This window comes from Leptodactylus fuscus, chromosome 2 (genome assembly GCF_031893055.1).
Source record: "Leptodactylus fuscus isolate aLepFus1 chromosome 2, aLepFus1.hap2, whole genome shotgun sequence".
NCBI classification, from domain to species: Eukaryota; Metazoa; Chordata; class Amphibia; order Anura; family Leptodactylidae; genus Leptodactylus; species Leptodactylus fuscus.
The window spans coordinates 66780320-66852408 of record NC_134266.1 but is presented as its reverse complement, the minus strand read 5'-3'; the positions used below and the strand labels follow the sequence as shown (position 1 = coordinate 66852408).

At 43.8% G+C, this 72089-nt stretch overlaps 2 protein-coding genes across 3 annotated transcripts; one reads left to right on the top strand and one right to left on the bottom strand.

Moving 5' to 3' along the window:
• Positions 1-11904: 11904 nt before the first annotated feature.
• On the bottom strand, positions 11905-28421 carry TRIM50 (tripartite motif containing 50). 2 transcript variants are annotated; one of them, XM_075263910.1, is made up of 7 exons: positions 28338-28421; positions 25252-25672; positions 23354-23449; positions 15619-15849; positions 13615-13637; positions 13410-13534; positions 11905-12529 (listed from the first exon to the last, which is right to left on the bottom strand). In XM_075263910.1, the coding sequence occupies exons 2-7, from the start codon at positions 25654-25656 to the stop codon at positions 11964-11966; spliced, it is 1446 nt and encodes a 481-aa protein (XP_075120011.1). In that variant the 5' UTR covers positions 25657-25672; positions 28338-28421; the 3' UTR covers positions 11905-11963. The 2 variants fall into 2 exon arrangements, with proteins under 2 accessions (XP_075120011.1, XP_075120012.1); XM_075263911.1 differs by lacking the exon at positions 13615-13637 and having other exon boundaries at positions 15596-15849.
• Positions 28422-31686: 3265 nt separating this feature from the next.
• On the top strand, positions 31687-45801 carry FKBP6 (FKBP prolyl isomerase family member 6 (inactive)). The gene is made up of 8 exons (XM_075263941.1): positions 31687-31770; positions 34938-35055; positions 35772-35861; positions 38775-38977; positions 39062-39181; positions 40030-40224; positions 41180-41289; positions 45707-45801. Exons 1-8 carry the CDS (start codon positions 31693-31695, stop codon positions 45786-45788), a joined length of 996 nt encoding a protein of 331 aa, XP_075120042.1. The 5' UTR covers positions 31687-31692; the 3' UTR covers positions 45789-45801.
• Positions 45802-72089: the final 26288 nt, after the last annotated feature.

Here is a 72089-nt window from a genome sequence, read left to right as displayed (position 1 = left end):
TAGAAGTCTCCAGTGCTTTCTCTCAAACCATTTTCTAGTGCTTTATGAAGTGTGTTTTGGGTTATTGTCCTGCTGGAAGACCCATGACCTCTGAGGGAGACCCAGCTTTCTCACACTGGACCCTACAGACTTCATAATGCCATGCACACGGTCAAGCAGTTCAGTGCCAGAGGCAGCAAAGCAACTCCAAAACATCAGGGAACCTCCGCCATGTTTGACTGTAGGGACCGTATTCTTTTCTGCGCACGGTAGACACAGGAACATTCAGGTCTTTGGAGATGGACTTGTAGCCTTGAGATTGCTCATGCTTCCTCACAATTTTGCTTCTCAAGTCCTCAGACAGTTCTCAATGTGGTACACACAAGGACTCAGGACAGAGGTTGAGTCAACTTTAACCACATGAGGACCGCCGTACGTAAATTTACGGCCTCATGTGCTGGTACCTAAAGACCGGACTATTGCCGAAATACGTCCGGCCTTTAGGTACCTTTCTGGCGGGGGGAGGGGTGCGGGGGGGACAGGGGTTAGGTGTTACTAACACCTAACCCCTTCCTCCATAACGTCCAGTCGGAACTGAGTCCGACTGGAAGTTTTAACCCTTTCGATCGCGCCGTGAAACATCACGGCGCGATCGAAAGGCATCCGCCGACAATTGAAGCTGATCGGCACCCCCCGCGGCGAGATCGGAGGGTGCCGATAGCAGTAAAAGGTAGTCTGGGGTCTGGCCAGTGACCCCAGACTGCCCGGAGCCCCCACATACCTGGTGATCCTGCCAGGACCTTCTGATGTCAGGCTGTGCGTCTACACAGCCTGACATCCTGCTACGGAATGCCATGTGGGACACCTGCAGGCTGTGTCTCACATGGCATTCTATATCAGCAAAGTATTGCTGATTGAAGTGTCCTAAATGGACACATGAAAAAGTAAAAAAAATGTAAAAAAAATAAAATGAAGTGTATGAAAAAAATTAATAAAGTTATAAAGCCCAAAAATCCCTTTTTCTCAATAGAAAATGAATTATATAAAAAAAGAACTCAAAAGTAATAAAAACAATGCATATTTGGTATTGTCGCGTCCGTAACAATCTGTACAATAAAACTGAAATAATATTTAATGTACACGGCGAACGCCGGAAAAAAAAAACGGAAAAAACTCGCCGGAAGTAATGATTTTTCGCCATCTCACCATACAAAATATGCTATAAAAAGTGATCAAAAAGTCATATGCATCCGACAACAGTACCAATAAAAAGCGCAGGTTGTCCCGCAAAAAATAAGCCCTCAACCAACTCTGTCAACCGAAAAATAAAAATGTTACGCCTCTTAGAAGATGCGATGCAAAAAACATTGATTTATGTCCCCAAATGTGTTTTTCCTCTGCAGAACTAGTAACACATAAAAAAATACTATAAATGAGGTATCGCCGTAACCGTACCGACCCGCAGAATAAAGGGAACATGTTACTTATACTGTACGCTGCATGGCGCAAAATTAAAAAAGTAAAACTCAATGCCAGGATTGATTTTTTTTTTTTAAATCCAGCAAAAAAGGGTTAATAAAATGTATTCAATAAGATGTAGACACCCAAAAATGGTGTCATTACGAAATGCATCTCATCCCGCAAAGAATAAGCCCTTATATGGCCGCGTCACCAGAAACATAAAGAAAATATAGCATCTCACAATGTGAAGACAAAAACCCTCAAAAATCGCCAAATTATTAGAACACAACTGGGTGCGTCATGTAGGGAATATATAAGCTGTGTGAGCGGATATCAGGGGACACCCCAGATTTACAGCTTATGAGGGAACAGACACCAGAAGTGACCCCTAAAGTGACCCCCAGAGTGACTCCCCCAATCATAGGAGCTACGGGGACATAGTAGGGAATTTGGTGTTTGCAATGTCCTCCGCACAGCTTATACATTCCCTCTTCGCCATCCGCTGTGCAGTCACGTCCGGGATACTAATACTCACTACACCCCCTGATAAATTCTTTGAGGGGTGCAGTTTTCAAAATGGGGTCACTCCTGGTACCCCATGGAATCCACTTTTCTGGTACCTTACAGGCTCTACAAACATGACATGGCGTCCAGATACCAAACATCTGAATCTGTACTCCAAAAGCCGCATAGCGCTCCTTCCCTTCTGCACCCTGCTGTACGTCCAAACTGCAGTTTATGACACATGTATGACACATGTATGACACTGGTGTACCCCCGGATAACGGACATAATGTCATATGTGGGTATAAACTGATACTAGGGCACAGCCGGACACAGAAGGGAAGAAGGGTCATTTGGTTTTTGGAGCACAGACGGTTTGGTTTTTGGATGCCATGACACTTTTGTAGAGCTGAAACGCCAGTAATTTGGAATCCCCTGATAAATTACCTTATTTTGGAAACTACACCCCTGAAGGATTTATCCAGGGGTACAGACAGCATTTTTAACCCCCAAGTGTTGCTATAACTTTATATATATAACTATAACTGTAGTGGATTGTGAGAGGTGAAAATGACCATTTTTCCAGGAATACGTCCTTTCAGTGCGTAATATGTTGTGCCCACCTTGTATCAGAGATGAACGCTCTAAAAGCTGTTGTGCCTGGGATACCCGTTTAACAGTTTTTGGAGTGTCTCTGCTGACATAAGTCGGGCACAACATGTTGCACACTGAAATGGCAAATCTGTAAAATTTTCATTTTTAACTTCTCTATCAGTTGCGATTTCATTTCTGGAAACTAAATAAATGCAACACTCAAGGGTTAAAAATTCTCGCTACACCACTTGATAAATCCCATCAGTGGGGTAGTGTCCAAAATAGGGTGACATGTCTGCGGATTCCACTTTATTGGCAATTCAGGGGCTTTGCAAAAGTGGCAAAAAAACCAAACTGTGCTCCAAAAACCAAAATAGCGCTCCTTCCCTTCTGTCCCCGGTTGTGCCCAAACAGCCGATTCTACCCACATATGGCATTAAGTACGTTATCCGGGGTACACCAGTGTCATACATGTGGGCATACACTGCTATTTGGGTACCCAGCAGGGTGCAGATGTGAAGGAGCAATATGTGCTTTTGGAGTGCAGATTTAGATTCTTCGTTTTTGGACACCACGTCACATTTGCAGAGACCCTAAAATTGCCCCTACAAAATGGGGTCACTTCTTGGTGAATTCCAGTTTACTGGAACCTCCAGGGCTCTGCAAAAACATCATGGCGCCCAGAGGGTCCCTCTAAATCTGTATCCCAAAAGCTAAAACGCACAGTGGTCCTTCCCTTCTGAGCCCTGCTGTGTGCCCAAGCAGCAGTTTACACCCACATATATAATTTTTTGACCCCCGGGATGGCCCACTTAATAGTTTTAGGAGTGCAGGTCTCTGACAACACAAAGTGGGTGCAACGTATTGGGCACCGAAATGGCATATTTTTAAAAATTTCAATTTTCATTTTGTACATTAATTTTTGGGAAGCATTTTAGGCTCAAAATGATAATACCCCTTGATACATTCCTTGACAGGTGTAGTTTCTAAAATGGGGTCACTTTTGAGGGGTTTCCATTGTATTGATACTTTAGGGGCTCTGCAAATGCGACATGGCCCCTGAAAACTATTCCAGCAACATCTGCCCTCCAAAATCCAAATAGCGCTCTTTCCATTCTGAGCCCCAGCATGTACCCATACAGCAGATTTTGGCCACATATGGGGTATTGCCGTGTTCAGAAGAAATTGTGTAACAAACTGTGGGGGGCTTTTAATTCTTAAACTATTTGCAAAATTAAAACTATGGCGCTAAATGGACGATTTATTGGGAAAAAAAGTAATTTTTCATTTTCACGTCCCAATGTTAATAAAATCTGTGAAACACCTGTGAGGCCAAAATACTCACTCTACCCCTAGACAAATTCTATGAGGGGTGTAGTTTCCAAAATGGGGTCACTTATAGGGGGTTTCCACTGTATTGGTACTTTAGGGGCTCTGCAAATGCGACATGGGACCTGAAAAATATTCCAGCAAAATCTGCCCTCCAAAAGCCAAATAGCCCTCTTTCCATTCTGAGCCCCGCCATGTTCCCATACAGCAGATTATGGCCACATATGGGGCATTTCTGTGTTCAGCAGAATTTGTGTAACGAACTTTATGGAGCTTTTTCTCCTTTATCCTCTTGTGAAAATTAAAATTTTGGGGCTAAATTGACAGTTTGTTGGAAAAAAAGTAATTTTTCATTTTCATGGCCCAATGTTAATAAAATCTGTGAAACAGCTGTAGGGTCAAAATGCTCACTCTACCCTTTAATATGTTCTGTGGGGGGTATAGTTTCCCAAATGGGGTCACTTTTAGGGGGTTTCCACTGTATTGGTACTCTAGGGGCTCTGCTAATGCGACATGGCACCTAAAATTATTCCAGCAAAATCTGCCATCCAAAAGCCAAATAGCGCTCCTTCCATTCTGAGCCCCGCCATGTTCCCATACAGCAGATTATAGCCACATATGGGGTATTGCCGTGTTCAGGAGAAATTGTTTAACAAACTGTGGGGGGCTTTTACTCCTTTAACCCCTTGTGAAAATGAAAACTTTGGAGATAAAGTGACATTTTAGTAATTTTTCATTTACACATCCCAATGTTAGTAAAATCTGTGAAACAACTGTAGGGTCTAAATGCTGACTATACCCCTTGATGAATTCTGTGAGGGGTGTGGATTCTAAAATGGGGTCACTTTTGGGGGGTTTCCATTGTTTTGGTACTCTAGGGTCTCTGCAAATAAGGCATGGCGCTGAAAATTATTCCAGCAAAATCTGCTGTTCAAACACCCAGTGTCGCTCCTTCCCTTCCATGCACTGCCGTGTGCCCAAAAATCAGTTTACACCCACATGTGGGGTATTTCTGTGCACGGGAGAAATTGCACAATAAACTGTCAGATGCATTTTCTCCTTCAACCCTTTGTGAATGTGTTAATTTTGGGTCTAAATGAATGTATTAGTGAAAAAAAATGAAATGTCTAAATTTCACTGCCATATTATTTTTATTCTTATGAAATGCTTAAAGGGTTAACAAACATCCCAAATGCTGTTTTGAATAATGTGAGGGGTGCAGTTTTGAAAATGGGGTAATTTATGGGGTTTCTATTATACAGGCCTTTATAATTACTTTCAGAACTGAAGTGGTCCCTAAAAAATTGGTTTGGAGAATTTTCTTGTAAATCTGGAAAATTGCTGTTACACTTGTAAGCCTTGTGACGTCCAAAATAAATTAAAAGACAATCAAAATATGATGCCAATATAAAGCAGAGATATGGGAGATAATATTTATTCATGTATTTGGATGGTATGACTATCTGCCTGAAAAGCAGATAATTTCACATTTTGAAAATTGCAATTTTTTTCAAATTTCCATCAAATTTCCTAGTTTTTTTATAAATAAATGCAAAAATATTGATTAGTGTTTACCACTAACATGAAGTATAATGTGTTACAAGAAAACAATCTCAAATTCATTTGTGTAAGTTAAAGCGTCTCAAAGTTATTGCCATTTAAAGTGACACATGTCAGTTTTGAAAAAAGAGGCCTGGTCTTTAACATACTTTTGGGCCTGGTCCTTAACCGGTTAATCCATTTCAACTAGCTGCAAGTGTGATTTAGTTATTGCCACCACCTGTTAGGTGCCTCAAGTAAGTAACAGGTGCTGTTAATTACACAAATTAGAGAAGCATCACATGATTTTTCAAACAGTGCCAATACTTTTGTCCACCCCCTTTCTATGTTTGCTGTGGAATTATATCCAATTTGGCTTATTGACAATTCTTTTTGTGGTTTTCCATTGAAGACAAATTAAATGAAGATAATAATACCAAAGACTTTGTGATTGCAATCATTTACCAGAAGAAAATGAGTATTAACTTACATAATTGCAGAGGTGTCAATACTTTTGGCCAACACTTTATATAGACTAGCTCCCCATTATATATAACTAGCTTTTACCCGCGACTTCGTCTGCGGTGATTTGAGAATTGGGCGGACACAGACGTGTGAAACTGTAAAAGTGTGTATGTAGTAATAGAGACAATTTGTTGTTGTTTTCAGAGGATTTTTATTTTTTGTTACTTTCAGCTGGTATATGGTAAAGTAGACATGTACATACTGTACCATTTTTATGCTCTCTGCTGCAAAACCTTTTTTTTTTTTTAAACCAGAGACAGAGTCGTACATGCAGTACTCTGATTTAAAAAAAAAACGGTTTTGCGGCAGAGAGCATAAAACGCTCACCGCCGTTCATGGCCGGACCCGGTCTGACAGGTTTCCGGCTTCTGCATGCAGAAGATGGAAACCTAATATGGAGTGCCGAATGGTAGTGTGAACCCAGCGTCAGCCACGCTTAGGGGCGAACTGTGTGACAACAGAAGATGGAACCGCAAGAATGGAGAGCAGATGGTGGTATGAACTGAGTGTATGGGAGCCTTGACACGGAGTGAACGCGTGTGTATTTGTGCAAAATACACGTGTAAAATGAACACTCCTATTGACTTCAATGACATTTTACAGGTGTGTAAAAAATATCATTGAAGTGAATGGGAGTCTTATTTTGACAAGTGAATTTTTACATGTGTATTTTGGCAAAATACACGCGCGTTTACGCCGTTTGAAGGCTCCCTAAGGGGTTTTTTTGCAACCACAATATGGCGGGTCCAGATTAACGGTAGATATAGCATTCTGGGGAATGTGTATTGTTTAGATGAGCTTTTATTGAAATGATAGTCCACAGTGTGAACCAAAATGGTGGTTTGTTACGTGTGAGTTTGACGTTGAGGGAGTAGGGCAAATATTTTATTAGTACACGGGGCATTTTGGGGCGTTATGGTAACTAATATGTATATGCATCACAGTAGTTTGGAGTTTTATATGTGTTATTGGATGATTTTTTTCTTTTTTTTTTTACTTTTTTCTTCGTTCCACTGAGGGGTGTGAACCTGCAATCATTTGATTGCAAGTCTCCATAGACGGCAATCCAAGTGTATTGCCGTCTATGAGAGTTTGTGTGCCTTACTATCGCAGCTGTCCATAGCCCAGCTGCGATAGTAGTATTGTAAACACAGGCCTGGGAGCATTCAGTATGCTCCCGGCTGGTAGCGGTTCCTGTGAGGTCAGCAGGCAGGAGCCGGTCTGCAACGTTGAAGGTAAGGGGAAGGGGTGTTTGAGGGGGTGTCAAGTGTTAATGCCTGCAATCCCAGTCCATTTTAATTGCAGGCAGGAGCAATGGGCCTTCGTGTGTAGTGGAAAGCTACAGTATATGTAAATGTGAGTGAGTAGAGTGAGGGCAACTCCTGAGGCGACAGTAAGGAGTGTGCAGGCAGTTTGTGACAGGAAATGCAAGGCAGTGTGTGTGAGTCTATAGCTGGGGCTAGGAGTCCTGCTTTTGTGAGTCTCCTGCTAGGAAGCCATGTTGTTTAGTGGCACCAAATGTAGCCTATGTTTCAATCCCAAGTGAAAACTATGTTTGTGGAAAATTTCACGCAAATCCGTCCAGGCGTTTTAGTGTGATTGAGGAACAAACATCCAAACTCACAAACATCCAAATATCCAAACACACAAACTATATTAGTAGGATAGTGCATCTCTTATAATAGCCAGCTTCTAAATAATAGTACCACCTTTTTAAATTATAGCCCCCCACTTTATAAATAATCGTTTCCCCTCTTTAACCCCTTCCCGCAGTGGGCATTTTTTGCTTTTCGTTTTCCAATTTGACTTCCCCCCTTCCAAAAACCCATAACTTTTTAATTTCTCCGCTCTCAGAGCCATATGAGGTCTTAATGTTTACAGGACACATTTTTCTTCATGATGCTACCATTAAGTATTCTGTGCAGTGTACTGGAAAGCTGGAAAAAAATTCAAGTGCATTTGTACACTTGTCACCTGTATTCTATGTTTCAGTACGATTCGGGGGATACCAAATTTATATGGTTTTATTTACATTTTAATCCCTTAACAAAAATCCAAAACTGCTCAAAATTTTTTTTTTCGAAAAGTCGCCATATTATGACTCCCGTAATTTTTTTATACTTCTGTGTATGGGGATGCATAGATCATCTTTTTTTGAGGGGTCAGGTGTACTTTTTAGTTATATCATATTGGGGAATGTCTATTGCTTTGATCACTTTTTATTGAAATTTTTATCAGAGACAAAACAGTGAAATAACGGCGGTTTGGCACTTTTGACTTTTTTTTCCCACTATGGTGTTTCCCGTATGGGAAAAATATTTTTATGGATTTGTAGAGTGGACATTTATGGACACAGGGATACCTAATGTATATGTGTTTCACTGTATTTAACCCCTTAGTGACCAGCCTATTTTAGACCTCAGGGATACCTAATGTGTATGTGTTACATAGTATTTAAGTGTTTTTATATGTGTTCTAGGGAAAGGGGGATGATTTGAATTTTTCTTTTTTTTTCTTTTTTTTTTTAAAAAAAAGAAAAATTAATGCTTTTATTAGACCTCCTAGGGGTCTTAAACTCCAGGAAGTCTGATCACTAATGCAATGCATTACAATGCTAATGCATTTCAAAATCCCGGGGCTTCTATTGTAGGCTACCCAGTATAGTGCTCCCCAGTGTTCCCACACAGTATCATTTTCTCCCCAGCAGCCCCACACAGTATAATATGCTCCCCAAAGGTCCCCCCGTATAATGCTCCACACAGTATAATATGCTCCCCAAAATGGCTCTCTTCATACCTGTGGCGTAACTACCATGGTAGCAGCTGCCACAGGGCCTGCCACCTTAGGGGGCCTGGGTCCCCTCACACTAGTTAATATGCAAATAAAAACTTACTTATTGAGGCTAGGGCCCCGGGTGGGGAGACAGTTTTATTTTTAGCCTTAGCGAGTTTTTTTCTCCCCGTGCGCGGGGGGGGCAAATCGCGAAGGAAGAAGGGAGCTCTTACGTCAGATCAAGCAGCGCAGCCCTGGGCCCTTCTGGAGCGTGGCGACTGGTGAGGACAGGCTGGCTGCTGAGGTTCAGACAGGGGGGGAGTTGGTTAGTGAGGGGCAGACTGGTGAGATGCAGGGCAGGCTGTGTGCAGGGCAGGCTGTATAACATACAGTACTGTGCTGGAAGTTGCCTGATGCACTTTCTTCTTTTTTCCAATAATTGTAATAAGTGTGTTGTCTGCGGAAGAAGGTTACAGGTGGGGGCAACAGGGTGGCTCAGTGGTTAGCAGTACAGCCTTGCAGTGCTGGAGTCCTGGGTTCAAATCCCACCAGGAACAACATCTGGTTGTATGTTCTCCCCGTGTGTGCGTGGATTTCTCCCATTCTACAAAGACATACTGATAGGAAAAAAAATGTACATTGTGATCCTTATATGGGGCTCACAATCTACATTAAAAAAATATATATATATATATGGGGTTACAGGTGCCACATTCAGTGTCTGTGAAGAGTGTTTTTAAGTGTTTCCCTAGGCAGTGAACGTATTACAGTTCTTAAAGGGGTGTTTCACTGTCAGCTTTCTCTCGGTATATAAGGCCACAGATTCTTGAGGACATGAAAGGCCCTCTATAAAGAGGACCTTTCATGTCCTTTTGCACATGTGGTTTTAATTCAGCACTCTGTCAGCTTTATCATTATGTGCCACAGTGCTGGATATATTGATGCTGTTAGTTTTGGCACCAATCTCTGCCCACCGTCAGAAGGGCGTTCCTGACAGTCTAGATGGGCTGTGAGGAATGCCCTTCCTGACAGTGCTTGCCCATAGCCGTCTGTTGTCTAAGGGGACGCTGTTTACTGCCTAGAGATGACGTCAAGCTGTGAAGAACGTCCCCCCAGTACTAGTCTTTTTATTTAACTGTATTTTTATTGACATTTTTTAACATAACAAATAAGAAAACAATGGCAAATGAGAATACAAACAAAAGGGAGAGGCCGCATCGCCAATCCCGCATCAGGTAGCAACATAAAGAACCGTATTAGGAAGGAGCAGTAAAAAAACAAGAATACTCCCCCAATACTAGTCCATGGACGAGTACGGTCAGCGGGGGCGTTCCTCACAGCCCAGCTAGACTGTCAGGAACAATTATCTGACAGAGCAGATATCTCCAGCCTGGGGGCAAATAATGGGAAAGCTGAATTCAGCTAATATACTGTATATAAAACTGCATGTGCAGGAGGACATGAAAAGTCCTCTTTAAAATGGGCCTTTCATGTCCTCAAGAATGTCCGACTTTATATACTGACAGAGTATATCGGAAGAAGGGGGGCCCCATGTCAAAAGTTCGCCACGGGGCCCCGCCATTCCTAGTTACGCCACTGGATGTTTATAATGACTGTTATGCGCCCAAGTGGCGGAAATGTAGCGCTTATGGCTGGTGCTGAATTTTTATTAACTTGTGCATTTTCCATAAACGGTACACTTATATGGTGGAGGCAAAAATGCTCAACGCAGTGAAAAAAACAGTGAAATTTGCAAGCGATTTAGTTTTTTTTCTACTGCAATTTTTTCTTCAGTGCTTTTTTAATTGCATTTTGGTACATGTGGCCTTAGCCTAAAACACTTTTTCAAGAGTAAGGTCCCACATGGCGTTTTGCAGCGAAAAAAAGCGCTGCACGAAAAAAGTTTTTTGAATTCTAAGAAATGCGAAAGTGACTAAAACAGCTCTGCCTTTTTTTGGTAAATGAACTTTATTTTCTTATAGCAAATATTAAAAATTTTACAGATAAGTTGATTTATTAATAATAGTGTTTACTATGAAATTGATATTGTGATATCGTAAAGTTATTGCTGATTTTACTGTGCAGTAAGAAAATAATCAGATGTAATTTATTTTCCTGACTATGTGCATTGATAGTGCTTTTATTATGATGATAAAACCACAGTTGTTTTCACAAGCTTTAGATTCAGTAGTTACATTGGATATGTTTGCAATTTTTTTTGCTGCACATACATGAAATTTGTTGAAAACTCATCAATTTTGCTGCTATCTGTGGATTTTCTACTTCCAGAATTATTATACATGGAAGTATAAACCCAATGTCTGAACAAATCTTAACAGTCCTTGAAGGAGATATCCTCTTATACAGTTTATTCATAGGTTGCAGTAGTGGCTGGTTAGTAAAGGGAACCAGCCACCAGGTCCTGAGAGTAGGATATGATGGAGGAAATCTGTGTTCTATGAGATACAGGTTTAGGGTCCATTCACACGTAGTTTTTTGGCGCTGATTTTGACGCTGAATCCGCCTCAGAATCCTGGAGCAGAATTTTTGGATAAAAAGCAGTTTGAAACAACCAGGACTCCTAGGAGAGACAGTGAGAGTCCTGATAACTCCACCTACGTAGGCCGATGAAAAGCATTTCTTGTATAAGTGTGTGTCTGCACAGAGTCAATCATCATGTCTGTCATGTCATGTCCTGTCAGGATTCATTCTGCTCCAAATCATATAAACCTCTACATCACATCTCAGATAGGATATCAGAAATCACCCAACAGATACTCTTTAAATGCGCTCTGCAAGATAAGACTGCATTCACATATAAATGGTTTTATAGTGCCTAAAGATCAGGCATGAGCTTTAGATGGGATACTTAAGTGAGAAAGCCTTATCTGTTTCATTATGCAATTATGTGATCTACACATTTTAACACAAATTTGTTCAAAGCGCTTAAAGCCAAGTCTTCTATACAGAATTTAATAGAGGGAGACCTGCCGAGCTAAGGGATATATTGTTTTCTACGATCTGAGTTAGTATCTGCATAATATAAAATTTGGTTGAGGCTACTAGGGTTCAGAGAGAAGACATGAGTCCTGTAGGTGGGGGAAGCAGGACTCATGGTCTTTCTTTATAAATCTTTCTCTGTCCCATGTTATCCTCTGATGAGGGAAGCAATGATAATCCATAATATTACTTATAAATGATTTCTAGAAATGATATACAATATAATAGGAAAACTCATTTCAAAAGGTTTTCAAGAAAAATCACAGCGCTTTTATGTCAGCTGTCGTTGGCAATATAAGAGGCTGAGGATTGGTTCCCCTCTCCTGCCAGCACACATCCAGAACTGGGTAAAGCTTTCCTTGGAACTCTGCATGAAATGTATAGAAAGGGATCAGTTCATCAGAGTTGTCGGCATTATAAAAAGTAAGCTCGCCTTTCTCATAATTTAGGAAAATGCCAATGCACCGTGGACGGGTTTGGATGGGTAGGCAGACACTAGGAGATGTGAAGGCTTCATAATAACGTCCTTCTTTAAGGCCAATAAGCCACGCTCCTGCCTCTGGTGATCGGATCAGTTTACCCTTTCGGCTTACTGTGCCCTTCACGACACCAATTCTCCACTTCTGTTTGGTACCGACAATTACTTCCCAGTAATGTTTGCCTGTGGAAAACCCCCGTGTTGCCAGCACACAGCTGCTGTGTTCAAAGCCCTCAGGGTTGCTGCCACGACGGCCAGCTGGTGACTTGCACTGCACCATAGTGTCTCCTCGTGACAACTGTAGAAGTGGATGCGCCGTGAGGGGGTCTAGTTTCAGAACCTCTGGAGCTGTCACAGAAGATAAGTAAATTGTAAAAATACAGATTATACACAACAACTAAAAAAGAGACATTTTCCTGGATATGCAATATGTGCTATTAAATATTTTTCATTCCTTCTTCTCAAGGTGGCCCATCACCAAGAAAGGTTATAAGATACCTTAAAGAGGACCTGTCACCACTCTTGACATCTCTTTTTTGTAAATACTTGGGTTTCCCATGAAATAATTAGGCCGCCTCAGGTTCCGATCCAAAAGCCGGGCAGCCGCGTCTGAAAGCCGGTGCACTGCACCGGCATCAGGCCGCGCACTCCGCTCCGGATTAGGCCCAATGAATGGGCCTAGTCAGGAGGAGGGTGTGTCTTCAGGCCGAATCGTGAGCCAAACGGCCTGAAGAATGAGTATCTTGCTTCTTTTTCTGGGAGCTGGCACAAGTCGGCTACCAGAAAAAGCTCCTGAGCGTCTCACATTGATTTCAATGGGAGCCGTCTTTTTGGTCAGGATTTTGAGGCGAATACAGCCTCAAAATCCTGACCAAAAAATTCTGTGTGAACTTACCCTAAGTGTTTAATCACTGGAGGCCTGATCACAAGAGAACAGGGGAATGAAAGTCCCCTAAGGTCTCCTTATGAATGAGTCGGTAGTGTGCTTGAGTGACCAGCGCTCCATTCACTTCTTTCTGACTTCTGGGACTGTTATCAGTGACAAATCCCGTAACCACATAGAAGTGAATGGAGCATTGGTTAAACAAGCACACTGTTGCCTCATTCACAAGGAGGCCTAAGGGAACTTTCGGTTCCTCATCCTCCACCGGGCACTTCTCTCCTGTCATGTGGTGGAGGTGTTGAAAGGCCCTCTTTAATATTATATAATGCACTTGAAGATGCTCACGGGGCAGAACTCGACGGTGCAGGCGCTTCCAGACTGTTAGTTTGATGTCATCATGTCGGAATCCGGGCTTAAAAGACACAGCACTATAAGATGTGTCGGCACAGCGAGGGACTGGGGGCTGACAGCTGCAGGAAAGAAATTTAACTTTACTTTTATTAGTCATCCACATCATTGACATCGTGTTACAAATGCGTGAAAGACTTACCTAGATGTTACTGTAGCATAGTTCTGTCAACAGAAACAAAATGGAAAAGTGGTTACAAGATATTCCAGAATATATTTTTGTTCAATGTGGATTGATCTCACGGCTGAAAATCAGGCTGGATTTACACCAGCACTTGAACTCCGTTCGGGGTTTCTGTCCCAGAACCCACTTTAAAAATGTGCAAACCTGGCAGACTCCATTATAGTCTATGGGGTCTGCGGGGTTCCGCAGGTAACCGCTTTTTTAAGTGGAATAGGTTTCTCTTTGGGGGGTCCCCTAGTGGACCCCCTGGACAGACACCAAATGCAGGTTTAAGTCTAATGTCAGATGAACTCCTCCAGTCTCTTGTCTTACAGCTGCTTAACACTAGGATTGTTTTTTTTCTTTTTTTTGCTTATGTTACGTTTGGCATTTTGGTATTTTTCTACTGCTATATTAAGAATTTATTTCTAAAAATAAAACAATTGCTTAGGTCCCCATCTTTTGACCTATGCTACTTTTTATCAATTTCTCCAGTATTGTATTTTATTCAACGGCCACTAGGGGCCACTGGAGAGCAGTTATAAGTAAGGGACAGTTCACACGGAGTAAACTGGCGTGCAATCTGGCACGTATACGCTTGTCAGAGTTTGCGGGCTCAAAAAAGATCCCATTGATTTCAATGGGGATTACATATAACGCGCGTTATTTTGCGCCCATAAAATTACGGGTGTAAAATAACTCGCGTTATACGATCCTAATCCCCATTGAAATCAATGGGATCTTTTTACATGTGTAAAAAGACCCCATAGACTGTAATGGCATCTGTGTGCTTGCTGCGGGCTGCCCGCACGAATCATGTGGACAGGAAAGTAGATTGGGAACTACTTTCCTGTCCTCACGATCTACCGGTAAGCACACGGACCCCATTATAGTCTATGGGGTCCATGCACTTTTACAGCATGGCGCTTTGCACTTGCGTTTGGTATTCTATTCGGGGGGGGTTATGGTCCCCATGCGGACTCCCATGAACTAAATCCAAACACTGATGTGAACAGAGCATTAGGCTAAGGCCCAACGGCACAGGCCCAGGGCAAAAAGCGCTGCAAGAAAAACCACGGCAGAAACAGATAGAGATTTTTCTTGCAGTGCTCTTCACAGAAAGTCTGCAGAATTGTATTCTGTGGACTTTATGCTTCAATTATACCTATAGGGAAAGTGTTTCCTTAGGTATAATTGACTTATTGCAATTTCCAAAACTGCAACAGGGACTGCAAAAACCACAGCGTTTACACCACGTGGGGCCCTGGCCTAAGCTCACATTCAGGTTCTGCATTTTGACGCTGTTCATATCTGTAGCAAAACTAGAGAGTGCAAAATGCATGCTAGTACAATTGTTTTCTTTCTGAACACAGTGGCAATTTTGTATTACAGATATTTTCTGCATGAAATATTAACTGCATGAAAAATCATGAACATAGTAAGGGACCCTTCACACGGAGTTTACGCTTCATGTATTCTGTACATTTTACACGTGTAAAAATACACATGTAAAATGTAGTTAGCCATTGAGTTCAATGGCATGTTCATATAACGCTCGTCTTTTTGCACACGCACAAAAAGACATGCGAAAAAAGACACGCGTTATACGAAAAAGCCATTGAACTCAATGGCTAACTACATTTTACACGTGTATTTTTACACGTGCAAAATGTACAGAATACACAGCGCGTAGACAGAATACATGGAGCGTAAACTCCGTGTGAAGGGGCCCTTACAAAAAAAACCTGTAAAACTCTGTTGGGGTTTTTCAAAGCAAAATATACATAAGATTTTTGCCAATATCATGTACATTTATGTTTATGTAACATCCAGATTCTGTGCTTTTCATGATATGCACAAAGGCAGCTTGAGACTTGCAGTAGGACATTAAGACTGAATATAGCCATTGACTTCAATGAGAAAACAACTGCAATTGTGGTAAAAGTCCCATCTTTTCAACAGACATGGAGAGTAATGTCTCACCTGAATGAAGTGCAAGTGATTCTCATTTCCCAGGTTCTCCAGTTGCTGCTCTTTATCTTGTACAATGGTCAGAATCTCATTTCTTTGCTGTAACTGAATCTCAATGGAATTGATAAGTTCTGTAGCTTTTGTTGAAACCAACTTCAGAAAATGAGCCTCTTCTTCGGCAATGTATCTCTGGAGCTCACGGAATTCCTTGCAGATTAAACGCTGAAACACATCTGATTCGTTCTGGAAAGTTAGAGAGATAACACTCATTGTTTTGAAGGCATTGTATAAGATGCCACTATAACGTTTGCTGTTCAGTGGGCCCATCTTGATCACTCAGTACTAGAGATGAGTGAACCAGAATGGACAAAACTGGATTTGACCAGATTTTTCAAAAAGTTTTGGGCTTGACTGGAAACTGAAACTTTTGGGGTTCACCACCCATGAAGACCACATCTGCCATAAGGCTATTTTAAATGGAGTTACCTCTGGGTTTCACGTGCCCTTAAATTTGTAGGCCTGGTTTGTGTCAAAGAGAGGCATTATATTTAGTGTAGGGTCCCACCTGAATGAGGTCGCCTTGTCGTGGCAGGTGGGCTTTTACTGGTTGATCAAATATGCATAACAAAGAATCTCTAATTTGTATGTATTAGTTTCTAGTAATGTTTTTTTTGTTTTATTTTTGTGCTGTGCGCAGGGCGCTCCTACATTTTCTGTATTTATATATTGCCCTAGTAGTTTAGCACCTGTTCACATTGGGATGTGCAGTCTGATTTTTTTTTGTGTATCACCCATGAAGACGCTATGACACTTGCGTCTAAGTGTTATTACATGTTGTGTCCCACGTAACCACTTAGGCCCAATCACTGGCCTCCTCGGTCCCACAGCAGCCTGTGACATCAGGATGGAAGACCACTGAAGAGGACTGCAAGGGAGCCAAGGAGAGGTGATGGAAGACGAGTAGAAGTGTTTATTATATTTCTGCATCTCCACTTTTTATACTCTGGGGTCTAATTTGTGTCGAACAAGTTCTGCGTGAAACGACGCTCCATTTTAAGATAAAACCTAGAAACGCATGTAATTTAGTATATGGATAATCAGGTAATCCATCAAGAGCAATTTTAATTTATTCTACTTACTTATATAGCACCATCATATTCTGTAGCACTTTTACAGATATTTTATCAACACTGTCCCAAGTAGGACTCACAATCTAAATTGTATCTTTGGAGTGTGGAAGGAAATCGGACTACTGGAGCTATGAACCAAAAATGCACCATTCAGAAAACTGTTGTCCCTTTTTATACTCACTTCCCTCCAGTAGGGCTACCCCTCGTTCACATCAGCGTTTGGATTTTGTCAAGGGGAATCTGCATGAGGATCCCCCCCTCCCCCAAAAGAATACCAAACGCAAGTGTAAGCGCTGGTACAGTTAAAGCACACGGACCCCATAGACTATAATGGGGTCCGTGTGCTTACCGCCAGATCTCCGCAGGGATCTTGCGGACAGGAAAGTAGTTCTCCATCTACTTTCATGTCCGCTTGATTCATGCGGGCAGCGCGCGGCAAGCACACAGACCTCACTATAGTCTATGGGTTCTGTGTGCTTTTACAGCACAGCGCTTGCAACTGCGTTTATATTCCATTTGGGGGGGGGTCCCATGTGGACTCCATGGACTGAATCCAAAAGCTGATGTGAATGAGGACTCAGATTTGTTTAAGATAAGATAAGATAATCCTTTAATAGTCCCACAATGGGGAAACTTCAGTGATACAGTTTCACGGATGGTACAGTAGTATATAAAAAGAGAGAAACATGTACAAGCTCATGGCAGATAGAGAAATACTAGGAATCATAGCAACTAAAAAAAGAAAGAAACACAGACACTACACTGATACCGTACATTGCAGCAGGACAGACTCTTCCTTCTGTGAACTCTCAAATCATGTCCCAACTTAAAGCAGTTTTCTATATTTCTTTAATGTAAATTAGGCTTACCCATTGTATAAATTAAGTGAGGCTGGGTTCACACCAGCGTTCGGGTCTCCGTTCTCAGGTTTCTGTCTTCTGCAGCAGAAGACGGAAAGCTGTCATGCCGAGTCCGGCCGTGAGTGCTGGTGAGCGTTTTTTTAAACCGGACACAGAGTACTGCATGTCCGACTCTGTGTCCGGTTTTTTAAAAAAAATGGTTTTGCCGCAGAGAGCATAAAACGCTCACCAGCACTCACGGCCGGACACTTTTCAAATCCATTCAAATGAGTGAGTTTGAAAGATGCCGGCAGATTTCCATCTCCTGCCCTGTTTTGTGCAGGAAATGGAAAACTGCAGAACGGACTCCTGGGCGCAGATGTGAATGAGCCTTTACACAACATACACTCTATGCTTTGTTTGCTGTCAGTGAATGAGTACACTATTGTTTTACATTTAGAGGTAGGAAATTATACCCAGTCCAGGGAGCTAAGCATATCAGCAGCAACTGCACACATCTTTCTGGAAATTTGCTACAATATATCCATCAGGGGTCTGGGCTGTGTATCCTACAGAATGTTACCCACACTGGCAATGCTCATAGACATTATAAGCTGTCTGCTACCAAGGGTCTCTTCTATAAGGAGTGTAATAAACTTGTGTCACAAAGATTGGTATACAAAAGTATCACCCGGCAGGATTGTAATGAAACTGTTAAACTGCTGGAAAATACATTATATCAACATATGATGTATATAAACATTTCCTATAAATCAATATACAAGATGGGGGAGTGTGCCAAAGAATTACTCAGTCTTTAAAACAACCTTGAAATGTCCATATAAATTAGGGAAAGTTGCCAACCATGAAAAATTTGAAAGTCATCTGGGATAGATTATACTAAGTGAGTTATTTTTCTTAATGAGTTTCTATGTAAATAATCACGGTACTACCCTCTGTCATTTGCAGGTGCATACCACACCCCCAGAATTGTACCAATGTACCTATCTTTGGTTGGTAATCTCAGTCACAAGTCATTACTTACTTTCTTCCACAGTTGGGTGGAGGGTTGTTTGCGTTTCAGAAATATCTTAACTCAAATAGAAGATGGTGGGTTGAAGTATGAATGCTGCTCTTGCCACAAAACATCATTAGACCAATTGTGCGAGCATGTCAAACATGTTTAAATGTATCTAAAAAATCTAGAAAATATACAGAAAGATACTGATTCCGCTATGTGCACTGTTGATATGGATAAACAGGCATGGGGGGGGGCGGGAGGACAGATAAATTGTAAACGGCTAGTAACATTTCTGAGGTCCCTGAAAGCTTAAAGGGGACCTTTCATGTCCTCTGCAAAGTGGCATATTATATACTGCTGCAAAGCTGACAGTAATGACTTGTACTGTAAGGGTAGATCACACACAGTTTTTTGGCAGCGGATTTTGATGAGGAATCCGGCTCAAAATCCGCCTGCCAAAACGACTCTCATTGACTTCAATGGAAGCCGCTCGCTTCTTTTTCCCGCTAGCTAGTAGCGGAAAAATAAAGCAAGATGCCCTATCTTGCCACAGATTCTGCGACTGACTCAGCCACAGCGTCTGCAGCACAAGACTCACTCCCGATTAGGCCCATTCATTCAGGCACTGGGGGCGTCCCCAATGCTGCGAGAGAACTCTCCAGTGACGCCTCTGTCTTCTTCTGGGACGCCTTCTCCCTGTGTCTTCTTCCGTCCTGGCTTTCAATCTTCTAGGCATGCACAATCGGCTCTGCCATTGGGCCTCAGGCAGAGCCGACTGCGCATCCCCATGGCCACAAGAAAATGGCCGCTTACACAGATTAATGTATAAGTGGCCATTTTCTTGTGGCCGCCGGCATGCGCAGTCGGCTCTGCCCGATGGTAGAGTCGACTGTGCATGCCTAGAAGATTTAAACCCAGGACAGAAGAAGACACAGGGAGAAGAAGATGGAGGTGTCGCTGGAGATTTCTTTTGCAGCATTGGGGACGCCCCCAGTGCTGTTTGAGCACTGGAGCCCGCCCCCAGTGCTGCGAGAGAACTCATGTGCATACAGAAGAAAACCAGGGTTTCTACCGAACGGTGGCGCTAAGAAGACATCTAAGGGTAGAAGAAGAATAACCTTTGTTAAGGCTATTCCTATGTGTTAGTCAGAAAAAAATGGTATCCAATGATAGGATTTCTTTAAGCTTAAATGGGTTCCCAAAATTGTCATGAATTATTTATCCACGGCATAAGTAATAAAAGTCTAATCACTTATTGGCCCCATTGCTAGGATACCACACCAGTCACTAGAAGGGAGCACTGGAGACCCCTGTTTCTCCTCGCTGTACAGCCACAGTGACAAGGAATATAAATGGAGTGGCGACTGAGCATGCACCCTGCATTTTCATTAAATGTTTATGGAGGTGATGGAGACCGACTGTATTATAAAGTGAGCACATACTACCATTCCATTCACAGGTGGAACATAGGGACCCTTTTCTTGTGATCCTGTGGATAGGTCATATATGTTTTTTTTGTTTTGATTTTTTAATGGAAAATTGATTAAGATATTGTGTTCCCCAGGTAAACAACTCTATCTGAACTGCATCCAAAAATAATATTTGTAATGTAAGAATTCTATCAGCTAGTGCAGGACATGAGTCACTGGCCTGATTCTATAGTCCTGGATTTAGGAAGGGAGGGGTAGTCTGTAGGTAGGACCACCTCTTATGTACCAGAACAGCCTTATCTCAAACCCTATGAAGGACAAGCCACAAGGACAAGCCTCCTAGATGCAGTGTGACTGAAACCTAATCACCAAGTGGGAGTGTGATTGTGTAAACTTTCATAAAGCACACAATGAGCTCACATTGTACTAGCACAAACAAGGTATGCTGGTAAAAAACAGAAATTGTGAAATGGAAAGTTTCAATTGAAATTACAACATAATAGTTACATATCTATAAAGGTACCGGACATCCAGGTATTATGTCCTAAGATGGCATATAGTAGGAACAATATCTGCAGTAAGGAATATGCAAATAAGACCTCATTGGCGGAAAAGAGGAATTTGCTCTTAGCGCCACCTATTGGAAGGTAGTTCCCTATAGATTAATACCTAATTTTCAAAGAAACCTAAAGGCATAATCTGGGAATAAATAATCAAATCAGTATAACTTCCCCAAAAGGAAGAGGGTCCCATTCACAGACCACTTTTTTTTTTTTTTTTTTAAATCGAAGGCCTCTAACTGTGCCATCTCTCACATTCAGTGCACGAAAAAAGTGGGAGTGCCATAAAAAAAAACGTGTAAAGGATGCTTTTCCGCTGTAGGTGCCCATCCCAAAAGGGAATGGGCTCCCGACCTCTCTCCAAGAATGCTGGGCCAAAAGGCACTGAGCAGCCCCGAGTCTCAATTGGGACAGACTGCCGAAGCAGAAGGTCTCGCTTGCTCCTTTCCCCTTGGGCTGCCACCACCTAGGGAACTAAGAGCTGATCCTACATACAGTTTCTCCCTGGGCTGCCACCACCTTGGATACTCCTGTCCTCAGATCCCTTGCCTGCCTCCCCCAAAGCAGAGGCAGGTCACTGACGGAGGGGAGAGCACATGACAGACTCGCAAACCTTCCCCAAGACGTCGGGAAGGTCCCAAAAGGGCACCGCATTCCTTCATCCACACAAAAAACAGTGACAAAGAGTGACAAAACAAAGCGTGAATAAAGACTAACAAGTGAGTAGAGTGCCCGTTCAGGCCCGGTCTACCCCCCTGATCTATAAAAATTTCCCAGCGCTGGTACACCAGGCATAGGGAGTGGGTGTCACAAAGTTGTATGTAGTGCCCATCCACAGACAGCTATTTTAAGGTTTTTGCTTCTCATGATTAAAGAGTAGGGTACTTGCAGGCTGTCTGAAAGGACTTACACCCACAGGTCACGCATCACTATTAAGGGGAATATATGGTCTCAACATCTGTAAGGAAACTAGTGTTTCTAGAAATGTCTCCACACATTAGATGGAGGGTGTTCTAATCCAACTCTCTCTCATAGGTAGATGTTTGGGGAAATAAGAATTGGGAATTTTGGATTTTAATATATCCAATCTTTTGTTCTTACAGACTATATCACTATCAAAATGTTGGGGATTTGACACCTCACACCCCCATCAAATAGCTTTTCCCAGTAGTTACAGAGAATGGAGCAGGAAGCAGGCAGCTCTGTTCTCTGTAGAGTGACCAGACCATATACTGCAGATCATCTCACTTTCATCTGAATAAGAGCTAAGCTACAGTGCATCAGTTTCGCCACTACACACAGAACAGCGCTATCTGCTTCCTCTTCCATTCTCGATATATCCGGTTATTCGATGGGGGTGCCGAGGGTCAGATTCCAACATATCCGATGTTAGTGAGTTATATTTAGTATAGGTGATCAATATTGTAAGCCAATGGCTGGTGTAATACTGGAAGGGATGTACATCTCGATGCTCAAATGGGTGAGTTGATAAAAATCCATAGAGTTGGTTTCTAAGCAAACATGTTTGCTGAGCATAATTTAAGTGCCACGCACTGGGCTGGATTTTTAGGAAATGGCAGGTAGGCTGGTAGTGGGACTTGCCATTCCCATCCCCTCCAGTCCACACCTTGTGGACACTCCCGCGGAACCCAGCTTTCTCGGGTTTGTCCTCGTTAGCAAGGCATAGGAAGTCTGCTCTCCTAGCAGACTATGACAGAGCTTGGTTGGAAAGCCACAAGGGATGTTGCTCCTGCTGAAGACAATCTTGACTATCTGAACTTGTCTTTGCTCTAGCTGAAGTAATCAATTTCTGTTTAGTTAGAACCCAGATGAACAGGTGTTTATTTTGTTTTTTTGTGCTGCATCAACCATTACGTGTTTGGAGTAAATAAAAATCAACACTTGGACTGTTACCTTGGAGTCTGTGTCATTGCCGACCACCCACCAGATCCTGAGAATATTTTTAGTCCAGAATGCCCTTTTAAGTCTACTTGGCCAATTAGATGAATTGGAATGTGTCTAAGGGTTCTAAACAAGGCAATATTTCATACCCACAGTATAACACAGGGTAGTTCACACGGAGTAACGTGCCGCGTGATGTGGCACGTATACGCCGTGTGAGATTTTGAGTGCCGTATACGCTCCCATTGATTTCAATGGGAGCCGGGATCGTATACGCAGCGCGATTTTGCGGCCGCAAAATAACGTTGCGTATACGATCCCGGCTCCCATTGAAATCAATGGGAGAGTATACGGCGCTCAAAATCTCACACGGCGTATACGTGCCACATCACGCGGCACGTTACTCCGTGTGAACTCCCCCAATAGTGTAAAACATATATATATATATATATATATATATATATATATATATATATATGTACATACAAATCAAGAAAAATATACTGCTGCTGCTTATTTCCCAGTTCCGCCCCATTTTGATATTTTTTCCAGTACATCATATAAAATATTAAATGGCATCATTATGAAATACAATTTGTCCTGTAAAATTCAAGCCCTCATATGGCTATATCAACAAAAATAAAAAGGTTATGGCTTTTGGAAGGTAAGGAGTGAAAAAACAAATTCAGAAAATTGGCCCTGAAGGACTGGATGAAAATTCAACCTGAAAGGATTAAAGTGTACCTACAGCTTTCTGTTTCTTTCAATAGAGAGACATAACCATCATTTCAGGTTGATATGAGACACCAGACTAAGACAAACCAGTTTTTTTCTTGTGTACCCCACATTAGTACACCCCACTCACTAAGATCCGGTTCTTGTTGTTGGTAAGTTTGCTTATTTGTTCCTCCAGGTCTCTTCTCTCTTTCTGTAACTCAGTCATCAGTGCAGACACTTCTTCCTGTAAAGCATCATGACAGAATAATATATTCTGTGACATAAGAGTGGCAGTCATGTAATAACAGCAAAGCAAATGGAAAAAAGGTAATGTCATAACAGTGCAAGGCGTTCAGTGATTTTTTTTGGCAGACTGCATAATGTCCAGGCTAAAAAATACTAATGAGCTGTTACGGCGTCCCAAGAAGTTATGGATTCTAGCTCACATTTTGTTTAGACTACATAGCAAAAATTAAAGAGATAATCTCACTGAATGTTCTCCTCCACTTTTTACTAGAAAAGTCAGATAGAATCTGGACATTACAGAGAAAAATAACATATTCCAGGAGGCTTTTGTATTGCTTCAATACAGAGACAAGCAGATGCCTCACCACAAAAGACTAGAAATAACCAAATACATTAGATAAATGTCAGCAGAATGTTTCATAAACTAATGGTACAGGTGTATATACAAAACCTTGTAATATATCTTAGTAAAGTAAAATGCTTCCTTCTCCACTTATCAGGCTGCTTTTCCACCCCCTGGCTGATATACATGTTCTTCTCTGTCAGTATACCATAGGGATACACAACCTTTTCTACATCAAAGGCCACTCTGTTAAGATACTGCTGCTCCCAAGGGCCACAATAAAATGTAATGGAGTATTCCCATAAGACCTAATGATAGGATGTGCCGTAATATCTGATCACACTTCTAGAGCTTACAGTTATTCAGAAAGTGAAGGTCTTCTGCTACCTGACTTGTCACACCAAAGAAAAGAATTGAGAAGAACATGCATAACAGTAGCTTTTTCTGTTGTACTTTATAAAAGTTATGGAAATTTTACATCTCCCATAGACTACAATGAAGAAAGCCACATCAATACACAAGCATCTTTTCCTCTTTGGAGTACTGAACAGAAAGGAATTTTAAGCATAGGAGTAACAGAGATGGTTGGAGTCTGCACAGAACAGTATTGGCCTAAGAGTACATCCCTAGTCTAGCAATAACTCCTCCCCTATCCATAGACTTCTATTATAATGTGAAACAATCTATAAGGCTGGCAGCCCTCTAAATACAGAATCTATTAGTAATTTGGGATTATGTTTTTCAGATGCCCATGAACGTTGCAGCTGAAAAACAGTAAAAAAAAAAAGTATGAGACCTAGAACTCTGTTCCTCTGTTATGCCACCTTCAGACAGGACATAAATGTATTCAGAGATTGTCTTTAACAATGGGGAGTTCATAGAAGAGAATTAAGAAAAGGGACCAATGCCACCACATCATTCCTCTGACCATCTGATTCCTCTTTTTCCATCTCTAGTTTTAGGCTAAGGTCCCATATAGCTTACCGCAGCAAAAAAAAAAAAAAAAAGCGCTGAGAGAAAAAAATGCATCATTTACGCTATGTGGAGCTCTGACCTGAAAAGGATTTTCTAACAGGGCTGCAGGGCTTGTTCTTCCATCTTTAGATTGTAAACTAGTAGCCTATGCACTTCAGGTTTCGATTTTTTTAAAGAAGATTTTCCAGCATGAGGATTTTGCTATCTCCTAACTTCAGAGATTGCGTTTAGCACAATTGTTGATTTGTAGAGTTACAGCAGTGTATGGCCAGTTTTATCTAGGAAGTCCTCTATTATTCTGAAAGGCTACTATGGCAGATATTTTCAGTGACCAGGCCAGTTACTGATTCTGTTACTCACCAACTTTTTCTCAAGAACATCTTAAGATGTTAAGATTCCCCTTATATTGAAATTGTTGTAATGTTACCCCAGAGAAGAAGTTGTGTTCTAGTCTATTGTAAGCCATAAAATGTCCAATTTACCTTCATTCGACTGTACACGCTGGTAAGCGGTTTGATTGGGTGTTGTCTGTGGTCTCCGATAGTTCCACATAGGCCACAGATGACTTCTTGGTCCTGTTCACAATATAGGCACAGTGGGTTATTATGATTAGGACATGTCTCTGTTGCTGCTTGCTCCTCACTTAGTATCTGCAGTGTCTCAATAAGACGTTTCAATGCAACATTAGGAGGAGATGAGCTGTAGTCCACTTCTTGCCGACAAACAGGGCATAACAGATGAATGTGTGACTCCTTCATCAGTCCCCATAGGCAGTCTCTGCAGTAGGAGTGGCCACATTGTAACATAGCAGGGTCCTTAAATACTTCCAGGCAAATTGGACATGTCAACTGGTTTTCCAGTACAGGGAGCCTAATATTACAAGCCATTCTGCTTATTATGGACCTGTTGCAGAACGTCAAAAACATGAAATATTTAATAATAAAATAGTACAGTGTAAAAGAGAGCAACTATAGGACTAGTAATGTAAATTCTAAGTGGAAAAGTCTTTATGTCTCAGGTTCTCTTTGAAGCCTTGATCGTAAATTCTGAAAGATTTGATGGAAGGAATAGCACTACAAGCTATGCCACACATGTTGTTAAAATGATAGACATCATGGCTATAAACCAATTGAGTTAGTACCGGTCACACAAGGGATCTGGCAGAGCCTATGCTCTGAAGTAAATAATAGTGACAACCGTAAGTTCATGGAATGTAAATTTGGGGAAGGTTCATCAAAACTAGTGAAAAAGTACACAAAGTTTAAGAAACCTTCCCAGCTTTAAGCCCCTTGCACCGTGTGATAGGTCAGTGTACTACCTGGGTTTTTCCATGGATACCACATCGACCCTGTGCACATGACTGTGAGTTACACTGTCCTATGTGAGGGCCGTAAAACTCAGGACAGATCCTATTCCTGTCTGGTTTTGCGGCTGTTCTTCAGCGGCTCATATTCATTGACTGAATGAAGCCACAGAAGCATGGCAAGTACATGGATGATATCTGTGTGCCATCCGTGTGCTGTTCAATCACAGCCAGCCGCTAGCACAGGGTCGTGCACAACCCACCTTAGGGTCCATTCACACTGAGGTTTTTGGAGCTGATATTGACGCTGAATCTGCATCAGAATCCACGTGGAAAAAAGCCTCCCATTGACTTCAATGGGTTCCTTTTTCCGCTAGCGGCACTGCAATTCCACACAGAGCATCTCCCCTTGTAGACTTCGCTTTGACGCTGAATTTTCCACGCTGAATGGACACTTAGTCTAGCATACTACACACGTTTTTCATAACTTGGCCCCTGTGTGTCTATAGGTTTGTCTACAAGGGGAGATGCTCTGTGTGGAATTGCAGTGCCACAGTGGTAACAAAGTGGATGAGACTTCACCAATTCTCATCCACACGTTACAGGAAAAAATCAGTTGAGAGCTACGGAAACATATACCTTGCTGTGCTACGCTGTTTACACAATATTTACCTCTATGAAACGTATAGAAAGAGTATAGAATAGCCATGTTTAACTCAGCCAGAAAAGGTCGACAAACAAGAATACCTCTTTAACATAGACAAAATAAGTATTGACAGTGTCACACTGGACTGTATACGGACACACCACATTGAGTGGAATGGTAACACCTAGTCGTTATTTTATTCATACATTTCCAGGTATATTTGATGACCTGAAGCACACACACAGATTTCAGAGTTCACATCTGCATTGAGTCCATCATAATTTGTTGGAAAACATATTGCTTCAGACAACAATTTTTTTTTCTAAAATGATGAGCACTATGATGGAAATTAATGAACCCCATTATAAGTCAATAGGGTCTGTCAGGTGCAGTTAGTGCCCTTCGGGTGCATTCACACTGAGTAAACGCTAGCTTATTCTGAACGTAAAACACGTTCAGAATAAGCGGCGTCTAAAGCAGCTCCATTCATTTCTATGGGAGCGGGGATACGAGCGCTCCCCATAGAAATGAATGGGCTGCTTCTTTCACTCCGTGCAGTCCCATTGAAGTGAATGGGGAGTGCCGGCGTATACGGCAAGCTCTGCTCATGCCGGAGCGTACACGCCGGCACTCCCCATTCACTTCAATGGGACTGCACGGAGTGAAAGAAGCAGCCCATTCATTTCTATGGGGAGCGCTCGTATCCCCGCTCCCATAGAAATGAATGGAGCTGCTTTAGACGCCGCTTATTCTGAACGTGTTTTATGTTCAGAATAAGCTAGCGTTTACTCAGTGTGAATGCACCCTTCGAGTGATAAATCAGATTCTTCTTCATTTTTGGTTTTGTGTTGCTATGACAAGGCATAAATCTCGAAAGGACAAAGCAGATGTGAGCTTAGCCTAACTTTTTAAAGGTAAGTTCACATCTGCTTCTCTATTCCATTATGAGCACAAAAATAAAAATAACAACAGTTTTGAATCCATCATATGATGGACAGAATGGGCCTGATATTGACCATGATGTGGTCCATTGATTTTCCATCATGGATATGGCATCATTTTACAGAAGAAAAGAGCACTATTTTTCACTGCACTCTTAAAAAAAAAATCTGCAAAGGAGCCTGCAATGTAGATGTATCTTAAGACTACATCCAGACGACAGAGGTGCAGCCATTTTAACGGATCTCCCATACGTATGTATAGGTATGAGTGTAAGGAGGGATCTGTGAAAATGGAAAAAATAGGACCTGACATATTTTTACAGTCCGTTCCAATAGCCGTCATTCACTGACATTGAAGTTAATGCTGCCGTGTGACGTCCGTTAATAAAACAGATGTTACATAGACATTAATCACTGTCATGTGATTAAAACAGTACGGACCCATAATGTGTCAGTGAAGAATAGACCTAGAGGACACAGAACAGGATCTTCCCAACTAAAGGCATATGACAAATATGACATTTAACTTATATGAATTAATTTGTTGCATGTGTAGAACATCTTTGTATTAAAATGAAATTTTGTCACATGGTCAATTGCATTATAATTCTAGATACATTTATAAGTATAGGAGATGTCATTGTGCCATTGCCATTATTCCTAGTCTATAGAACATACCTGCTGTTTGGTCAGCTATCACCCTCCAGCACGGTCCTTGGAAATGTACGCATTGTACTTGGCTGTAATGACTCCACTGCCTTCTTATCTAGCAGTCATGTGAGGTGGGTGCAGTTGTTTCATAAGGGAATAGTGGTAGGGAGGTACTGAGAGGAACAATTGGTTTGTAGAACACCAAGCAATATTAACCCTATCATAAGAAGCAAGTGAAACATAACCTTAATGACTGGTTGCATTTTTTATTTTACTCTGGAGGCTGCATTAACACAAACTGCTATCAAATATGCTAATACTAATATACTATATTATACTATACTAACAAGTAAGGCTTTTCTGGATTCTAAAGAATTTGACAATAAGTACAGTATGTATATCAAAGGACAATACAGGGATCTCTAGGGCTAAACATACCTTACCCCAGAGATGGGGTTATATAATTATTTATGGAACTGTTTGATACTGCAAAATATTTGGATAGTATTATAGCCTTTACAACTAAACACCTTATTATATTTATTGCAAAACATCCCATTTAGGCCATATTTGGGTGCACAGACCCAGACTCCCATCCAGGTCCAGTTATAAACAAAGTGAGGCCCTAGACAGTATAAAATCAGGGACCCAAAGTAATGAAATATTTGGGCTTCCACAGCACTATTGTCCCTCTCTAAACAGCAGTAAAACCATGGTCCCTAATAACCAGATAGTGTTCCCCTAAAATCCAGATAACACTCCTAATAGCTATATTGTGGCCCACTAATAGCTCTATAGTGCCCCAGTGCTCAGTGTCCTCGAAAAGCATTGCACTATCCCCTTATAGTCAGATAGTGCCCTTACTAGTGCCCTTACTATAGCATGACTGTGCCCCTAATAGCCAAATAGTGCCTCTATACAGTGCCATAGTTCCCCCTTATATCAAGGTAGTGCCCTACTATAGTCTGCTTGTGCCCCCAATAGACATAATTTGCACCAAAAGAGTAAGATAGTGCTGCTAAAAGACAAATAGTACCTACTACATTGCGAGACATTGCCCCTCAAAGGAAGATGATGCCCCCCAAATAGCAACATAGCACTGCTCTCAACCACATTGTGTCCTCTAAATAATGAGAGTGCACCTTACAGCCAGATAGTGCTCCCTTGTTAGGGAAATCATGCTCCTTATAGATAGTGCCCCATAAATAGAGAGATAGTGCCATTCATCACCAGATAGTGCCCCTATTTTAAAGAAAATTATAAAGTTACTACTCACATAAGCCCAATGCCCTGATGTATGGAGCAGCTGAGGGCTCTGAAGTCAAGCACAGCTGGCATGATGCAATGATGTCATTGTGCCGTCTGCATCAGGCTAATGACGTCCTTTGTGTCATCCAGCCCCAAAAATTGGCAAAGCAGGGTGTTGATGGCTCCCTGCTATTCCCTTGGTTTAGCAAAAACAATTAAGTGGGCAGTTCTTTTACACAGTCTCAATGACAACACATGTGTAAGGCTATCAGAGATTGTTTTAGGAAGACACTCTGGTTTCAGGAAAGGCACCTCTTTCACAACTCCCTGTAGAGGTAACCTAGAGATACACCCTACTGCACCAGAAATGAGAGCGTGCAATACTCTCTGTGTAATATGGGATTTCCTTAGTCTGGAACTCAGTCTGTGCCATGGATATGTATAGCTCTTTCCCATTTGACCTTGTGTTGGGGACCAATCTGATAGATTTTAGAGGTTGGGATGATGATCATATGTACCATTTGGCTGCATATTTTCTTTGCACTTCGGCTGGTATTTTTCATTTTATTGCTCTCCCTTTGTTTCCCTTCCCTTTCCAACCCCTATCTTATCATAGTAGTTTGTGGTCAACATGGAAAGTGAAATACTTTGTAGCCCATAGACTGCTTGCTGCCCCTCTCGTTGGACATAGCCCCACCACTTTATCTCAGTCTTTCAGTACAGACAGTGTCACTGGGCCAACATCTTTAAAGAAATGAGCCGGTGTCTAGTACTGACCTATCCTTAGCTGTCGGACCCCCACAGATCACCTGTACTGAGATAGGGGGGCTCTCAGTAATGGTTACATACCACAAGTTAAGCTGCTCACTTACCACACACAGTAAACTGTTAGCGGCAATGCTATCTGACATTATCATCACTTTTTATTCAATTCTTAGAGGCAAGCAAAATGGTGAAAAAAATGGCAATTGATGTATTTAGATTTTTTTCCCTTAGGCCCCGTTGGCAAGAGGGGACGGATTTTGGCGCTGAAACCACGTCATAATCTGCCCCCTCACAATAGCAGTCTATGTAGATCGCTAGCTTACTTTTTTCCGTGAAAAAAGAAGCAAGCTGCCCTGTTTCAGCCCTGGCGTCCTCCTCGCGGCAGCACCCTCCGCACTAGGTCCATTCATTTTGGCCTACTCTGGAGCAGGTAGCCGCGACTGTCAGAAGCCGCAACAGTCGTGGCAGAATCAGGAACAAAATCCGCCATTCTGCGCCCTGTGTGAACGGGGCCTTACGGCGTTCACCATATGGGATAAATATTTTTGTTCATAGTTTGGTTTTTTTCAAACACAGTGATGACTAATATGGTTATTTATTTATCATTATGAAGCAGGGTGACATTTTTTCCTTTTTAAATCTTTTTTTTTTTTTTACTTTTATTTTATTAAGGGGTCTGATCACAGTACAATATACTGCAATACAGCCAAATTGCAGTATACATAGTGTAAAGTCAATTTCCTCCTAAGCCAACCTGTAATAGACCCATGGGCCGCTGTTAATGAAATGCCAGACATCTGAAGGGTTAATGCCTTTACAAGAAGATAAGGCCCCTTTTGAGGACTTTGTTAAGAATTCAATAAAAAACATTTTAAAAAGTGCAAACATTGGATAACTGAGAAGCAGAAAACCATCATCTGGTAAGATCACTCCATAGTTCTGCTGTGCCCATCCTGTCAGTGCACACTGGTAGAGGTGAAGTAATGGCGTCTGGTGGAAGGTTCTCAACAATACTGAGCTACCTGTGGATATCACTATCAATGGTCTGCAGGTCCAACGTGCTAGATGAGTGTGTAATAGAGTGTATGTGTACATATATAAACTATATAGCATACACATATATACACTATTTTTTATAGGGTTTTTTTTTTTTTTTTTGCTGAATTAAATCCATTTATTTGAACTGGATTACCAGCGCTTCTCCTCAACCTGTCAGAGACCATTCTAGAAGTTAGAGGGGAGCCCTGATTGGATGAGCTGCTGCTCTTACCTCCCTGGCTGAGCGCTGATTGGCTGCCACTATCCACACTCTCACCAGATCTCCGCCGCAGGGGGTTGACGGAGTCACGTGGTGGCGGGAAGAGCTGTCATGGAGAAAGATGGAAGTGACCGCAGAGAAGTCCCGAGTCATCCTGGTGCCCCGTGGGGCCGAGTCAGCAATGGATTGGTAAGGGCACACTCATGGGTGTCCGCTTACTGTCTAGAGTCCTGTTAGTTTTTCATTGCTTTACATGACTGTGTATGAGCCGCGGTACCTACTACAGCGCAGTCGGCAGGTTCTCCATTGCAACACACGGGTCTCTGTATTCACATGGCGTCGGTCCAGGTTTACGCCTGTGCCGGTCAGAGTGGTGTAGATACTAATGGCAACCAGTCATATTGGATGTCTTACTGGAGACTGGTTGTTGTGGAAATGGCATCACTTTGTACTACCGTATGTATGTGGAGTAAAGCACAGTAGCCAACAAACTGCTTTAGAGGAGGAGCTGTGTTTTGGGGGATTCCCCCCTCCCCCAAAATAAAAAAATCTATGACCCAGTGCTTTAATGCACTTAAAGGGGTTGTCCACTCTTCTACACTTGATAAACTTCAGTGGGGAGCGCTGCAGAACCTACACCCGCTGTAAGAGCTGTGCTGCCTCGGTACTTGAGATCTGCGGGGGTCCTGGATGTTGTAACGAAACAAATCTATTATTTATCGCCTTTCCTAAGGATACACCATCAATTATTGGAAACCGTTTTAGACTAAGGCCCAATGGGACATACCGCACCGCAATAAACAGAAAGTTCGCAGAGTTTTCCTCCGCAGACTTTCTGTTACAATTATACCTATGAGGAAACCGCCGGCATTTCCGTAGGTATAATTGACATGCTGCGATTTCCAAAACCGTGCTGGTTTTGAAAATTGCGGCATATCCACATGACAGTTTTTACTGCAAAGTGTGCATAGGCTTCGCTAGAATCCCATCCACTTTGCCTGTACTGTAAAGCTCAACCATTTTTTCCATGGCGTTTACACCACGGGCAAATCGCGGCGTTTCCGTCCTGTGGGGCCACGGCCTTAGACTGAGAGCCCACGTTGCAGAAACACAGCTTCTTTTATTGCCGATTTTGCTGCATTTTTTTTTTTTTTTGCGCCAAAGCCAAGGATGGCTACACAGGGAATAGGAGATATATAGGACGTTCTTACAATTCTGCCTTCTGCTCAGTCTACTCCTGGCTTCTTGGCTTTGGCTTTAAAGAAAAACAAAAAAAACGCAACAAGTCTGCAACAAAAGATGTTTCCACAACGTGGGGGCTCTAAGGACCCACGTAGCAGGTTTGCAGTAAAAATAAGTGCAGCCGGAAAAACTGCGCCAGCAACGCGTCACGGTTTTTCCTGCAGCACTTTTCACAGAAAGTCTGCTCACATACCTGTAGTGAAACCGTCAACGTTTCCATAGGTATAATTGACATTCTTTGTTTTGGAAATCGCAGAGTATATGCTGCATGCAGTTTTTTTTGCAATTTATTGATGGGATTTGCTTTGCAGTGACTGTAAAACATAGTGTTTTTTTTCTATGGCGTTTACGCAGCGGCCAAACCATGGAGCTATGTGGGGCCCCAGCTGTAGACTGAAATTCTGGTTAAACAAGTGGTTTCAATATTGGGGTGTACTCGCATGTGGCAGGTATGTTGCAGAAAATCCATAATTGATGCAGGTTCACTCTTGTGTTTGGAAACCCGTAGACCCCAAATACTATGAAAAGTTTTGAGAGAAAAGTCCGACTTGCATTTTTAAAGCATAATGGGGAATGAAATTCCCGAGCAGAGATCAGGCGCAGGTGTGAACCCAGCCTTAACCGGTTTCTGGGATTTCAGAGCCAAAGCACATCATTGCGGCGAGCTCCTGTAATTGGACGTTCAATTTTCATGTAAAAAAAAATGTCTTCATTTATATGCTAATGAGCTGAGTGCATCGAGGGCGTGGCCACCACAGCTGTGCTTTCAGACCTAGGTTCTTCTTGCAATCCCAGCATGCTTCCTTTTTTACATGAAAATTGAACCGCCATTGTCTAAATCAATTACAGGAGTGTGCTCAGGGCACTGGGGCTTATTTAATAATTACCGTACTGACAGACTCCCTTTAGGTCACACATGGTGAGAAAATGACCGGAAACGCATTGTGTTTTTAGTTTTCCTTGGTGGACTTTTTGCCCCACCAGCATTTCCGTAGATGACATTTTTGAAGTCAAAGCATTTCCGCTGTAGAGGTTGTGTTTTTTTTTGTTTTTTTTTTAATATTTATTATTATTATTATTATTATTATGCAATGTGGCTAATTCTGGCTAATCCCATCCACTTTGCATGTAATGTAAAATGTAGTGTTTTCGTGGAGCCCTGGCCTTAAGAGGACCTTTCATCAGATCGGGCACATGCAGATTTATATACTGCTGGAAAGCTGACAGTGCGCTGAATTCAGCGCACTATCGGCTTTCCCGATCTGTGCCCGGTGTAAAGCGCTATCGGTCCCGGTACCGTAGGGCTTTACAGTCAGAAGGGCGTTTCTGACACTTAGCCAGGAACGTCCTTCTGCCTCTCGGCGCCTATTGCGCTGTGCTCTGTGAGCAGGGAGGAATGCCCCCTCCCCTCCTGATAATACTCGTCTATGGACGAGCTGTGTGAGCAGAGGGAGGGGGCGTTCCTCCCCGCTCCACAGTACAGCGTGATAGGCGCCGCGAGGCAGAAGGACGTTCCTGGCTAACTGTCAGAAACGCCCTTCTGACGCTAAAGCGCTACGGTCCCAGGACCGATAGCGCTTTACACCGGGCACAGATCGGGAAAGCCGACAGTGCGCTGAATTCAGCGCACTATCAGCTTTCCAGCAGTATATAAATCTGCATGTGCCCGATCTGATGAAAGGTCCTCTTTAAAGGGGTTTTCCCAGAAACACAAGATATCCCCATCCAGACCACAATGATCAGGAAAACGGGACTTTGTCAGACAGCCCAGCGCAGATGTGAACCTAGCGTTACTGTCAATGGTTTGGTTTATCAAATCCACAGCCCTGAGGCTTTTGTTTAAAAAGGACTTTTTGGGTTCTCCGGCCATGTCTATTTTAGTAAAATTACAAAATAACAATGCTGAAACATCTTTTGCTAGAATTCGTATTGTTCCTCAGTTTTTCCTCCTGGCAGTTGATAAATAAATCAACATCTGCAGCGTTACACAAGTCGCTCTCCTGATATGTCAGCTTTAGAAACTGACTGAGGAATTCCAAATACTCTTCTATTGGATTGACCAGACAGGAAAGTTGTACTTAACCTTACCATTGCTTCCAATGTTGTTCTTCTAGTCTGTATTTGAGAAACTGGCAAAGAACATGCAGGATATATCAGGAGACAGAGGAGTTTTAAAAGAGATTATCCGAGCTGGAAGTGGAGAAAGAGTTCCTCCGGATGCCACAGTCATTAGTAAGTACACAAAACCTGCTCAGGTGTTAACCAGAATACAGAAAGACTTCCAACTAAAGACAATAAAAAATTTCCACCTTTGGAACCTGATAGAATTGACTTCAAGGCTAAGGACACACATAGCGAAGGCAGCTAACAAAAAACGCAGTGAAAACAAATTGTTTTTTTTTTTTTGTTTTTTTTCCCCTCAATCTTTTCCAAGAACAAAAACTAAATTAACTTGCTGCTTCCTTATTTAATAAAAAACAAAACAAAAACCCCACATTTATGTAAAGGCAGCTTTTCTATAGTTCTTTATTCTTTAATGTGTGAAAAGGTACGGAAACATCGTGATTTGCTTGCGGTGTTTCTGTCGCAGGAAAAATCGCAGTGTTTTACAGTATCTGCAAAGTGGATAGGATTCATGTGAATCCCATGCTCACTTTGTGTTTCAAACCACAGAACGGACATACTGCGTTTTCCGAAACCGGCACAGTTTTGGAAATCGCTGCATGTCAATTATATCTATGGAAACGCTGGCGGCTTCCCTGTAGATAAAATTGTGATAGAAAGTAAGCGGAGGAAAACTCTGTGAACTTTCTGTTCAAAGCGCTGCAGGAAGAATCGCGATGCGTTCCCGCGACTTTTTTTTCCTGCAGCGCTTTAGAGCTACGCTTTAAGGTACACCTTTTTGGTGGTACTGCTGTTTTACTTCATTTATGTTCTTATTTCTGCAGTGAAATTCTCTGGATATTTGGAACATTCTGACAGACCATTTGAAAGTAATTGTTTTCGACGTTTTCCCCGATTAATGAAGGTTGGTGAAGGTGAGACCAGGGTGTATTTTACAAGTCCCGTTTCTATATGACTTGTCGCCTGTACTACATGACTTATTTGTAGAGCTTAGTGATGTCACTTGTGTTGTATGACTTGGAAAATCTGCTGCAGTGGAAATGTGTAGTGACGGAATTTGGCTTGTATCCAACTATATCCTGCCGTGTATAATGTGATTTTTACTTGTATATGGGTATGAGAGAATCTTTTGTCAATAGAATAGTATTTAATAAGTGAATTGCCTGTTATTCTCATTCAGAATATGTCTATCATACTTCGTTTTTATCAATACATCTAAGGGTGCATTCACACGACGTAACGTGCAGCGTGATCTGGCACGTATACGGCGTGTCAGAGTTTGCGCGCCGTAAAAGCTCCCATTCATTTCGATGGGAGTTAGGATCGTATACGTGGGAAACTGAGCTGAGAACCAGGGAAGGATGATGATGATGACTCGTCAGCCTTCCCTGGCTCTCCCTTCCCCCTTCTTTAAACATATCACACAAGTAATGCTCAGGGAACATCGCATTCACTTTGGGTGCACCATGGTGGCTAATTAGCATAGCAATAAAAGTGGGCTAATTCAAAAACGGCATAGAGGATTAATGAGTAAAAGGTATGTCTGGAATAGCCTTTCTAAAGTCTATGCAAATATATGCTTAGTTACAAATCCCTATAGCCAATGATAGACTCCCTTTAAAAGAAGGGCAAAGAGCAAAATGTCCTTTGGGTGGCTCCTTTCGGTGTTTATTTGTTTTTACTTGATTGACTGGTCTCTCCCCTATACACTAACAGTGAGAGACCTGTCAGTCAAGCCGGGCAGAGGGGAGTCTCTCAGACCACATATTGCAAGTCCTGCAAAGTACAGTAGCAATGAAGTGGATGGAGGTTCTATCCATACACTGTGGAAAAAACCTGCATCATACTGGGGGTTTGGAAACTACAGCCTGTGAATTATTGCTGCAAATTCCACAATGTTTTTTTTACATTTCTAATATAAAATTTGAACACCGTTCTAGCTGCAGGACGAAAGCAGCCCATATTTGTCATAGGCAGACAGGGCCGGCTCCAGGTTTTTATGGGCCCTTGGGCGACAGAGCCTCAGTGGGCCCCCTTGTAAAGGAGGCGGGGGAGTCGAGACACTGTGCGTCGTAGATGAAGCAAGTGACGTCATGCAGGAGTGTGGCGTCACCAACGCCATACCTCCCAATTTTTAAAGAGAAGAAAGAGGAGCAAAATGTGCGGCGCGCTTTGCGCGCCGCGGCAAATTTGGCTCCACCCACTTTTGTTGATTCCACCCATTCTCATTCATTTATCATGTGCTCCCACACAGTACAATCCTCCTACAGTCACCCGTAAATTATATGCCCCCTCCATCTCTCCCCCAGTTTCATATACACCCTTCTTCTGCCCCCAGTTTCATGTCCCCCCTCCATCTCTGTCCCCAGTTTCATCACGTTCTCCCCCTTCATCTGCCCACAGTTTCATGTCCCCCGTCTCTGCCCCAGTGTCATGCTGTTCCACCCCCCCATCTGCCCCAGTGTCATGCCGTTCCCCCCTACCCTTCATTTGCCCCCCAGTTTCATGGGCCCCCTTCATTATGTTCCACCTTTATATTTAATACAAAACAAACACTTATACTCACCTTCCATCACTCACCTTCCATCGATCCCCCGACGCTCCTCTCTCCAGTCACATACGCGATTAAAGCAGGAGCTGTGAGTTCAGCTCCTGCTTAGCTGCGGCCTGGCTTGCGTGTGTATGCGTGATGACGTCATCGCGCCTACACACGCAAGCCGGGCCGGAGCTTTAAAGTAGGAGCTGAACTCACAGCTCCTGCTTTAATCGCGTATGTATTCCAGCTCATCGGTGGATGGACGCCGATGAGCTGAAATCTTGACAGGCAAGTGCCGGGGGGCTCCCAGAGGCTCTGTGGGCCCCGGCACTTGCCCGACTATGCCGTGCGCTGACGCCGGCCCTGTGGGCAGAACTACTACAGGATATCTGCTGCGGATATTCTACCTGAGATATGTGGCCGTATCTGGAAACAGTTTTTTTCTACTGTGTTTCATAGTAAAACATGTTTTTACTAACGGCTTCCCTTTAAACTGGTTCAAAACTTATGTTTTGTAAGATCTAGCAAAGTAAATATTTAATCATGGGGCAACTGGTTTAAGGGGTTTAGCAGTAAACAATTAGCATTAGAAATGGCTACTAATGCTAATACAACAGCCCCATATTAAGGAATATGCAACCTCATTGGTGAAAAAAAGAATTTGCTCTTAGCACCACCTTTTGGAAGATAGATCCCTGTAGATTAATACCTGGGCAAAAATTTTGGGTTATTCCCTTTTAGGTTACTTTAAAAACCAAGTATTAATCTATTTGGGGAGCCTGTCAGACTGCACAGCTAATGCTTCCAGAGCCGAGGCAGCGCCACCTACTGGACACACCTTAAACCACTCCATTCTAGTCTCAGCCATCGATAAAGTGGCACGAAGAGCAAATTCCTTTTTTTTCACCATAATCCTTACCGAGAATGTTGAGCAGGGTTGGTCTAATAACTCCCTGTACCTCTGTCTCTCCCTAAAGAGAAACGTTACCCCTAATAAGAATGTGAACACAGGAGAGAGAGACCCCAGGATACTCTTAATACATTTTGGACTTTTAATATCACAACCTATGGAGAACAGACTATATCAGTTATGTATGGGAATAGTATTGTAAAAGTAACGTATTATCTGTCCTTCAAAGATCTTGGAATAGCTGATATATTTGCTGCTTTGGTTCTGTGTTGTGGCAAGACTGGACCTAATGCAGTTTTATATGTTGTCCACAGTAAAAAAAAATTATGTGGACGCGTTCATATTGCAGTGTTTCTATTATTATTTGTTCTTATTCCGCAGATATCACTCTCTACGGTATGGAGATCAGTATCCTGACAATGCAGCGTGGTGAACTGTCTTGGTTCCTTTATTCGCCAGCCTATGCATACGGCCATTTGGGATTCCCTCCACTTATTCCTCCAGCTTCTACTGTTCTTTTTGAAATAGAGATGCTGGACTTCCTGGATACAGCAGAGTCTGATGCCTTTTGTGAATTGCCTCTAGTAAGTGTTACAGGTAATCTCTGTATACTGTGTTTGGATTTTCATTAAAAGCAATGGAAGTAGTGAAGACTCTCTTTGTTTTAGCACTGCCAGTCAGCTTATCCTCTTGAAAAGGTCCTGAGTATTGCTGCTACCGAAAGACAGTTTGGAAACTACCTCTTCAAAAGGAACAGGTTTTGTGATGCTAAAGACAGATATAAGCGGGTATGTTTCACTTCACAGGTAATGGCAACTTTTCATAGAATGATTTCAAGGGCATATTTCATTTCCTTTAGTTCCCTGTCATTTTCAGTCCAAAGATGACTGATGTGGGGGGATCCTATACAGGCGTGTGAACTAAAAACATGGATTTTTTGATGTATTAGATAGATGATCATCAACTGAGATGGCTTTGCCAGTATCAGCCAACCATCAAATGTATGGAGACCTCCAGAATAACAAATGACAGGGAGATATGGATCTGATGGTCGGATATCAACTTCCCAATCTTTTTGTTCAGTGTCTAACAAGATGCACTTGCTTTAAGTGGGAACCTAATGGTTGTCTTTGCCATGTCTTTTACAGGCCATCTTTCCAATTATCTGCATGTCACTTACACGGAATAAAGTGCATCCGAGTACAGTACAATGTATACAAATTGGGTTTAACCACAATTCAATGAATGTGCAGTACAGTTAAATCTGTTTGGATGATAACCTGAACCTACAACATTATAGATCCCTGTAATGCTGCTAGTTTCCATGGCTGAAACTGGATTTTTAGCTGTAACTTGATCCCTAAAATATGGACTCCATATGACGGTGAAAAACGTCTTTATGACGAAACGTATGACAAATGGTAAAAAGGCTTTTAAATGGATGGATGTTAAATACGTGACGCATGTATGTAAAATGGCTCTGAAAAATAATCAGTTTCATTAGTTTTTCTCAAGTCTATATTCATATGAATATGGTATTGTGAATTAATGTTGGAGGTCTAAGTCTTTCCTAATACATTGTTCTTGGAGAGACCTTAATATGTGCAGTTAAATAACCACTTTCCTGTACGCACAGGCCTTCTCCTGTCTGTCTTGTCAAGCCACTTCAGAGGAAGAAAAGGCACAGCTTGATGCCGCTCGCCTGCTTGTGAACTTGAATTTGGCACTTACATATCTAAGGCTGGAGCGTCCTACTAAAACTCTGACCTGGGGAGAGAAGGCTTTAGCGATAGACAATAAAAATGTAAAGGCTTTGTTTCGTTGTGGGCAGGTAGGTATTTGTACGTACATTGGCTTCATTATAACGGTATGATAATGCAAAGATTTTTCACAGAGTTTATTCACTGGAACTATATTACTGAGTATTAGGGCTGTTTTAACATATTAGTGGGTCCAATGCATAAGTTTCATAAGTGCCCCTGACTTGCATAAATTATAATGCCCCATCCAGCTATCCCCACAGTTTTTAATGTCCCCCTCCAAGTGCACCCACAATATAATATATCCCCCTTCAGCTATCCCAACAGCATAATGTTCCCAACCATCTGCCACTGCAGCCTAATGTCCCCCTCAAGTTCCCGCTAGTTTTATGGCCCCCTGCAGTTGCCTCCTTTATAATGTTACCCCTCTAGCTACCCCCAGTTTACACTTAGTCTGCAGTTGCCCCTTGTTGAAAGAGGATCTTTCATGTCCTTAGGCACATGCAGTTTTATATACCGCTAGAAAGCCAACAGTGCGCTGAATTCAGCGGTATGTAGAACTGCATGTGCCTGAGGACATGGAAGATCCTCTTTATTGTCCCCCTTTAGCTGCTCAACAGTTAAATGTCCCTCTCCCACCAAACAAAAAAAAAAAAAAAAAAAGAACACTAATGCTCTCCTTTCCTCACCTCCCTGCTGTCTCGGGTCTAGAGTATTGAGGGAGCTGCAGGCAAGATGTAAGTGACATCATCACATTGCGCCTGCAGCTCTTGGGGGGAAGAGAGGGAATGAATGATGACACGGAGTTGATGGCCAGCATTTATTCAGTGTTTCACTTGCTTATAAGTGACAGAACCTGTGGCCGCAGAACGGAGTGCACTTCACACAACTTGCCTCTATGGCTGTTTTCTTCCCCCCCCCCCCCCCCCCCCCCCCATTAAAAATGTACCACTTGAACGCTGCCTTAGTTTCTTCTATACATACATCATCAGACGATTGATCAGATTTTTTTTTTCACATGCTCAGGCTTGTCTTGAACTGAGAGAATATGAGAAGGCACGCAGTTTTCTTCTGAGGGCTCAGAAGTTGCAACCATTCAATCTGGAAATTAACAGTGAACTGAAAAGGTTGTCAAGGTACTTCTTTATTTTATAAGATACAGAATTTGTATGCAAAGATTGAATCTTAAGGCTTAACATGGCTTTGAAGTGCAGTAGAGCAAGGCTAAGAATAGCAGCTGATGGGATCACATGGGTGACCTGGATACTTCAAGCAAGAATATTATGTATGTATGTAAATTGCAGCACAGGCCTTAAAATCAGTGGCTGACATACAATATGTATCGCTTGTGTAGCTGCACAGTCCTTCGAGCATTGGCACCCTTCACCATATAAACAAGTAAATACAAGAGCTGCCTCATGTCTTCTATATTGCATGTAAAGTGTTGTTAAAGGGGTTGCACTGGCATATACTCCTGCAGAGGCAACTGGCTGATACCCAGCAAGCATTGTGCAGTGATCCTAGTCTGATGAACGGGGACTGAACCGTTGTCTCTGCCACCATCCCATTGCATGCGCAGTTGTGTTTCTTTACTTCTGATGTTGGATCTGTCAGGAGAGTATGCATGCATCACAATTTTTTTTTTTTTAATTTTTTTTTTAATTCTTTGGCCCATTAGAAAGGTACCTGATGTAAATTACAGTACAGATTATCTTCTTGGTGGTGTCTATATTGGTGAGCTATCCAGTCTTTTTTTGGCCCACGACCATGTCATTTGACCAAACATCAGACTGTGCAACTGATGCAGCTTCTTATATGTAGACAGAAAATCTGTTTCTCCACTCAGGAATGAACGATGAAACTATCTTCCTGTTCACGTGTAAGAAACTGTCACATGACACAGCTACAGAGTGAATCGCTCACAAATACAGACACCAGGTTACCATTACTACAATGTACATCATGTACATGTTCCTTTCTAATGGGCTAGAGAATAGCAAATGTTGTGGATTACAATTCACCAGGCATTGAAGGACTTGCTTGAATAGGGTGTTACCACTGACCCCTGAGGGCGGGTATACACCTGCGCCTGTCTCCGCTTTAGCCAATCTGGTGAGTTTCTGTCTTCTGCCCTGAGAAACTGGACAGGGAACGATAACATGGCAATCAGTTCTCGAACCCATTCACTTGAGTGACTGCCCGTGAGGGTCTTCTGCCTGTCCGCGGCAAAACCCTTATTTTATTTTTTTTTTTTTGCTTGACACATAGTCTGATTTGCAAGACTTTGTGTCCAATTAAAAAAAACAAAACAAAACAGTTTTGCCGCGGACAGACGGAAACCCACCACATTGGCTAAAGTGGAGACAGTCCCAGGTGTGAACCTGCCCTTAGCCGCAACAGACTGGTTGTTTATATAAGAAGGGGCTCATCTCCTTCTCTTGCGCTACAGCAATGTTCTTTCTATGCCCAGAAATCTAGTATCTAGAATACGTTTTATCATATATTTTTTTTTTTTAATAAATGCATCCACATCTCTGAGCTTATTTAAAGAATTGTCAGTGACAATATTTTGTTGCAATGAATTCCATTGTCTTGCTGCTCTTACTGTGAAGAATCCACATCTATGACAGTGGTAATTGTTTTCCATTTAGATGTAGAGGATGCCCCTTTGTTTTGGTTACAGAACAAAGGTGTAAAAAGATTAGGAAAAAAATCTCTGTATTGGTTACTCATTTACTTATACTCTATAATTTGCTTTTATGCCAGGGTTGACCCCACAACCAGACCTCAGATTATAAGAGACCTGTCAAGTGTAAAGTCCAAATGAAACAACTAGTTGAACCTCACAAAACAAATATTGCGAGGTTTCCCCAACACATACTCTAAAAGGGGCATATTTTAAATGGTGTGGCCTAAATAAATACCATGAATTGTACCGTATTTTCCGGACTATAAGGCGCACATAAAATACTTCGATTTCCTCAGAAATCGAAAGTGCGCCTTATAGTCCGGTGCGCCTTATATAAGGCTTTAAGCGGCGGCACGCGAGGAGTTAAGCGGCGGCACGCGAGGAGTTAAGCGGCGGCCGCCGGCAAAGTCTCCATGCCGCTTCCATACATTGCAATGGGAGCGCGCTATTCAAATAGTATTCGTTCATCTCTAACTATTTGAATAGCGCGCTCTCATTGTAATGTATGGAAGCGGCATGCAGACTTTGCCGGCGGCCGCTGCTTAAAGAGATTCTACTAGAGATGAGCGAGTACTGTTCGGATCAGCCGATCCGAACAGTACTCGCTCAACTCTAGATTCTACCATTAAAATAACCTCTTCCCCCTAACCACGTCGGAATAGCCTTAAAAGACTATTCGTCTCTTACCTTTCCCATAGCCAGCGCCGCCTTCTCCCTGAGCTGTGTTCGCGCCTTCCGTGTCGTCTTCTTTGGGCCTCATGGATGACGCATGCGCAGTCGGCTCTGGCTGCGAGAGCCTGTTAGAGCCGACTGCGCATGCGTCATCCATGAGGCCCAAAGAAGACAGAGACGGAGCTGCGGAAGAAGGCGGCGCTGGCTATGGTAAAAAGGTAAGGAGATTATTCCGACGTGATCAAGAAGGAAGTTCTTTTAAAGGTAGAATCCCTTTAACTCCTCGTGTGCCGAGCGCTTCCATTCATTTCAATGGAAGCGTGCCATTGAAATGAATAGAAGCGGCTGGCACGCGGGGGGTTAAGCGGCCGCCGGCAAAGTCTGCCGGCCGCCGCTTTCAATCATATAAGGCGCACCGGACAGCGCTGCGCCTTGTAGTCCGGTGCGCCTTATATATGGACCTAGGCAGGACTATAAGGCGCTCATGGGTAATGCGCCTTATAGTCCGGTGCGCCTTATAGTCCGCAAAATACGGTAATAGAAGAAAAATGATAGATTTTGATTTGGGTGATAATTGCCCAGCCCTACCATAAGCCTTCTTTTTCCAAACCGAGTAACCCCAGGTTTGATAACATGTACATTGGTACTCCAATCTATCCATTCTCTAAAAGGGGTTATCTAATACTTAAATAAATGGCCTATTCTTACTTTTGAGTCATTGAGGGTTTGGCATCCGTCCTCTGCACCAATCCGCTCTGCTCTGGACAGTCATTCACAAAAAAAAGTGTCCAGCAACCATTGAATAAAATATAACTTTATCAAAAAATAAAAAGGAAACATCTTACATGCTCCAGGAACAAGACAGAAGAAAAAATATCAGCTTACGCGTTTCGGGACATGTTGTTGCGTCCCTTAGTCATAGCACAGTGCTATGACTAAGGGACGCAACAACGTGTCCCGAAACGCGTAAGCTGATATTTTTTCTTCTGTCTTGTTCCTGGAGCATGTAAGATGTTTCCTTTTTATTTTTTGATAAAGTAAAAGTTATATTTTATTCAATGGTTGCTGGACATACTTTTTTTGTGAATGTTTGAACATTGTTGACCCTTTGCAGTCAGGGTTTTGTTCGATGCAACCAGATCGGATCTACAATTGAGTCTGATGTAGCATTTATCTTTTGTATTTTTGCTCTGGGCAGTGGATGAAGTGATAAGCAGACAGCTCTGTACATTGTGCATTGGTTGAGTTCTGCAATGCAACTTGTGTTTCTACTCTGGATAGGCCGTGTCTTTCTTCTATACAGGTGCCCAAAATTGTGCACAACATTGCGTTAGTGGCCAGGGTAGTGGTCTGTGCAGAGGCAAAACTAGCATAAAATGCTCAATATATTCCCCACTATGTCCTTATCATGATCATCTATCCATCTTTTGATGCAGTCCATGATTTTATTTGCCTTTTCAGCAGCCACATGGCAGTGCCTGCTAAAGTTACTATTATGTCTTATCCGGCTGTCACTCAATTGTTAGAGGGGTTGTAAGGAAATTATATTTATGGCCTAGCTTTGGGATGGGGCATAAATATCAGGTGGCTGACAGTTGGACCCTGCACTGGTCGACTGTTCAGGACCACTTTCGTTGCCAATACTAGACCATGAGTCAGAAGCAGATTATTGGGACAGGGACATCTGCCTCCAGATCCGGGCAGTATATGGTTAGTGCATCAGAAGTGGCCCTGAATAGCTGATCCATGTGGGGGGGGGGGACACTTCTAGACCCCTCACCAATTAGATATTTATGGCCTACTCTAAGACCATATATGCAAAATTCCTAGCCATCCCCATTAAAAATAAGTAAATGGTGCAATTAAAAAGTCTGTGTAGCCAGAGCCTTAGGCCAGTTTCACACCGGTGGGTTTGGTCTGAGAGATCAAGATTGGATGTCCGTTCCCAAACTGAACCCTGAGCCGGGATCTGCTTCGCTACCGCTCTGATGTCCCCGTACTGAAAGCACAATTATGAGACTATAGAATCTGTTACCCAGAGAAGAAGGTGGAGAGCGGAGATTGAGCGAATATATTAATGTGCTCTAATGCCTATAGGATTACATCTAGAAACGGTGTTGTGTATTGCTCTGGATATGAGGGTGCATTAGTAATAAAACCTGTTAATAATGTCTGTTGTTCCTGTCTTGCAGTTGTTACAAAGATTACATGGATCGACAGAGGGAGATGTGTGCGCGTATGTTTGCTCCTCCATCCACACCCGTGCAGCAATAATGGAGATTGTTCAGTGTTGATAATAACCACTTGATTCTCTGCTCCTCACCTTCAGGGTCAAATGATGGCGGCTGCTACTAGCGCTTGTAACTTACCACTAAAGGCGGGTTCACACCTGCGCCCGAACTTCCGTTTTCTGCCAGCAGAGGATGGAAACTTGCATTCACTGCCTGCCGGTGAGCGCCTGTGAGCATTTTGTGCTCCCCGCGGCAACAAGTTTTTATTTATTTATTTTTTTCTTCGGACACAAAGTCTTGCATGTCCGACTTGGTGCCCAGTTAAAAAAAAAAAAAAAAAAAACAGTTTCACTGTGGAGAGCACAAAACTCTCACGGGCGCTAATGGCTGGACACTTTTCAAACCGACTCAAATGAATGGTTTGAAAAGTGCCTGCCGGTTTCCGTCTCCTGTCCAGTTTCTTGTGCAGGAAACGGAAACCTGCATGACGCAGTTACGGCGCAGGAGTGAACCCGCCCTAATTGAAACAATGCCAAGCCCAGTTATATCCTGGTGAATAGCCGAAAAACACGAGCGTTAATGGCAGCCGCTAGTGCTAAAGTAATTGCACCATTACAGTGGGCTAAAAGACCAAGGTTTTGTGAGTACTTTTTGCACTTTTATGAGAGTATTACAGATTGTTTAGGTTTGAAATGTGGAATTCATTTCTTTAAAAAAAAAATATTATTGTTTTACGTGCTTTATGAAAATAATAAAGCAGAATTTTCTTGTTGGAACCCTATCTGGTCTGGACATTTGTAATTCTGGTCCCTTTCTTTTTTTTTTTTTTTTTTTTTTGAGAAGCCATTCAAAGTAAAACAGAAAATTGGAGCTGGTTATGTAAGACCTCATTCACATTAGCTCCCTATAGCCCCAAACCATTTCATGACTTTTTTTTTTTGTATATTATTAGCCCCATTTTTACCTATCACTGTCGTTAGAGTATGGGAAGAAATCCATGCAAACACAGGCAGGTAGAACATATAAACTCCTTGCAGATGTTGTCCTTGGTAGGATTCAAATCCATCAACGCTGGTTCTGCTGGAGGCTCGTCTTTGACGAGGCGGAGTCTAACATTGGACCAGAATGAAGACTGCTCTAATGTTAAATATGCAGTCATCATTGTGGTCCGATCTTAGACTCCGCCTCGTCAAAGACGAGCCTCCTGCAGAACCAGTGTTGATTGGCCGAATGCTATAGCAGGAGGTTAGGTCGGTTATTACATGGATGGAACACAAGAAGTTCAGTTTTTAAAAGATTCATTTTCAAACAAAGAGAAGACTTGATGTTAGAAATGGCAGAGAGACAGTCACTGGTGTTCCTGCATTACTGCAGGGGTGTAGTTACCGGAAGAGGAATATAGTTGGGTGTCATCAACCTAAGATATTGAAAACCAAGTCTGCTGATGTTTGTTCAGTAGGGGGCTGTGTAGAGAAAAGAGGAGGGGACCTAGGAACAAGCCCTGGGGGAACCCCAACATCAAGGGGAAGAGGAGATGAAATAGCATCATCGAATGATACACTAAATGAGCGAACAGAAAGCTAGGAAGAACCCCAAGCGAGCGCTGTTCCTGAGGCCAATAGAGTGGAGCAGTGTGGAGGAATTTGTGGTCTATAGTGTTATACGATGTTGAGAGATCCAGAAGAAAGAGTAATGAATAGTTCTCTTTAGAATTAGCCATCGGGAGATTGCATAGAGTGTAGGGCACGAAAACCCGATTGTTAGGGGTGCAGACGAGAGCAGGGAGATGGCGGATTAGGCATACTGAGCATTTAAGTAAGGTAAATTGTAACACTAAGAGACAGAGATCGGAGGAGGTGTGACGGAATAGGGTCACTTTTACAAGAATTAGGACGAGAAGAAGAAAGATGCTGAGAGACTTCTGTTACTGGGTCAAAGATTGCGAGTTCACAATGAGGAGTAAGGGAACTTTTAAGGGAGAATGATTTAACTTCTGACAGAGGTTGTCAATTTTGTCTTTGAAGTACATGGCCATATCTTGAGCACTGGGGTCCATGACAGGTATCTGCATCTTCAGTGTAAGGGAGCATTCACACGGCGTAACGTCCCGCGAGATTTGGCACGTGTACGCCGCGTGACCCTTTGCGTGCCGTACACGCTCCCATTCATTTCAATGGGAGCAGGGAGCGTATGTGCCGCGCTAGTTTGCGGCCGTGAATAAATGCACGGCCGCAAACTAGCGCGGCGCATACGCTCCCTGCTCCCATTGAACTCAATGGGAGCATGTACGGCACGCAAAGGGTCACGCGGCGTAAACGTGCCAAATCTCGCGGGACGTTACGCCGTGCGAATGCTCCCTTAGGAGGGAGTGAAAGTGGTCAGAGTCGTTTAGAGTTATTGGAGAGAGAAGAGATGAGAGCTATGAATTAGGTTTATTTGAGGTAAAGGGCTGAGTTATAGGCTTTAAGCGTGTACTTGAAGTGAAGAATATTTTCAGATGTTTGATTTTCTCCACAGACGTTCAGCACATCTTTAAATCCCGCTGAAGTAAATGTATTTGAGGAGTGTGCCAAGGTTGCCAGTGTCTGTGTCAGGAGTTTCAGATGGTTAAAGATGCTACTTTATCCAGGGTGAATTTTAGAGTCCCATTGTAGTGTTTGGACAAAAGCCTTTGATAGTAAAGAAAAGGTTGTGGTCAGAAATGGGTAGGGAAGCGATAGTAAAGTCAGATACAGAACATACAGTCCTATGAAAAAGTTTGGGCACCCCTATTAATCTTAATCATTTTTAGTTCTAAATATTTTGGTGTTTGCAACAGCCATTTCAGTTTGAAATATCTAATAACTGATGGACACAGTAATATTTCAGGATTGAAATGAGGTTTATTGTACTAACAGAAAATGTGCAATATGCATTAAACCAAAATTTGACCGGTGCAAAAATTTTGGTACCCTTATCAAGAAAAACACTTGCTACCGACTGTAAAATGGAATGCCTATGGCAATAGAGAGGGTGCGAAACTACAGCGTCCTGTGTGTGTATAAAAAGGCGATGGACCACAGTGATTGGTCTGTCCCGCACAGGCGCACTAGCTCCTGTACAGACATTGCAGAGGAGATCCGCAGTAAAATACAGTCATGCGCAGTGGATAGAAAACATGAAATAGCCGATGGGAGACACGGTCATTTCATGTGTAGATGAGGAACGGACTATGCGGAAATGCAGGTTAGAAGGAAAGTGTTACACACATGTATGCAAGAGCCAATGTGTGAAGGCCAGAACAGGGTACTATAAAGGATAGCAGGAGAATAGCATCACTATGTGTGACAATAATGAGTGGTGAATATTCATTATTGTTGAATTTAGTACGGGATAACATGAGATTAAAGAAAAATAATGACACCAGTAAAATGGATATAGTACGAGATTAAGTGAACAATATAGAACCCATGTGATACAGAACAGAAATGTAAGAAGATTAGATCAAGAATATTACTGTCCCATGTGTATGGGAGAAGTCCTAGTCTATGAGAGACCAATAGAGGGGGTTAGTGATAGAAGGCAAGAGGCAGATGGGCTTACAGAGGTGTTAATGGGAATGTTAAACTGGTTTATGCCTCTTCCTTTCCTAGTATTGTAGGATTATGTCATCGTGACATCATTATGTCAATCTTTTGGCGTGAAAATCATTTCCCACATTGGAAATACATGAAAAATCACAATTTATGGTAATGGTGAAGAGGCGTTCTATTATATATTAGATCTTCATGCCGTGAAGTCTGCCAGTGTTTGACCGTTCCCATAGTAGTTAATTGGGAACAGATCTTTGGCTATGTTGGCAGATGCAGTTACGTACGAAGATCCTAAAATAAGCTTGTCACTAGAAAGGTTTGCCACGAATGACTGGCACCTTTTATATGTGCAGTAACTGATTAAAGCAGTAAGTGCCAAATGATCCCAATTTACCCTGCCAGTAGGGGGCATCCTTTTCATACTTACAAGGATTACAGCTCTGCGACATGGGGAAGTAACAGTGCTACTTATTCTGCCAATTCTTCTTGCAAGCACCACCTCTATAATTGGGCACACTGCTTCGCACTTTAGTTTATAATATAGTAATATAACATGTATACATTGTGCTTCTATGTTTTAGAAAGTGAAGAAAATTGCTCAGCGGTCTCACTTTTCACTTCAGGCTGAACATTGGGTCTAAAATGGATATCGGTAGTGGACTGTACTGCATGCACAAATTACTTCGATTTATATATTGCTTTTGACTGCTTCAGTCCTACTTACACTATATAGTTGTTGACATGGAAATTTAGATCTTTTGCAGATTTCAGGAGTAGTTTTTTACTACTGCCACAAGAGAGCGCTGTCTGTCTTATGTCTGCCAGATCTCGGGGTCTCTGGAAAAGAAATGAGTGTAGCTGCTGGTATAGGCAGTGTGATCATCAGCTCTGCAACAAGAGATGCATTCTTGGAAAGGTATATGATGCTCATTCCATTTTCTTGGATCAGTATATGTATGGCACATTACTTGGTACAGAAATCTGATGATGGGGGAACAATTATATATGCGACAGGACATAAGACCTCTATTGATAACACCTTCTGACTGTTTCAAACTAAGTTCACAATGAAACTGTGGATTTGGTATAAATGTGTATGCTGGGAAAAACTGGAGTACACAGAGGCCACTTTAACGTTTACAGAGGCCACCAGGCACCAAATGGGGGCCAAAAGGGTGCACTTTCAGCGTCCTTCTGGTTGGTAGAGGTTGGCATACAATTTTTCAACCTTATAGAAAAGCACAGCTGACTATACTTTCCAATAAAAAAAGTGAAAAAATGCGAACAGCCACAATACCATCTGATATAAAGTACCGGTATAAAGGAAGTAAAAAATAAAACTTACAATTCTGAGGTCCCATGTAGTGGAAATACCTGATGTGTGAATCGGATCCAAGTCGTGGGGTGCACAGATAATCCCTTCCGGCTTGGGGCGAACAATGAGTAGGAAAAAATATGAACAAATCCAGCTCCCAGGTATCCGATATGGTTTAAAAATAAAACGTAGCTTTTATTACATGGAAGCCATGGTCCAAGTAAAAATAAGCAGTAAGTCCAGAGTGCAGGATGGTACTATCGCATTGCCAAAATTGCCATGGCAATGCGATAGTACCATCCCGCACTCTGGACTTACTGCTTATTTTTACTTGGAGCATGTCTCCCATGTAATAAAAGCTACATTTTATTTTTAAACCGTATCGGATGCCTGGGCGCTGGATTTGTTCAGATTTATTCTATACTCTCCAATACATAGGGCTACTGAGAAAAAAAAGTGTGTATATATATGTGTTTCCCGGGATTATGACATTGATGATCCTTAGGGAAGGTGATCAATATCAGATTGCTGGGGGCTCGACAATGTGATTGGTTGCTATTGTCAACAAAGATAATTTTTGTAAATTTTCCCTAAGACCTTTATTTATCAAAGCTTTAAAACTGGCCTTTGTCCATAACAACCAGTCACAGTGTCGCGTCCCTTAGTGTAAAATGACCTTTATACATCTCCTGCGATGTACACGCCCTTCAGCATTTCCCAATTTTGTTTACACACTTGGATTCAGTAGTTGCCACCGTGTTAAAATTATTTAAAATTTCTTAATAATAGATTTATTTCCCCATGGTTATATAACACTAACATATACCACAGTGCTGTACAGTGGTTTTCAGTCCCTATAACTAGTAGGGTGTAATTTTGCTGTTTCCTGAGGAATTCTGGAGCCTTCAAGTTGTTGGCAATCGCGCACAATTTTGCTTCTGTTTTTGATACTGAACTGCCATTTAGTGGTAAGCCATCTAACTACAAAGACACTTACTCCTTATCTAGTTAGTTGTCCAATTTTCATTACTTTGGACCCCTGCTGGATATCTTTAGGTACTGCAGCTTCAGGGGAAATGGTTACCCTTGGGCTTTACAGGATGCAAATACTAGACTTAATGAATTGAAGACGATTCAAGTCTTATTTGAAATAAAACATTTTAAAAATTCATATGTTGTAAAGTAAGGCAGACTCCATGAAAGGTAAAAATCCATATCTGTATCCAGTTTGGTCTGCAAGACCTGAGTATTTTTTTTCAGTTTTGTAATTAATATTCCAGAGTCAAATAAACTTGCTCTGCCTGTCACTAAACATTCATTTATTCTGCTTTTAATGAAATTTTAAAGCTCCGTCAGGACATGAATCTCGTAGCATTGGGCAAAGCAGCTGTAAAAGATTTTAATATTCTTTGGAGGTGTCTGATTTTAAAACAAGATTTCAGTCACACAGAAGATTTCTATAATTTATTCCAGTATATCCACTTTGATCTTGGGGGGAATGCTAACCTTTGAAGGAAAACTAGTAAATCTATAAGTTGCAAAGCATTAAACATTGACAAGATCTGGTTTAAATCTTAATGAAATTTGCTTGGTTTGCCATCTTTTTCAATCCTTTACTTGATGTTGCCCGACTTATTTAGATATACTTAGCTCAAATCTTTCTCTCTGCTTAAAAATGTGACTTAAATGCTGGGTGATACGTTAAATCAGAACTATATACGGTATAGCACATGCAGGGACAGCAGCCATTTGGTATATTGTCAGTGTTGTACTGTGAAAGCACGGCTAAGGTATTAGGGGAGAAGCAGGTGACTGGCACAGGCAGTTAAGAGTTAATACAGTGTTATTAATAGTAAGGATACATACTGCCAGAATAGTTATTCTACGTGGTGGGACACTGCAAGCTTTTGAACTACAAATCCATGTATACATATTATCATACCCCCTCTCCCCATTGTGGAGCAGAGGCATGGAAGTAATCCTTTACCTCTGTGACAGGACATCTAGCTTTGTCGCTGGTATAAAGTAGTAAGGAGGTGAGGAAGGTGTTAAAAAGGAAAAAAAAAAAACATACTCACCTGTCCTTGGTGCATCAGTGTCTCTCACTGTGGTCCAGTCCAGTAGCTCACGGGTCTTTTTCGGTGGAAGTCCTTGCCTCACATGACCAATGAAAGGACAAGGCACATCGCTAGTGACATATGTGAGTGATGACCTTGTTCCTTTGCTGAGGTTGCAGATTGGCCTCAGTGGTCACGTGAGGTGGGGATCTGCTGGAGGCGACAGCGCCAGGGTACACTAGAGAACCGGACACAGGTGATTGTTTATTTTTTTTGTTTCGTGTAAGTACCTTCCCAAGCCTCCTTGCTTAAAACTGTCTATAAGTTGTAGTTTCACAACAGCTGAAGTGCAGTAGGTTGCTGACCCCTGTTCTAATATAAACGCTGTCTCTGGTCAGTACATAGTCAGTCTCCAATCTAGTAAAAATGCTGACCACGGTAAATTCATAGTATAGTGTAAATGCTGAAGGTGAGTCAACAATTTATTGTGTAAATGCTGCTCATAGTCTACAGTCGGGTGTAAACTAGCGGTTAACCAAAAATATCAGCAGTAGGACAATCAGCCAGAAACAGACAATCATCATGTCTAAAATCTAATGTGTGTGGACGCTTTAGGGTATTTGCACATGGATTATGCAGTTTTGTATCATGCAATTACTTTTTTCACAGGTGCAACATAACTTTTATTTTTTTTACTCGTAAAAACAGGAACCAAATAGAAAACACCATCAAAACTGTATCATGTACCATTGAATCTTTTATTATTACACATAGAAAACTAAGGGATAGTTCACACAAAGTTTTTCTGCAGAATCTGCCTCAAAATCCACCTGCCAAAAAAGTTTCCATTGACTTCAATGGGAGACGGTAGCTTCTTTTTTCCGCTAGGTACGGTAGTAGCGGGAGAAAAAAGCGAGATGACCTATCTTGTGGATGCCTCGGCTAACTCCGCAGCACGAGACTCCCTCCCAATAAGGCCCATTCATTTGGACCTAATCTGGAGCGGAATACCGTGATGGGATGCCAGTGCACTGCATCGGCATTCTGTAGTGGCTAGCCACGCGGTATGTTCATACGCGGAATCCATTTTCTGTCGTGTGAACATACCCAAAGAAGCCTGAGTAAATCTTTGTGAGGTAGCAAGAAGCAAAGAACCATGGGGAAAGAAGGTGATTATAGTACATGGTGGGCACTCTGTCCTAAACTTACTAGTGGCATTATGCTATATGAGGAAGGTGGGGAAACATAGCCCTGGTATGAGGTGGCAAAAATAACAGAAAAGGGTCTGTATGGCTGCCATGATTTTTGGGGGATGACAAAGGGAACAGTAGGTGTGTGTGTGTGTGTGTGTGTGTGTGTGTGTGTGTGTGTGTGTGTGTGTGTGTGTGTGTGTCAGACAGAGATTGGGTCGGCCAGGTCATCTGTGGGTTGACAGAGGAGAAGGCAGTAGGTAACCTGAGAGGGGACTCAGGGGAAATTGGCACATAAAAATAATCGTTCACTGAATCTGCCTTTTGTTTGGGACACAGGTAGGCAGCAGCATCTTTACCTCTTTGACCCTCTTCCCCAAGTTGCTGAACATAGACCACAGGAGCCTTTCAGCTTCTGGTTGCTGGGAAGGATGGAGGAATATGCCGCACTGCACTGCTGGGATTTCAACACCAACAGGAAACAGAGAAGTGATAGTTATTGTAGTTTCTGAGGCTGACCCTGTGCACCAGCACCATTTATACCAGTATATGCACTGCTCAAAAATATAAAGGGAACGCTCAAATAACACATCTTAGATCTGAATGAGTGAAATATTCTCATTGAATACTTTGTTCTGTACAAAGTTGAATGTGATGACAACAAAATCACACAAAAATCATCAATGTAAATAAAATGTATTAACCAATGGAGGCCTGGATTTGGAGTCACCCCCAAAATTAAAATTGAAAAACACACTACAGGCTGATCCAACTTTGATGTAATGTCCTTAAAACATGTCAAAATGAGGCTGAGTAGTGTGTGTGGCCTCCATGTGCCTGTATGACCTCCCTACAACGTCTGGGCATGCTCCTGATGAGGTTGTGGATGGTCTCCTGAGGGATCTCCTCCCAGACCTGGACTAAAGCATCTGCCAACTCCTGGACAGTCTGTGGTGCAATGTGACCTTGGTGGATGGAGCGAGACATGATGTCCCAGATGTGCTCAATCGGATTTAGGTCTAGGGAACAGGTGGGCCAGTCCATAGCTTCAATGCCTTCATCTTGCAGGAACTGCTGACACACCCCAGCCACATGAGGTCTGGCATTGTCCTGCATTAGGAGGAAGCCAGGGCCAACTGAACTAGCATATGATCTCACAATGGGTCTGAGGATCCTGTCTCGGTACCTAATGGTAGTCAGGCTACCTCTGGCGAGCAAATGGAGGGATGTGCGGCCCTCCAAAGAAATGACACCTCACACCATTACTGACCCACTGCCAAACCAGTCATGCTGAAGGATCTTGCAGCCAGCAGATCACTCTCCACGGTCTCTCCCGACTCTGTCACTTGTCCTCGGTGTGAACCTGCTTTCATCTCTGAAGAGCACAGGGCTCCAGTGGCGAAGTTGCCAATCCTGGTGTTCTGTGGCAAATGCCAAGCGTCCTGTACAGTGTTGGGCTGTGTGCACAACCCCCATCTATAGATATCGGGCCCTCATACCATCATCATAGAGTCGGTTTCTAACCGTTTGTGCAGAGACATGCACATTTGTGGCCAGCTGGAAGTTAATTTGCAGGGCTCTGGCAGTGCTCCTCCTGTTCCTCCTTGCACAAAGGCGGAGGTAGCGGTCCTTCTGCTGTGTTGTTGCCCTCCTACAGCCCCCTCCACATCTCCTGGTGTACTGGCCTGTCTCCTTGTAGCACCTCCAACCTCTGGACACTACGCTGACAGACACAGCAAACCTTCTTGCCACAGCTTGTATTGATGTGCTATCCTGGATGAGTTGAACTACCTGAGCCACTTGTGCGGGTTGTAGAGTCCATCTCATGCTGCCTCGAGTGTGAAAGCACAACCAACATTCAAAAGTGACCAAAACTTCAGCCAGAAAGCATTGGTACTGAGATGTGGTCTTTGGTCCCCACCTGCAGAACCCTTCTTTGAGTGTGTCTCGATAGTTGCCAATAATTTCCATCTGTTGTCTATTCCATTTGAACAGGTGAAATTGTCAATCAGTGTGGATTAGAGTTTCATTGTGTTGCTTAAGTGTTCCCTTTATTTTTTTGAGCAGTGTATTTTATCACAAAGTGGGGATGTGAATCCCATCCAATTTGCTGTGTCTGTAAAACGCTGCAGAAAGCGTAGGGCCTGGCCTAACTCTTTATTCCCATGATCATTTACATCAGACTGCTGGATTAGGTAAGTGAACATTTAACCTGTGGATTTCCTTTTTCCCCCAACAAGAGACACCATGGGACCTTCAGGCTGAGATAACTGTATGTAATTTTACTTTGTCAGCATTTTGCTTTTATCTCATTTTTTATGGGCTGCATTTACAGAGGATTGTATAGAACCTAATAGGTTTTGATGCACAATTCTCCCCTGGGATGCTTCTTTTATGGTGTTCTTGTCGTTATGCTTAGGACAACCTGATGCTATTGAATAAAAAGCCTCTGTTCTTGCTTGAGGCACAAACACATTTCTAGATTTCACTGTCTTCCTTTACACAAAAGCTTGAGTTAAGCGTGACATAGGTTCCCTTTGGTTTTTCCAGCTCTGTGGATTGATGTGTAAGCCAAGAATAGGCCTCCTATATATGTTACTTCCCTGCCAGCAGCTGGATTCCTGTTCAGCCTGGTACTTGAGGCTTCGTGTGCGGATTCTCTGCCCTTGTCTTCTTAGTTTGTATTGTGAACCTTGCCAACTTCAGCTTACAAGCTCAGGTTGTAACTCTTAACACCCCCTCCTTTATCTTCCCAGGCAGATTGTTGGTGCTGCCGATTCCTGGCGCCTGTGGGAAGAGAGAGCTGTGAATTCCTAGCACCTCCACCCCCCTTACTTCCTTCCATCACCCCCCTGGTTTGTGTTGGCAGGTAACCTCAGGACTATGATTTTACTGGCTCCCGGATTGTGGCCAGTGCGATGAAAAGCTGTTCTGTCCCAGGCATAGGAAAAAGCCACATGCTGCCTTGTGAACACAGACTGCTCTTCTTGTGCATCCTGAATGAAACGGTTCAGAGAGAGGGGGATTTACACCCCCTGATAAGAAATTGCCTAATAGAAAAGGGCACAAGGGCACAACCATAAAATAAACACCCGTAGATGCATATTGTCGCGTTTCAATTCGAGAAATAATAGTAATGCTGTTTGTTTGCTCTTTCCACACAGGGCTCATTGTTGGCCAAGATTTCCAGACATACATAGTAAATGAAGAAGACTGTTATACTGTACATGTGTTGAAAGGTAATGGATACATTTTGTTACTGCATCATCAATGGTTGTATTTATAACATTTATTGTGTATGGTCGAGACTCGGGACTTTTTCCAAAAACGTCTGCAGTGTAGATTGCTATGTATAGAGCATTTAACCAATAGTCGTAATAGAGCAGACTAAACTCTGTCATGAAGTAGAATACAAAGTGTCATCAATTTTTGTATTTCATTAACCACATTCTACTAAAGGGACTGTTGTAGCGACCAGAGAGGTCTAAAATAAAAAAAATACAATAAAAAAGATATACTAACCTGTACCCAGTATACTGTTGTCTACCTTCGCTGTCAGTTTGGTATCACATAAGGGACACTGGATGTTGGTAGTCCTGTGTCCCATGTCATCAGTGGGTGTTGGAAAGTGTGACATTACTAAGCGGTCATGTAGACCACAGCATTTCCAGCATCTATGGGACAGTGAAATATGCGTTTTTTTTAATTTTATACATCTTCCCAAACCTCCACAGAGGTTGATCCAAATGTTTCTGCTGTTCAGGAGGATCTGTCACTTCTCCTGACCTGTCGGATAACAATTCTGAAGCATCTTTTCTTAATATTCGTTATTTTGTCATTCTTATGTTATTCTTGCTTGAAACTTATGAATAAATTGAAAGATGGGTATTACCAGTTGGAGGTGTCCCTACACTGTGTGAAACTATCTAAGGAGAGCTATCTATACCACTCCGTGTAGGGACATACCCCTTTGACAATGGGAATTGTAATACCCAGTTGTCAGTTTATGTATACATTTCATGTACGAGTAACGGGAATGTTATGATGGAGAGTTCTTAGAAATAATGCTGCAGAATTTTACTGAGACAGACAGGAATGGAGACAGGACCTCTTTAGGTGCCCCAATTTAAGCTTGAAAAAGACCTTGTTGGATATAATAATACAGGCGACACCAATGATGAGATTTCTTGTACTTTCTGTAATTATGGGTGTCACTAATGGCAAGAAAAGGTATCTATGACATTTATTTTCCCATATGTCTAATTACTAAATTGCTGTTTATTAGAGATGAGCGAACACTAAAATGTTCGAGGTTCGAAATTCGATTCGAACAGCCGCTCAATGTTCGTGTGTTCGAACGGGTTTCGAACCCCATTATAGTCTATGGGGAACAGATACTCGTTAAGGGGGAAACCCAAATCCGTGTCTGGAGGGTCACCAAGTCCACTATGACACCCCAGGAAATGATGCCAACACCTCTGGAATGACACTGGGACAGCAGGGGAAGCATGTCTGGGGGCATCTAACACACCAAAGACCCTCTATTACCCCAACATCACAGCCTAACAACTACACACTTTACACACTCAATACCACCTCTCTGACAGTAGGAAAACACCTTGAAACATGTGTATTTGGCACTTGCAGTGAGGAGAGCTTGTCACCAGCAGTGAATTTGGCCCTTGTAGTAAGTTGAGGTTGGCACCAACATTTGTTTTGAAAATCAGGGTGGATTGAGCCTCTAACCAGCAGAGTTTGGGCAAATTCATGGTGGAGGGAGCCTCTAAACACCCCAGTTTGGGCAAATTCATGGTGGAGGGAGCCTCTAAAAACCCCAGTTTGGACCAATTCATGGTGGAGGGAGCCTCTAACCAGCCCAGTTTGGGCAAATTCATGGTGGAGGGAGCCTCTAAAAAACCCAGTTTGGACCAATTCATGGTGGAGGGAGCCTCTAACCAGCCCAGTTTGGGCAAATTCATGGTGGAGGGAGCCTCTAACCAGCCCAGTTTGGACCAATTAATGGTGGAGGGAGCCTCTAACCAGCCCAGTTTGGACCAATTAATGGTGGAGGGAGCCTCTAACCAGCCCAGTTTGAACCAATTCATGGTGGAGGGAGCCTCTAAACAGCCCAGTTTGGGCAAATTCATGGTGGAGGGAGCCTCTAAAAAACCCAGTTTGGACCAATTCATGGTGGAGGGAGCCTCTAACCAGCCCAGTTTGGACCAATTAATGGTGGAGGGAGCCTCTAACCAGCCCAGTTTGGACCAATTCATGGTGGAGGGAGCCTCTAAACAGCCAAGTTTTGGGAAATTCATGGTGGAGGGAGCCTCTAACCAGCCCAGTTTGGACCAATTCATGGTGGAGGGAGCCTCTAAACAGCCAAGTTTTGGGAAATTCATGGTGGAGGGAGCCTCTAACCAGCCCAGTTTGGACCAATTCATGGTGGAGGGAGCCTCTAAAAAACCCAGTTTGGACCAATTCATGGTGGAGGGAGCCTCTAAACAGCCCAGTTTGGGCAAATTCATGGTGGAGGGAGCCTCTAACCAGCCCAGTTTGGACCAATTAATGGTGGAGGGAGCCTCTAAACAGCCCAGTTTGGGCAAATTCATGGTGGAGGGAGCCTCTAACCAGCCCAGTTTGGACCAATTCATGGTGGAGGGAGCCTCTAACCAGCCCAGTTTGGGCAAATTCATGGTGGAGGGAGCCTCTAAAAAACCCAGTTTGGACCAATTCATGGTGGAGGGAGCCTCTAACCAGCCCAGTTTGGGCAAATTCATGGTGGAGGGAGCCTCTAACCAGCCCAGTTTGGACCAATTAATGGTGGAGGGAGCCTCTAACCAGCCCAGTTTGGACCAATTCATGGTGGAGGGAGCCTCTAACCAGCCCAGTTTGGACCAATTAATGGTGGAGGGAGCCTCTAAACAGCCAAGTTTTGGGAAATTCATGGTGGAGGGAGCCTCTAACCAGCCCAGTTTGGACCAATTCATGGTGGAGGGAGCCTCTAAACAGCCCAGTTTGGGCAAATTCATGGTGGAGGGAGCCTCTAAAAAACCCAGTTTGGACCAATTCATGGTGGAGGGAGCCTCTAATTAGCCCAGTTTGGACCAATTAATTGTGGAGGGAGCCTCTAACCAGCCCAGTTTGGACCAATTAATGGTGGAGGGAGCCTCTAAACAGCCCAGTTTGGGCAAATTCATGGTGGAGGGAGCCTCTAACCAGCCCAGTTTGGACCAATTAATGGTGGAGGGAGCCTCTAACCAGCCCAGTTTGGACCAATTAATGGTGGAGGGAGCCTCTAACCACCCCAGTTTGGACCAATTCATGGTGGAGGGAGCCTCTAACCAGCCCAGTTTGGACCAATTCATGGTGGAGGGAGCCTCTAAAAAACCCAGTTTGGACCAATTCATGGTGGAGGGAGCCTCTAAACAGCCCAGTTTGGGCAAATTCATGGTGGAGGGAGCCTCTAAAAAACCCAGTTTGGACCAATTCATGGTGGAGGGAGCCTCTAACCAGCCCAGTTTGGACCAATTAATGGTGGAGGGAGCCTCTAAACAGCCAAGTTTGGACCAATTCATGGTGGAGGGAGCCTCTAAAAACCCCAGTTTGGACCAATTCATGGTGGAGGGAGCCTCTAACCAGCCCAGTTTGGACCAATTAATGGTGGAGGGAGCCTCTAACCAGCCCAGTTTGGACCAATTAATGGTGGAGGGAGCCTCTAACCACCCCAGTTTGGACCAATTCATGGTGGAGGGAGCCTCTAAACAGCCAAGTTTGGACCAATTCATGGTGAAGGGAGCCTCTAAAAACCCGTTTGGACCAATTCATGGTGGAGGGAGCCTCTAACCAGCCCAGTTTGGGCAAATTCATGGTGGAGGGAGCCTCTAAACAGCCCAGTTTGGGCAAATTCATGGTGGAGGGAGCCTCTAACCAGCCCAGTTTGGACCAATTAATGGTGGAGGGAGCCTCTAACCAGCCCAGTTTGGACCAATTAATGGTGGAGGGAGCCTCTAACCACCCCAGTTTGGACCAATTCATGGTGGAGGGAGCCTCTAAACAGCCAAGTTTGGACCAATTCATGGTGGAGGGAGCCTCTAAAAACCCCAGTTTGGACCAATTCATGGTGGAGGGAGCCTCTAACCAGCCCAGTTTGGACCAATTAATGGTGGAGGGAGCCTCTAAACAGCCAAGTTTTGGGAAATTCATGGTGGAGGGAGCCTCTAACCAGCCCAGTTTGGACCAATTCATGGTGGAGGGAGCCTCTAAAAAACCCAGTTTGGACCAATTCATGGTGGAGGGAGCCTCTAACCAGCCCAGTTTGGACCAATTCATGGTGGAGGGAGCCTCTAAACAGCCCAGTTTGGGCAAATTCATGGTGGAGGGAGCCTCTAAAAAACCCAGTTTGGACCAATTCATGGTGGAGGGAGCCTCTAATTAGCCCAGTTTGGACCAATTAATTGTGGAGGGAGCCTCTAACCAGCCCAGTTTGGACCAATTAATGGTGGAGGGAGCCTCTAAACAGCCCAGTTTGGGCAAATTCATGGTGGAGGGAGCCTCTAACCAGCCCAGTTTGGACCAATTAATGGTGGAGGGAGCCTCTAACCAGCCCAGTTTGGACCAATTAATGGTGGAGGGAGCCTCTAACCACCCCAGTTTGGACCAATTCATGGTGGAGGGAGCCTCTAACCAGCCCAGTTTGGACCAATTCATGGTGGAGGGAGCCTCTAAAAAACCCAGTTTGGACCAATTCATGGTGGAGGGAGCCTCTAAACAGCCCAGTTTGGGCAAATTCATGGTGGAGGGAGCCTCTAAAAAACCCAGTTTGGACCAATTCATGGTGGAGGGAGCCTCTAACCAGCCCAGTTTGGACCAATTAATGGTGGAGGGAGCCTCTAAACAGCCAAGTTTGGACCAATTCATGGTGGAGGGAGCCTCTAAAAACCCCAGTTTGGACCAATTCATGGTGGAGGGAGCCTCTAACCAGCCCAGTTTGGACCAATTAATGGTGGAGGGAGCCTCTAACCAGCCCAGTTTGGACCAATTAATGGTGGAGGGAGCCTCTAACCACCCCAGTTTGGACCAATTCATGGTGGAGGGAGCCTCTAAACAGCCAAGTTTGGACCAATTCATGGTGAAGGGAGCCTCTAAAAACCCGTTTGGACCAATTCATGGTGGAGGGAGCCTCTAACCAGCCCAGTTTGGGCAAATTCATGGTGGAGGGAGCCTCTAAACAGCCCAGTTTGGGCAAATTCATGGTGGAGGGAGCCTCTAACCAGCCCAGTTTGGACCAATTAATGGTGGAGGGAGCCTCTAACCAGCCCAGTTTGGACCAATTCATGGTGGAGGGAGCCTCTAACCACCCCAGTTTGGACCAATTCATGGTGGAGGGAGCCTCTAAACAGCCAAGTTTGGACCAATTCATGGTGGAGGGAGCCTCTAAAAACCCCAGTTTGGACCAATTCATGGTGGAGGGAGCCTCTAACCAGCCCAGTTTGGACCAATTAATGGTGGAGGGAGCCTCTAAACAGCCAAGTTTTGGGAAATTCATGGTGGAGGGAGCCTCTAACCAGCCCAGTTTGGACCAATTCATGGTGGAGGGAGCCTCTAAAAAACCCAGTTTGGACCAATTCATGGTGGAGGGAGCCTCTAAACAGCCCAGTTTGGGCAAATTCATGGTGGAGGGAGCCTCTAACCAGCCCAGTTTGGACCAATTAATGGTGGAGGGAGCCTCTAAACAGCCCAGTTTGGGCAAATTCATGGTGGAGGGAGCCTCTAACCAGCCCAGTTTGGACCAATTCATGGTGGAGGGAGCCTCTAACCAGCCCAGTTTGGGCAAATTCATGGTGGAGGGAGCCTCTAAAAAACCCAGTTTGGACCAATTCATGGTGGAGGGAGCCTCTAACCAGCCCAGTTTGGGCAAATTCATGGTGGAGGGAGCCTCTAACCAGCCCAGTTTGGACCAATTAATGGTGGAGGGAGCCTCTAACCAGCCCAGTTTGGACCAATTCATGGTGGAGGGAGCCTCTAACCAGCCCAGTTTGGACCAATTAATGGTGGAGGGAGCCTCTAAACAGCCAAGTTTTGGGAAATTCATGGTGGAGGGAGCCTCTAACCAGCCCAGTTTGGACCAATTAATGGTGGAGGGAGCCTCTAACCACCCCAGTTTGGACCAATTCATGGTGGAGGGAGCCTCTAAACAGCCAAGTTTGGACCAATTCATGGTGAAGGGAGCCTCTAAAAACCCGTTTGGACCAATTCATGGTGGAGGGAGCCTCTAACCAGCCCAGTTTGGGCAAATTCATGGTGGAGGGAGCCTCTAAACAGCCCAGTTTGGGCAAATTCATGGTGGAGGGAGCCTCTAACCAGCCCAGTTTGGACCAATTAATGGTGGAGGGAGCCTCTAACCAGCCCAGTTTGGACCAATTAATGGTGGAGGGAGCCTCTAACCACCCCAGTTTGGACCAATTCATGGTGGAGGGAGCCTCTAAACAGCCAAGTTTGGACCAATTCATGGTGGAGGGAGCCTCTAAAAACCCCAGTTTGGACCAATTCATGGTGGAGGGAGCCTCTAACCAGCCCAGTTTGGACCAATTAATGGTGGAGGGAGCCTCTAAACAGCCAAGTTTTGGGAAATTCATGGTGGAGGGAGCCTCTAACCAGCCCAGTTTGGACCAATTCATGGTGGAGGGAGCCTCTAAAAAACCCAGTTTGGACCAATTCATGGTGGAGGGAGCCTCTAAACAGCCCAGTTTGGGCAAATTCATGGTGGAGGGAGCCTCTAACCAGCCCAGTTTGGACCAATTAATGGTGGAGGGAGCCTCTAAACAGCCCAGTTTGGGCAAATTCATGGTGGAGGGAGCCTCTAACCAGCCCAGTTTGGACCAATTCATGGTGGAGGGAGCCTCTAACCAGCCCAGTTTGGGCAAATTCATGGTGGAGGGAGCCTCTAAAAAACCCAGTTTGGACCAATTCATGGTGGAGGGAGCCTCTAACCAGCCCAGTTTGGGCAAATTCATGGTGGAGGGAGCCTCTAACCAGCCCAGTTTGGACCAATTAATGGTGGAGGGAGCCTCTAACCAGCCCAGTTTGGACCAATTCATGGTGGAGGGAGCCTCTAACCAGCCCAGTTTGGACCAATTAATGGTGGAGGGAGCCTCTAAACAGCCAAGTTTTGGGAAATTCATGGTGGAGGGAGCCTCTAACCAGCCCAGTTTGGACCAATTAATGGTGGAGGGAGCCTCTAACCACCCCAGTTTGGACCAATTCATGGTGGAGGGAGCCTCTAAACAGCCAAGTTTGGACCAATTCATGGTGAAGGGAGCCTCTAAAAACCCGTTTGGACCAATTCATGGTGGAGGGAGCCTCTAACCAGCCCAGTTTGGGCAAATTCATGGTGGAGGGAGCCTCTAAACAGCCCAGTTTGGGCAAATTCATGGTGGAGGGAGCCTCTAACCAGCCCAGTTTGGACCAATTAATGGTGGAGGGAGCCTCTAACCAGCCCAGTTTGGACCAATTAATGGTGGAGGGAGCCTCTAACCACCCCAGTTTGGACCAATTCATGGTGGAGGGAGCCTCTAAACAGCCAAGTTTGGACCAATTCATGGTGGAGGGAGCCTCTAAAAACCCCAGTTTGGACCAATTCATGGTGGAGGGAGCCTCTAACCAGCCCAGTTTGGACCAATTAATGGTGGAGGGAGCCTCTAAACAGCCAAGTTTTGGGAAATTCATGGTGGAGGGAGCCTCTAACCAGCCCAGTTTGGACCAATTCATGGTGGAGGGAGCCTCTAAACAGCCCAGTTTGGGCAAATTCATGGTGGAGGGAGCCTCTAAAAAACCCAGTTTGGACCAATTCATGGTGGAGGGAGCCTCTAATTAGCCCAGTTTGGACCAATTAATTGTGGAGGGAGCCTCTAACCAGCCCAGTTTGGACCAATTAATGGTGGAGGGAGCCTCTAAACAGCCCAGTTTGGGCAAATTCATGGTGGAGGGAGCCTCTAACCAGCCCAGTTTGGACCAATTAATGGTGGAGGGAGCCTCTAACCAGCCCAGTTTGGACCAATTAATGGTGGAGGGAGCCTCTAACCACCCCAGTTTGGACCAATTCATGGTGGAGGGAGCCTCTAACCAGCCCAGTTTGGACCAATTCATGGTGGAGGGAGCCTCTAACCAGCCCAGTTTGGACCAATTAATGGTGGAGGGAGCCTCTAACCACCCCAGTTTGGACCAATTCATGGTGGAGGGAGCCTCTAAAAAACCCAGTTTGGACCAATTCATGGTGGAGGGAGCCTCTAAACAGCCCAGTTTGGGCAAATTCATGGTGGAGGGAGCCTCTAAACAGCCCAGTTTGGGCAAATTCATGGTGGAGGGAGCCTCTAACCAGCCCAGTTTGGACCAATTAATGGTGGAGGGAGCCTCTAACCAGCCCAGTTTGGACCAATTCATGGTGGAGGGAGCCTCTAAACAGCCCAGTTTGGGCAAATTCATGGTGGAAGGAGCCTCTAACCAGCAGAGTTGTGGGAAAGCAGGGTGGAGGGAGCCTCTAACCAGCAGAGTTGGTGGAAATCAGGGTGGAGGGAGCCTCTAACCAGCAGAGTTGGGGGAAATCATGTTGGAGGGAGCCTAGTATTAGCAGAATTGTGCAACGCTTATGGTGGATGAGTATGAGGATGCGGAGGAATTGGAGAGGTTGAGTACAGACATGGAGTTTCATGTTGGGGTGCTTTACACAGGTGGGCACAAAAATGAAGGCTCTATCCAGTGGTGGTTCATTTTTATCAAAGTGAGCCGGTCGGCACTCTCAGCTGACAGACGGGTGCGCTTGTCAGTGATGATGCCACCGGCTGCACTGAACACCCTCTCAGATAGGACGCTGGCGGCAGGACAGGACAGCACCTCCAAGGCATATAGGGCAAGTTCAAGCCACAGGTCCAACTTCGACACCCAATACGTGTAGGGCGCAGAGGGGTCGGAGAGGACAGGGCTGTGGTCGGAAAGGTATTCCCGCAACATGCGCCTATACTTCTCACGCCTGGTGACACTAGGACCCTCCGTGGCGGCACTTTGGCGAGGGGGTGCCATCAAGGTGTCCCAGACCTTAGACAGTGTGCCCCTCGTTTGTGTGGACCGGTGAGAACTTGGTTGCCTACTGGAGGAACTGCCCTCCCTGCCGCCACTGTCACATGCTGGAAACATCTCCATCATATTCTGCACCAATTGCCTGTGGCAAGCATTGATGCGATTGGCCCTCCCCTCTACCGGAATAAAAGACGAGATGTTGTTTTTATACCGGGGGTCAAGGATAGCAAAGATCCAGTACTGGTTGTCCTCCATGATTTTGACAATACGCTTGTCGGTTGTAAAGCACCCCAACATGAACTCAGCCATGTCTGCCACAGTGTTAGTTGGCATGACTCCTCTGGCCCCACCGGAAAGTTCAATCTCCATTTCCTCCTCATCCTCCATGTCTACCCATCCGCGCTGCAACAATGGGACGATTCGAAGTTGCCCGGAAGCCTCCTGTATCACCATCACATCATCGGACAACTCTTCTTCCTCCTCCTCCTCCTCCTCCTCCTCCTCCATTAAACGCAGTGAAGCGGACAGATGTGTGGACCTACTCTCCAGCTGTGACGGATCGGATGCTATCCCTAACTCCTCTGTGTGATCTGAGTTATCCCTGATGTCAATCAGGGATTCTCTCAGAACACACAAGAGCGGGATTGTAAGGCTCACCATCGCATCCTCAGAGCTCACCCTCCTTGTGGACTCCTCAAAGACCCGTAGGATGTCACAAAGGTCTCTCATCCATGGCCACTCATGGATGTGAAACTGAGGCAGCTGACTTTGTGGCACCCTAGGGTTTTGTAGCTGGTATTCCATCAAAGGTCTCTGCTGCTCAACCACTCTATTCAACATCTGAAACGTTGAGTTCCAGCGTGTGGGGACGTCGCACAAAAGCCGGTGTTGTGGCACATGCAGGCGTTGCTGGAGAGATTTTAAGCTAGCAGCGGCTACTGTCGACTTGCGAAAGTGGGCGCACATGCGCCGCACTTTCACCAGTAGCTCTGGAACATTGGGGTAGCTCTTTAGGAAACGTTGCACCACTAGGTTGAAGACGTGGGCCAGGCATGGAACATGTTGGAGTCCGGCAAGCTCCAGAGCTGCTACCAGGTTCCGGCCGTTATCACAAACGACCATGCCTGGGCCCAGGTGCAGCGGCTCAAACCATATTGCCGTCTCATCGAGGAGGGCATCCCTCACCTCGGAGGCAGTGTGCTGTCTGTCCCCCAAGCTGATCAGCTTCAGCACAGCCTGCTGACGTCTACCAACGCCAGTGCTGCAACGTTTCCAACTCGTAGCTGGGGTCAATCTAACAGCGGAGGAGGAGGCGGTGGCGGAGGAGGAGGCGGAGGAGGAGGCGGTAGAGGAGGAGGAGGAGGGGGGTGTTCTTCTCGTGTCCCTGCCAGGAATGTTAGGCGGGGAGACGAGGTACACCGGGCCAGTTTGGGAAGCAGTCCCAGCCTCAACTACATTTACCCAGTGTGCCGTCAGTGAAATGTAGCGTCCCTGTCCGCATGCACTTGTCCACGCGTCGGTGGTCAAGTGGACCTTTGTGCAAAGCGCGGAACTAAGGGCCCGCCTGATGTTGAGTGACACGTGCTGGTGCAAGGCGGGGACGGCACACCGGGAGAAGTAGTGACGGCTAGGGACGGCATAGCGAGGTGCCGCAGTTGCCATCAGGTCCAGGAAGGCGGGAGTTTCAACAAGCCGGAACGCCAACATCTCCTGGGCCAGCAGTTTAGCGATGTTGGCGTTCAAGGCTTGCGCGTGTGGGTGGTTAGCAGTGTATTTCTGCCGCCGCTCCAATGTCTGAGAGATGGTGGGTTGTTGTAAAGAAACGCCTGATGGTGCCTTTGATGGTGCAGGAGAAGGAGATAAGACAGGACCAGGGGAGGATGAGGTAGAAGTCAACAAAGTGGCGGAGGCAGATGAAGTGGTGTCCTGGCTCGTCCTCTGGAGTGCATCGCCAGCACAGTCAGCAGTGGCAGTGGCAGAGGCAGAGGCAGAGGCAGTGGCAGTGGCGTGAACGGCAGGCGGCCTTTGTCCTGCCGTTGCTGCCTGCCACTGATTCCAGTGCTTGGATTCCAAATGACGGCGCATTGAAGTGGTGGACAGGTTGCTCTTCTCAGAGCCCCTAATCAATTTCGAGAGGCAAATTGTGCAGACAACACTATATCTGTCCTCGGCGCATTCCTTGAAAAAACTCCACACCTTCGAGAAACGTGCCCTCGAGGTGGGAGTTTTTCGGGGCTGGGTACGAACTGGAACATCTTGGGAGATTCCGGGTGTGGCCTGGCTTCGCCTAAGCTGCTGACCTCTGCCTCTGCCTCTAGCTACCCTTTTTGGTGCTGCACCTGCCTCAACATCCACACTACTTTCCCCGCTTGACATCCCCCCTGTCCAGGTCGGGTCAGTGTCCTCATCATCCACCACTTCCTCTTCCAACTCCTGTCTCATCTCCTCCTCCCGCACAATGCGCCAGTCAACTGGATGCCCTGACGGCAACTGCGTCACATCATCGTCGATGAGGGTGGGTTGCTGGTCATCCACCACCAAATCGAACGGAGATGGAGGAGACTCTAGTGTTTGAGCATCTGGACACAGATGCTCCTCTGTTAGGTTCGTGGAATCGTGACGTGGAGAGGCAGGTTGAGGGACAATGAAAGGAGCGGAGAACAGCTCTGGGGAGCAGGGACAGTTTGGGTTATTGTTCTGTAAAGCTTCGGAATTTTGGGAGGAAGGAAGACAAGACTGTTGGGTAATAGGAGGAGAGGAGGCAGAGTCTGACTGGCTGCTGGACAATGTGCTGTAAGCGTTCTCTGACAGCCATTGCAAGACCTGTTCCTGGTTCTCGGGCCTACTAAGGTTTGTACCCTGCAGTTTAGTTAATGTGGCAAGCAACCCTGGCACTGTGGAGTGGCGCAATGCTTGCTGCCCCACAGGAGTAGGCACGGGACGCCCTGTGGCTTCACTGCTACCTTGCTCCCCAGAACCATTCCCCCGACCTCGCCCACGGCCTCGTCCACGTCCCTTTCCGGGAGCCTTGCGCATTTTGAATTCCTAGTTAGAAATTGGCACTGTATACCAGTAGTAAAAATTGTGGGTGCACGTAACCCCAATATATTCTTTGAATTCCCAGTCAGACACTGGCACTATATGGCAGTAGCAAGAAATGAGGGTATTTGTATTCCCAATATACTCTTTGAATTCCCAGTCAGACAATGGCACTGTATACCAGTAGTAAAAATTGTGGGTGCACGTAACCCCAATATATTCTTTGAATTCCCAGTCAGACACTGGCACTATATGGCAGTAGCAAGAAATGAGGGTATTTGTATTCCCAATATACTCTTTGAATTCCCAGTCAGACAATGGCACTGTATACCAGTAGTAAAAATTGTGGGTGCACGTAACCCCAATATATTCTTTGAATTACCAGTCAGAAACTGGCACTATATGGCAGTAGCAAGAAATGAGGGTATTTATAACCCCAATATATTCTTTGAATTCCCAGTCAGACAATGGCACTGTATACCAGTAGTAAAAATTGTGGGTGCACGTAACCCCAATATATTCTTTGAATTACCAGTCAGAAACTGGCACTATATGGCAGTAGCAAGAAATGAGGGTATTTGTATTCCCAATATACTCTTTGAATTCCCAGTCAGACAATGGCACTGTATACCAGTAGTAAAAATTGTGGGTGCACGTAACCCCAATATATTCTTTGAATTACCAGTCAGAAACTGGCACTATATGGCAGTAGCAAGAAATGAGGGTATTTATAACCCCAATATATTCTTTGAATTCCCAGTCAGACAATGGCACTGTATACCAGTAGTAAAAATTGTGGGTGCACGTAACCCCAATATATTCTTTGAATTCCCAGTCAGAAACTGGCACTATATGGCAGTAGCAAGAAATGAGGGTATTTGTATTCCCAATATACTCTTTGAATTCCCAGTCAGACAATGGCACTGTATACCAGTAGTAAAAATTGTGGGTGCACGTAACCCCAATATATTCTTTGAATTACCAGTCAGAAACTGGCACTATATGGCAGTAGCAAGAAATGAGGGTATTTATAACCCCAATATATTCTTTGAATTCCCAGTCAGACAATGGCACTGTATACCAGTAGTAAAAATTGTGGGTGCACGTAACCCCAATATATTCTTTGAATTCCCAGTCAGAAACTGGCACTATATGGCAGTAGCAAGAAATGAGGGTATTTGTATTCCCAATATATTCTTTGAATTCCCAGTCAGACAATGGCACTGTATACCAGTAGTAAAAATTGTGGGTGCACGTAACCCCAATATATTCTTTGAATTACCAGTCAGAAACTGGCACTATATGGCAGTAGCAAGAAATGAGGGTATTTATAACCCCAATATATTCTTTGAATTCCCAGTCAGACAATGGCACTGTATACCAGTAGTAAAAATTGTGGGTGCACGTAACCCCAATATATTCTTTGAATTCCCAGTCAGACACTGGCACTATATGGCAGTAGCAAGAAATGAGGGTATTTGTATTCCCAATATACTCTTTGAATTCCCAGTCAGACAATGGCACTGTATACCAGTAGTAAAAATTGTGGGTGCACGTAACCCCAATATATTCTTTGAATTACCAGTCAGAAACTGGCACTATATGGCAGTAGCAAGAAATGAGGGTATTTATAACCCCAATATATTCTTTGAATTCCCAGTCAGACAATGGCACTGTATACCAGTAGTAAAAATTGTGGGTGCACGTAACCCCAATATATTCTTTGAATTACCAGTCAGAAACTGGCACTATATGGCAGTAGCAAGAAATGAGGGTATTTGTATTCCCAATATACTCTTTGAATTCCCAGTCAGACAATGGCACTGTATACCAGTAGTAAAAATTGTGGGTGCACGTAACCCCAATATATTCTTTGAATTACCAGTCAGAAACTGGCACTATATGGCAGTAGCAAGAAATGAGGGTATTTATAACCCCAATATATTCTTTGAATTCCCAGTCAGACAATGGCACTGTATACCAGTAGTAAAAATTGTGGGTGCACGTAACCCCAATATATTCTTTGAATTCCCAGTCAGAAACTGGCACTATATGGCAGTAGCAAGAAATGAGGGTATTTGTATTCCCAATATACTCTTTGAATTCCCAGTCAGACAATGGCACTGTATACCAGTAGTAAAAATTGTGGGTGCACGTAACCCCAATATATTCTTTGAATTACCAGTCAGAAACTGGCACTATATGGCAGTAGCAAGAAATGAGGGTATTTATAACCCCAATATATTCTTTGAATTCCCAGTCAGACAATGGCACTGTATACCAGTAGTAAAAATTGTGGGTGCACGTAACCCCAATATATTCTTTGAATTCCCAGTCAGACACTGGCACTATATGGCAGTAGCAAGAAATGAGGGTATTTGTATTCCCAATATACTCTTTGAATTCCCAGTCAGACAATGGCACTGTATACCAGTAGTAAAAATTGTGGGTGCACGTAACCCCAATATATTCTTTGAATTACCAGTCAGAAACTGGCACTATATGGCAGTAGCAAGAAATGAGGGTATTTATAACCCCAATATATTCTTTGAATTCCCAGTCAGACAATGGCACTGTATACCAGTAGTAAAAATTGTGGGTGCACGTAACCCCAATATATTCTTTGAATTACCAGTCAGAAACTGGCACTATATGGCAGTAGCAAGAAATGAGGGTATTTGTATTCCCAATATACTCTTTGAATTCCCAGTCAGACAATGGCACTGTATACCAGTAGTAAAAATTGTGGGTGCACGTAACCCCAATATATTCTTTGAATTACCAGTCAGAAACTGGCACTATATGGCAGTAGCAAGAAATGAGGGTATTTATAACCCCAATATATTCTTTGAATTCCCAGTCAGACAATGGCACTGTATACCAGTAGTAAAAATTGTGGGTGCACGTAACCCCAATATATTCTTTGAATTCCCAGTCAGAAACTGGCACTATATGGCAGTAGCAAGAAATGAGGGTATTTGTATTCCCAATATACTCTTTGAATTCCCAGTCAGACAATGGCACTGTATACCAGTAGTAAAAATTGTGGGTGCACGTAACCCCAATATATTCTTTGAATTACCAGTCAGAAACTGGCAC

Bases quoted from the DNA above. Each gene is read 5' to 3' on its own strand.
- TRIM50 (XM_075263911.1), bottom strand. From the start codon at position 25,656: ATGGCTTGTAATATTAGGCTCCCTGTACTGGAAAACCAGTTGACATGT. The intron at 23,450-25,251 runs GTAAATTGGACA...GATGCTTTACAG, and splicing joins GCGTGTACAGTCGAATGAAG to GAAGAAGTGTCTGCACTGAT. The intron at 12,530-13,409 runs GTGAGCATCTTC...CTTCTGTGACAG, and splicing joins GCACCGTCGAGTTCTGCCCC to CTCCAGAGGTTCTGAAACTA.
- FKBP6 (XM_075263941.1), top strand. From the start codon at position 31,693: ATGGAGAAAGATGGAAGTGACCGCAGAGAAGTCCCGAGTCATCCTGGT. The intron at 39,182-40,029 runs GTATGTTTCACT...CTGTACGCACAG, and splicing joins CTAAAGACAGATATAAGCGG to GCCTTCTCCTGTCTGTCTTG. The intron at 41,290-45,706 runs GTACTTCTTTAT...CCTGTCTTGCAG, and splicing joins GAACTGAAAAGGTTGTCAAG to TTGTTACAAAGATTACATGG.